The 52,108-nt window shown below is 39.9% G+C and overlaps 2 protein-coding genes across 2 annotated transcripts; both read left to right on the forward strand.

Moving 5' to 3' along the window:
- Nucleotides 1-2,504: 2,504 nt before the first annotated feature.
- Nucleotides 2,505-8,688, forward strand: macc1 (MET transcriptional regulator MACC1). The gene is made up of 5 exons (XM_073485218.1): nucleotides 2,505-2,602; nucleotides 4,060-4,182; nucleotides 4,256-6,306; nucleotides 6,398-6,586; nucleotides 7,245-8,688. Exons 2-5 carry the CDS (start codon nucleotides 4,068-4,070, stop codon nucleotides 7,446-7,448), a joined length of 2,559 nt encoding a protein of 852 aa, XP_073341319.1. The 5' UTR covers nucleotides 2,505-2,602; nucleotides 4,060-4,067; the 3' UTR covers nucleotides 7,449-8,688.
- A 17,645-nt stretch (nucleotides 8,689-26,333) lies between these two features.
- On the forward strand, nucleotides 26,334-27,155 carry twist1b (twist family bHLH transcription factor 1b). The gene is made up of 2 exons (XM_073485842.1): nucleotides 26,334-26,866; nucleotides 27,035-27,155. Exon 1 carries the CDS (start codon nucleotides 26,334-26,336, stop codon nucleotides 26,838-26,840), a length of 507 nt encoding a protein of 168 aa, XP_073341943.1. The 3' UTR covers nucleotides 26,841-26,866; nucleotides 27,035-27,155.
- The last annotated feature ends 24,953 nt before the right edge of the window (nucleotides 27,156-52,108 follow it).

A 52,108-nucleotide genomic window follows, 5' to 3' on the forward strand; every position in this document is an offset into this window, starting at 1 on the left:
CAAATAGATATCACCATGAAACTTCCCCAGTTGATCATCGTGTTAAGATAATTATTGTTTATAAAGTTTTTTAAAATGTTATGTTTGAATATAAAAATGAGGCATTATCTAACGTAGTGTTATCAATCCTGTTCCTGGTGGCCCCCTGCACTGCATGTTTTAGAAGTTTCCCAACACACCTGATTCAAATGAATGGGTTGTTATCAGATCTTGATGACGAGCTGATCATTTGAATCAGGTGTGTTGGAGCAGGGAAACATCTAGAACGTGCAGGGCAGGGGGGCCACCAGGGACATGGCTGAAAAACACTAATGTAACATGCTTTAATTTGCATAAATGTCCAGAACAGAAATCTGAACTAGATTAAACACATAATTGTGCATGTTGGATGTTTTCTTTCCACTAGTCTGGAAGAAGACATGGAAGCAACATATCCCAAAATCTCAAAATTGACCAGTGCATGAAAAATTATGTTTTCATCTGTAGTGTCTCTCTTTAGACTGAAATAAACGATGTCTGTGGTTGTAAAAAGCTTAAAGAATTACAGTTAATCTTAATTTCCAGTATGGGCCTGCCAATGGATCTAACACAAAGAATATGAACATTTACTAGAACATTTTCATTGAATTGTACCTTACAAAACACATCTTACCATGAGTGACAGGCCCTTTTCACAGCAGACATTTTGACCTGTCAGAGTATGAAAAGCACAGGTGTTACTACATTACATTAACGATGGCTTATGACAGTGTGACAGTGAAACTGAAGCAGCTGAATGGAATTTGTCCATCATTACTTTTCTTACTTACACCTGTGCTTTGCTGGCGTGACATGTCAAAATGACTTTAATGAAAAAAGTCTATTTTGTAAAAGGAGTCTGTAATTATTCTAAACTTATAAATGTAAAAAAAAAAAAAAAACAGCACCACAATGTGTCTTTCAACACTCTTTGACTTCTCCAATCTACTTTTAAAACAGGCTCAGTGATTTCCTTAAACAGCTGCCGGCTGTAGTTTTTAGGAAACGCTGTTCAGACAGGAGTAAAGCACAACATATATGTATTTTTTGTTTTTGGAGAACAATGCAACTGTGAGTCGCAGAGAAATAAGCTATACGAGGCTTTGGATACAGAGGCAGTAGATGGTTTTGTCTTTTCATGAGATTTGTTGAAAGTAAAAATACATTAAAAAGAAAAAATCCCATTGATATTCTCAAAACAGCCACAAGAGAGCAGAATTTACTCACCTATGTGTCTTTTGTTTCTTGACACGTAATAATCTGACTCAGTGCTGATAATTTAATTACTGCGACTGTGTGAAACTGTGTGTCTGGTGGAGTGTGGGAGGTATGCAGATTTTGCCTGTTTTGTTTCATATCATGATAAGTAGGTGACGCCACCATTATCATGACATTTAGCTTCAAAACAAAACTGCTCACATTTTCAACAATCAACGGTTGTTATGCAGAATTATAAAACACTTTTACCTTGTGTTGGTGGAGGTTAATTAGTCATGCTTCAGTCCAGACCACTGCAGCAGTCACTGACCATATTTGTTACATGAAAATTCATAATCTACTCAAGAGTGCTTAGTTGCATTCCTGGAGAACGTGCTGCCTTTGGATGCCAGGGCCTTTACCCAAAGATCACCAGAGGTCTGATCGAGCATTTCAACTTTAACATAGATGTTCGTCAGCTGCAGAACAAACAGTTCACTTCTCAAACAAGCTGAGGTCATAACTTTTCTTTTATAGACCTCAACATGCAAATATTAAACATAATAGTCTCTCTGTATATTACTTATATAAAGATTAAATGAGAAGGAAGTCTCAGTTTATGATCTATTCAGGCTTTCATCACCGTGGATGTGTGCTACCTGTTCAGTGAGATAACATGATGAGATTAACCTCTAAACTCATTTTGGGATTACAGTCACTCAACAACAACAGTGACAATGACAGTTAAATCAATAAAAACCTGTTAAGCTACTGAAAGGAGGAGGGGAAGAAGAAGAAGAAGAAGAAGAAGAAGAAGAAGAAGAAGACGACGACGAAGAAGAAGAGTTGTTATTTCTGGCTTATTAATATACAATAAAACTTTTAATAGCACCTGCTTTTGTTCCCAGCCCTCCCACTGCTGTTTGGACTGTATAAGCTTTATCAATGTAAATAGTTGTATCTTAATTTCAAGCTAAATGCTAACTGAGGGGCTTCTTGTATGTTTCCTCGTCGAATAACTAACCTTCAGCCTGAGCGCTAGCATGTTTTTGCAGCCCTTTTCTTATCTCTAACCTCACACTCCTGTCGAAACCGCAGGTATCGCTCAGTTTCAGGTGTTACAAGTCGCGTGCGTAAACACACAGGTGCACGCTGGGTATTGTAGTGGCCAACCCCACGAGAGGCCACTCCTCCTCCGGTGCTCCTGCATTATTTTAAACTCCCAGTCCCAAAATGCTCCGTGGTGCCTGAGAGCAAACAGAGCTGCTGTAACTTGAGGAGGCCGACTTTCACAGATACGCCCTGCAAGAGGAGTGTAAATGATAGTGGACTGGCCTCTTTTTCTGCCAACGCGCTGAAGAAAAACTACAACCATCTCATGACGACGGTGAGATCAAACTTTGCTCTCTTTTTCTCGTGTTTGATGGTTTTTGCTCTTCTCTGATTTTCATAAATAGGAAGTGCTTTATTAATATGTAACTACAGAGTGTACACACCTGTTGAGAGGCTGGTGGCTGTCAGTGTGGCTGTGGTTAGGGAAGCTGGAGCTCTGAATCTGTGCTGCTGGGTGGTTGGATTATTAGTAAATGTTTGAGAATACTTTCAGCTGATTCAATGTGACAAAATGAACCAAACATACACAAGATTGTGATCAGAACAGTTTATAAAGCAAGAAAGGTTGCTCTACAATAGAAATCACAGCACAGTGTGAATGAAATGAGCCTGTCTTGTAGTATTATAGACATGTTTACTGTCAGTAGTACAGTGGTATTGCTCTTTTTCAAGCCCTGAGAGAACCGGCTACTGTGTCATAGGCTTGACAAGACCAACCTGTTTTTGTGCACTGGTGTAAGAAACCACATTATTGATGACTGACTCACTGTGACAAGTCATGAATGGGTAGAGTCCCTTTACACAAACAAGTGACAGACACAAGAGTTCAGTCTTTATTCCCTCTTTTGGAACAGTTTCTGTCAGACACAGGAAGCCCTGCGGAAAGCCCTCAGGCTCACGGTGCTGAGAGAAACATAGTTGAGACACAACAATAACTTCACTCACATGCCTTTTATTGTGGAGGTAGCTGTTGTTGACATGTGTCACAGCATTTCAAAATCTAAGTCTGCTTATTGATAAGTTCTGGGCTGCAACCAGGGCTGGGAAATATGGTCTAAAAATATTATTGCAATATTTTAGACTATAACTCGATACAGGATATATATCTCGCTATTCTGAAAGCTCCTCAAAAGCATAAAATCAAATATCACAATATTTTTGACCAATTACCTTGTTATCGATGATGCAACAATATTGTAGGGATGACAGTTGGTACTTTGACAAAGTGTCAACACAATCAGATTTTTGATAATCGTCATTAATGTGGATATAATAACTAAGTGGGTGAGGGTAAAGTATTCGAACAAGTAGAACAGTCTGGTAAGTTCAGAAAATGACATCACTTTACTAATGCAGCCCTCAAAACAAGGAAATGACAACACTACGACATCCAAAATCAAACACAATATATAGTCTCATATCATGATAATGATATGATATTGATATATTACTGAGCCCATGGAAGTTAAGTATATTATGTAGTCATTCTGTTTTACTTCAGGAGCCATGCATCAATTAAGGAATAATGTAGTGCTGGGCAATATAACAATATATCATGCATCGTGATATAGCCTACACATTTTGCAATATTATTCTAAGGCCATATCGCCCAGCCTGAGAATAATGTTAGGTATGAATAAAGGAATAGAGCTTTTTAGACAAGTAAAAGTTTTCAGGTACAAGGACTATATAGTATAACAATATCAAACTACATTGTTTTTATCTTTACAGATGAGAACATGGCAGCTAGAAGAACAACATCTTTCCGTCGTGTTGGGAGTCTGATGCGGAGTAGATCTGAGGGGACACTGATTGATCTGGATGACAGTGTTTCAGCCAGTGACAACCTCAACGGTAAAATCCTCATTTTGAAGCATAAACTCATACTATTAACAGACGTCCTAACCAAACTTTGATATTTTCACAGGTATATTTGGGACACGGACAACACAGAACCCAGAGGGACTGCTTTTACAGCCAGAAGTCTCACTTTCAGTTCAGTCAAAAAACCCCTTTTGGAACAAACTGTCAGGATCAAATCCTTTCTTAGATGACATTGTACACAGCAGCACAGACAAACACATTTCCGACACAGCAAACTCAAAACAAGACGATAAAAAGCATTTGGACGCAAACAATGATGACGGCAGTAGTTCGTCTTCCGATGAAGGCAATGTGGGGAACTTTTTGGAAAACAAACACAAAGTTAGCAACAGATCAGGGAGATGGAGAAGTGCTTCAGACATTCTGGGCGATCTGGAGAGAAAAGTGCCAAAACGGGAGGACAGCTTCAGGCCACCTGGGCCGGTGCTGAACCCAGATTTTGAGTGGCTAAAGAACGACAGAGAGGCCTATAAGATGGCGTGGCTGAGCCACAGGCAGCTAACCCGCTCATGCCTGGACTTAAATCTGATGAGCCAGAGTCCAGGGTGGGCTCAGACCCAGGCTACAGACTTTCAGGTCATCTCCAGGATCGGCCACGCTGGAGGCTCGGTACAGTTACCAGAATCAGAAATATGCATCCATATCCCAGAGGGCCATGTTCCTCCGGGAGAGGTCCAGGAATTTACACTGAAGGCGATGCTGGACCCTCCTCCTGGACTCAATAACAACTATGTGACAACCATTAGTCCACTTGTGGAGGTGGTCCTCGGCAACATCAGCACAAAGGAGAGTATCTCTCTGGACATTAAGCTGTCTGGAAAGGTGAAGAGCGACCCGTTGAGTCAGGTGATGACTACTGTGGTGGGGCTGGTGTCTAACAAAAGAGGGGGACCTTATGTTAAAGTGAACGACTGTTACATTCACAAGAACATGATGCAGATGAAGCTTCAGGATCTGAAGACACATTTTTATGTGGTTGCAGTCGCGGAGGCGTCTGCAATCCAGCCCCCTGCTACATCAGTATGGGATTACCTTGAACGTCAAATCACAGTGGCAGTTTATGGCCCCAGGTACATCCATCCATCATTCAAGGTTGTAATAGTGGTTTGCTGTCACGAGGATGTTCCACCGAAGCTTCCGTTTTCAGTCATCTGCAGAGGAAACAAAAACCAGCCTCTACTTTTGCTGCAGCTTTGGGGGAAACACAGCTTTAAACCAGAGAAAGTGAACAACTTTAATGTTGCCATTAGCCTCACAGACTCTGTGTTTAAAATCAAACCTGAGGACAAACTGAAAGAAGTGAGACAAAGTCAGCTCAAAATAGGGACAGTTTTGCATCTGCCAGTTGCGTTATCTTGTGCTAGTAATGCGGAAATGACTCCTTTTAAATTAGACCTACAAGTGAACGAATCAAACGCTGCAACTGTTGCACATTTCCACGTGCCTTCCCCTCCCACGGCACCCATCAGATCTGAAAAGCGAGTGTCAAGGCAGGTAGAAAAGCGGATTGAAATGGCAAGAGCCGCACCTATTCCTGAGGAAAGTGTTCCAGATTTCCCCAAATTCACAGACAGACCTGTGAACCTACAGTGGTACGGTGTAGCCCTGAAGTCAGTTCTGCGTCAGCCACGAGTAGACTACCTTCTGGAGTATTTCAAGGGGGACACTGTGGCTCTCCTCTCCAGAGACACTGTGAGGTCAGTGGGTAACTCAAAAGTGAAGGAGTGGTATATTGGATTCCTCCGAGGCAGGACCGGTTTGGTTCACTGCAAAAACATCAAGCTCATAACCAGAGACCAAGTGATTGACTTCACTGGCATTCACATCACCACAGAGGTCCTCCTGGACAACATGACGCTGCCCTTCAAGAAGCTTACTTACATGTACTCCGCCATCCAGACACTGGTCACTGAGCACATAACCAGCTGGAGAGCTTTCGCCGATGCTTTAGAGTACAAGAAGTTGTCGCTGGACACCATCACACGGAGGTACGCCGAAACTGAGGCTGATAAAGTGGCCAGTGTGCTGGAAAAGCTGAAGGAAGACTGCCACGCCGAGAAGACCAGGAAAAAGTTTCTGCATGAGCTCATGGTGGTAAGTACGCAACCCAGTTTCACTGCATGCTTTGATTCCCTGCGTTGTCCATGGTTTTCTGATCTTCCGTGATGTGTATCTCTGTACTTAGGGTCTGTTGAAGATGGACTCTGTGAGTCTTGTGGCGCAGCTGATACAGAACACAGTCATTCTGTCCACTGCTGTCGAGCTGGGAATGCGATGGAGGGAGCTTGCAGAGAAGATGGGAAAACTCTCCAGTGCTCAGATAGCAGGATATGAGGCTCCGCACAGAGGGAAGAGTGGAGAAGTCGGTCCCCAGGTCAGTTTAACACATTACATAGCAAGTAATGGATATAATAATACTAATCAGTGATGAAATCTAACTACTGTAAGTACATTTACTCATGCACTGTACTTCAGTACAATTTTAGGTATTTGTACTTTATTTGAGTATTGTTACTAGTTACTTTGCACATTGCATGCTGATCAGAATCAAAGTAGCACATTTTTTAGATTAATGATTTTATCGGCCATCAGATTAAAAACAAAACAAAGAAAAAGTATAAGTATCAGATTGGATAATTGTTTACTTTTACTCTTTTGGGTATTTTTTTACAACACTGATGATAACAACAACAACAATAATAATAATGATAATAATCATCATCATCATCATCATTATCAGCATCATACTATAAGAGGCTGTGAAGGACTATAAGGGAGCTTTATATAACAAAGAGCTGGTAATGTAGCTATTAAGAACCTTGTAAACAAGTAATAGGACTTTTAAAACAATCCTAAAGGTTGCGAGGAGCCAGGTTAGGTTAGATAAAATAATAAGTATTTTTCTTGTCCTAGCTAAAAGCTTGGCAGCAATGTTCTGAATTAAATGCAGTAGATAATACTGATGTCATGGAGTTTCCAACATCTAGTGAATATGATTTGCATTTTATTCCATATTTCCCGCTCTGTTTCAGTCGATGTGGAAACCTGCCTATGACTTCCTGTACTCCTGGAGTCTGCGTCATGGAGACAGCTACAGGGACATGATCCAGGATCTGCACCTGGTCCTGGACAAAATGAAAAACCCTGCCACCAAGCAGTGGAGACAGCTGACTGGCGCCCTCATCACAGTGAACTGTCTCGATATCTTTCGAGCCTCTGCGTACCCAAACTCCTAAACTTGATGCAAGTGCACTCTAGTGATGATCTCCACGCACTTGAGAAAACCAGAGAGGTTTTGTTACACAAAATATCAAGGTGTTAATGCTGTTTTCAATGTTACTTGGCTCTCTAGAAGCAACTTTATTGGAACTCCATCAGGGTACTTGCACTATATGTTTAGATTTCACTTGATGAGTGTAAAATATATGAAGAAATGTCACTTCAGCTTTCAAACAGAAGAAAATGAAGTATTTTTTGTCACTTTTCTCTTTATGTCTGCAAATGTGATGAAGCCTTAAAGTGAAATTTCATTTTGGTAGATCATTTTCAGTCGAATGTTTGTTAGATTATCAGTTCAGCTGTCCTTGGTGTACTAATTACACTACACTGGGTATCAATAATCTCTAAAGTGGAATCAACATTTGTTTTTGATCTTTTATTCCTTTGCCTTTTTCGTGGCCGATTGATCAGCAACTGAAAAGAGGATCAACAGTGAAAATCTGAAGGGACATCAACCGCCATCAGCAGTGGTGTTGCAATGAGAAGCTGTGGGGGGTGCCAAATCACGCAAAATGCCAATTTCCACATAATGTCGCTTTAATACATTTACTGTTTCTGTAAACCTGCATTACCTAAAGAGCAGGTTTCTGAATTATTATTCATCCTCTAGTTTCTTGTACCACATTACTTTAATCATTGAGTGTAATCAGTTTGTTTTTTATATGGATCCACATCACCTTTATGGATCCTGTAAAGTGGGTTTTTTAGTCTTTAGTTTTAGTTGAATTGACGGGGAGAAAACCGATAAATGTGAACACTGTTACTACCTAACAATACGGACAGTACGTTAATCCGTATTGAAGTTCTTGTGCTGAAAATTGAGAATGTTCTACCAAAGTGAAAGTTTCCTGATGCCAGTAAACAAACCTTAAAGATGCTACTATACAAGTGTCATAAACTATTGTTGTCTTAAATATTAGTGTATGTGCTATTTTTATACCGTAATGTTATGTGTTAGATATGTACAAAGCAGATAATTTCATATAAGGTATGCAATGTAACCGTTACATATTATGTGCGTGTGTTGATGTTTGTATGATTATGTGTTTATTGCCAAATGGAAACCTCATTGTTCAGAGTGGTGCCATGTAAAATACGAAGTGCCTTCAGTCACTGAAATGTTAAGACAATTATTCATATCTTTGGTACAGAAATGGATTGTTGTATGAGATATTAATAAATATAAGCTGCAGGAAACTGTCTGAGATAATAGATGACAAAAAATACTATACCTGTTATTCAAACCACATTTTAATACCTAACAACTGACATTTGTAATTTTCCCAGTTAATCACACCATAGAAAACATGACTTTTCCCCTGAAGTGTTTTCCACTGATTTTCTCTGACTGTTTGCTTTTCCCGTCACTGTTTGTTTAAGCTAGTTTCAGCTGAGAGCATTGTGTGCTGGTTCTCTATCAAACAGAGAGTACGGCTTGTTGAACCGACTTTACTTTGGCTCTTTGAATACACCTCAGGAAAAGTAAATCAAATAATGAAAATGCTATCAGGCAACAGAGTGAAATGATTCAATCCCCAGGCTGAGAGTGATTGTATAAGTTGTACTTAAGAGGTTCTTTATGTAAGAGCTGATGATAAAGATTTAGTGGGAACACCAAGGTCAAAAACAGTTATATGACACTGTGGATTAGATGTTTCATAATAAGCCAAACAAGAAATTATTTGCTCATTGCTCCTGAGATTTTCTCATTAAGATAACAAATTTTGTATAAACATCCATCAGACAGATTAGTCATATCCTGCCTCCTTTATTACCCGTTAATACCTCCTGGTCGGCCAGAACGGTGTCACTTCTCTGGCAGCAAGTAAAGAAAAAACAGGGAATTGTACAGCATGATTGAATGTTAAGCTTAATGCTTGGAAAAAAATAGAAAAAACAGGATTGAGAAGGATAACAGGACATTTTTCCTCAAACATAAAGGAATCATAAAGAAGATGAAGCATGGATCTGCTCTCATGCTGATACAAATCCAAACTTACAAGGTGTAAAGTGTATGCAAACGTTAATTAACTGGTTTTCAAAACAAATGAATATAGCTAAGTTTGAAGTATTTATTAGCAGACTCCCTTTGGCCGTACAGTATCTGCAGCACTGGCCTGTGAGCTGCTCTCACTGCATCCTCTGTTAGGGAGCACAGAGAGGACAAAGGTTCATTGTTTTAGTGAGAGTTGAACATGAATGAGGGTCAGTTCAGAGGAAGGTCTCTCTGTCAGTTTATCTACCTGAAGCTCAAACATATGACTCATCACAGATAAACAGCTTACAATGAGTTATAGAACAAAAAACTCATCAGTGATTAATTCAATCAATGCTGAACATTGTTGCTGTAGCTGTGAACATTAAACATTTATGATTTAGTATAATATGTGTGTGTGTGTGTGTGTGTGTGTGTGTGTGTGTGTGTGTGTGTGTGTGTGTGTGTGTGTGTGAATATGTAGCTTACTGATACTTACTGATACAATACTGATAGTTTTACAGTGAAATGAGGGAAAAAATGAAGAATGTTTGAGGCATCCAATTTAAAAATGGACACTGCCTTTTTAGGTCCCCATTTTTCAGATGCAGTGAGGCATTAAACCCTGTGACTAATGAAATGTGACTGCTTTTGTTTTGGGAGCCTTTTATAGCAGTGGGGTGAGAGGGCAGATAACATGCAGTTAATTATTATGAACTTTGCTGCCTGTCTGAGGCTTTACATTGTTGTAAGATATGAAATATTTCACCTCTTGTTATTTGTTTCACCTGTCGACAAGCAGCCTAGTTGCCAGGATAAAATGTTGACATTTTATGTTCATGCAAACCACACACATTCAAATTTGTATCTTTGATTTGCATAATAAACATTTCTACAATATGGTCACATCATGTTCACATAATATGTATATGAGCTGATGTGGACATTACAGCTGGGCAAGTAGACTGCTTAGCGAGAGACATCTGTTCGGGATGCCTTTTCAACACTAAACCACTGGATATTTTAGACAAGATGTCGGGACATATTCCATCCATGTCAGCGAGGACAGAGCTGAGTAGGCTACAACATAATCTTTCCCTAACCCTGTGTGTTATATGCCTGAACCTGTTATAAGTGTTTTATGCCTGAACCTAACTAGACCATAAGCACTGCATTCACACAACATAAAATTGACAATTGTACATACTGAAATGTAAAGTTGCGTTTTTTATGGTGATGGGTTAGGACACAACGTCACTACCAAACAGCAGAGGATGTTTTTTACTTAATCACAAAAAAGCTTGAAATAGAAACTGAAAATAATGTTGCATAGCTACAAACTATAGGATCCCTTAAGGCCTCTTCTGAAAACCAAGCCTCCCTCAAGCCTTATTTAAAGGTCCAGTGTGTAGGATTTAGTGCCAGTGTGGTGAGGTTGCAGATTGCAACCAACTGAACACCTCTCGCCTCACCCCCTCATACACTTATAATGTGGAATAAGGCCCCTCTAGAGTCAGTTTCTTTTGTCCATTCTGCACTACTGTTGAAAAATTGCAGCAACATGAAGCACCCTTGTAAAGGACTCATTCTGAGGCAACAAAAAAACAGTTATTTATTTATAAATAAATAACTGTTTTTTGTATATATTTTATTAAATGGGTAAAAATCATCACCCTCACTACTTTGAGGATGTAATTCAGATATTTCTCAAGACATTTCTGTCCAGTAGCCTGCAGCTTGAGTGGAGCAATTTTCTGAATCTGAAATTCTCTCACTCTGTCCAATGTTAATGTTTAATGAATTTCATTAAATGAACAATATAGGTAATATTCTGAGCATAGAGAAGCATGTTCTGGGTATAAGTTTTGCAGAAATGGTAGGAACGTATAAACAAACTCTCAGAGCTCTTTGTATCTGGATAATCTTGCAGTGTTGAGTACAGATTTTATATTGTCTGTTTTGACAGATGAACCTCTGCATGTTAAAGTAATTATGCCGCCCTATACTGTTTGAGTGCAACATCCAAATTGAGTGGATATGTTTGCAAATGTTTTATTACAAAACAGCTATCGTCATCTGTTTACAACAATAAAGTGTTCACTCTTCAGTTGTTTTCTTTAACCGTTAAGTGAGCCTTTGTCCACTATAATTATCAGTGTTGTTATTCTGAATGACTCAGTCCCCATTAGGTGACAACTATTTTTTCTTGCTCTGAGTTTTCTGGCATTTACGGGCCAGGAAATACACCAGGAAAATGAACACACCACATTAGAGCCACCACAACACTGGCTTGTTATGACATACCACATTTACTCATCCTCTTTTCGAGAGTAGGCTGAAGTTTGACTCATCTCTTGTTTTTGTCCATTTCTCTGTAGACCGCTGTCTGTCCTATTCTTACCTCTTTGCACACAAAGGAGCATTTTTAGTTGTATGAAGGGCTGACTCTGAACTCTGGACTGACTGTTCTCAGTCCAAATATATGATCACAAAACATCTTATATATATCTCAGTCGTGTTTTTCCATCAACAGCTTCTCCAGACTGCTGATGTGTTTCACAGAGTCACTGCTGTTCCTCTTAACACATCAACAAATTAACACTTTAAGTAGTCCTTGTCACTGACACTCCCGCCTTTCAGTGTGGGACTATTTAACAGTATCAAGGACAACACATGCTGAAGCGTCTCCTCTCTCCTGTGAATTCTTTGCAGAACAAAATGTGACACTGAAAACATTCTCACCCTTATGTGCATCCATTGACTGCACCATTTAATTCCAGTAATATAGGCACACATCCAAGATTCTGAGGTTTGTTCAGCATACTTCATGTGTATTTTCTGGTTTCGTGGCTTCACAGATTGCATTTCAAGAAGTGTCCCAGATGATTCTTCATCAGGACAATGGACAGGGTGAGACCTCACAAACAAAGCCTATCTCAGCTGCTCGATCTGCTCTGCTGATCCAGGTGGGATTAAGGAGAGGTTGGCAGGATTTTATTTTCTTTAAGAGGAGAAAGAAATGCTGTTTCCTCTGGCTCTGATCCTAGGTAACTGCCAAGAAAAACTTAGTCCACTGATGCATCATTCTTCATAGGAATTTGGATGATACACAAACTGAGAAGACATTGACCATCCGTCATATTATGAAGATACATTTAATGCTTCCTGTACTCCTCGCGTGGTTTAGTGCTAACAGACAAGAGCAGGAGTGATTTTGGCCTGTTGCTATAAACAGCAATGGATTGTAACTCATTACATTTACTCTAGGACTGTGCTTAATCATAGTTTTGAGGTACTTGTACTTAACTTGGGTTAAGTTTTCTGTGAATTTTTACTCCCACTCTACAACATTTTGGAAGCAAATATTGTACTTTTAACTCCACTACATTTATTTGATAACTTTAGTTACTACATATATTGCCAGTCGCAGGCTTCATCAGAGCTGCAGTGCAAATTGTTTTACAATAATTCTCATTTGGCCTTTTCATGGCTTTTATTAGACAGGAAAGCTTAGCAAGATGAAGGACACAGCCTCATGGGGCACATGCTCTACCAACTGAGCTAAGGGGGTGCCCCAAGTTAGCGTATTTTTAAATCAATTCGAAAAATGGATCTGATTGAAAAGACTAAAAAATCCCTGATTCCAATAATCATAAAAATGCTGAATATCCGATAATCATCCAGGCAGATAATCATTTGACTCATAGTATAGTATAGTATATGTTGTACATATATGTAAATATACTGTATGTATAATTCACTTTTACTTGTACTTTTGATACTTTTAATATCAGATACTTTTAGACTTTAATTCAAATACCACTTGAATGGGTGACTTTCCATTTTACTAAAGTAATATTTTAACGCCATATCTTTACTTTTACTCAAACTTGACTTTTGGATCCTTTTTACACCACTGGATGTAAACAGCTGCCCGAGAAAACTCTCAACTTTTCTTAACATTAAATTTCTCATTTTGGCTGTTTTCACAGTTGACCTTTAATTCACTGTTCTTGGGCTGATAAAGTGAAAACAATCATTATTAGCTACAGTTCACTGTGTTTTCATGGTAGACACAAATTTAAACGTCACAGAGCATGATGGTGTCAGTCCAGTGGGTGGCGCCATTGTATTGGTCTTAAGTGAGTTTCAGTTCTTGTCCACAGTTCTTCATTTGTGCTGTCTTTCATGTGTTATTGCTCATGAAGACATACATGAAAACATAATAATGGTATCATCATGTCTTTTACCAGATAAGTAAATAATTACTGGATCACAAACAATGAACTTTCAGCATGGCATGTCATGAATGATAACACAATAAAGTACTGAGACACATTATTATACTGTTTTAGAATTTAATTGTTAGAACAAATGCAAGTATCGCAGTTGTACAGAAAATGTAGTGGTATATAAAATTAAGTATATTTGAAGAATAAAAAGGGCAAATAAAAATAGACATTGTTGGATGTTAGAATACTTTTTCCTAATTAACTCGTTTCCACATGCTGATATACATCTGATTTACCTAACCATGCTGCTATAAGTAAGCACGCTCGTAGTCCAAACAGTTTGACTCTGCTTTCTGAAGCCAGCAGCCAGGGGAGCCATCCACAAATCACTGTTATGAACAGAAGCATTCCTCTGTCCTCTAGGGTATATAAGGCTTCATTTGGTTTGCCTCCATGATATATGTAGAGGGCAAGAAGTCATTTAGCTTTCAATTTATTAGCCTGGTGATTTATGCACGCTGCAAAGGTGCCGGTGGTGTCTCTAAGACCACCACCCTTCCCTCCACCCTCCTTCCCCCATTTCTTGTTGAGCCCTAATAATTTGGTAATAGATGATGTGAAAGCAGAGAAAGTCCAGCAATTAGAAAAGTCAGGAAAAAAAGGACAAGGGCTTTCAGTTTCTATGGCTGCACTTCATTTATCACTGGTGTTTTAGTCACTGAGTGAATGATTAAATGCTGAGACCACAGCAACCTGCACTATAGTTGGAGTCCATATACATCAAGTACAGGAAACCCCAGCAGAAGGGAACAAGTACAGCAAATCTCTGGTAGAAAATCTGAAATTTAGTGGCTCCAACTGAAACAGCATTTTAAGATTGGAAATATAAATAGCATTTATCGCACACACTAATGTGAATGTCATAGAATGGGGATGCAAGTTGTTCATATCAGAAAAAATATAGACACTGTTGTAGCACTGTAAAACTGTAATGGTTTGTATGTTTCCAGTTTTAGCTGAAGATGTTTGTGGTGTGTGTTACAAGGTGTTGATTGTTACCCAGAGTTCAATGCCTTTCTGCTGACTAACAGCCTGCTTGGAGCCTCTTCCCATGACCACCGCTGGGAAGGAGGAAGCTCTGTTACCAAATGACTCACAGGGAAGAAAAAACAACCTGGAGTGTTTGGCAGCGTTCGGAGCAGCTTTGTGAGTAATCACCGTCCACATCATTGGACACCTCACTTTGCTCTCCGACTCTCACTTTTTCCATCAAACAACCTCACAGAGTTTCGTCATGGCAGAACACTGTGATAAAGATTAAGGGAAATGAGAAGACACAAATACTCTTGATAAACATCTGAGAAAGCATCTGCGCCTCAGACCACAACAAAGTGCCTGATTTGGTGAGATTACTTTGCTGTCAGTGGAATGATGGCAAAGTCTTTCTCCAGTTTCCCCTGTTGGGTTTATTTTTGTTGATGTGATCACATCCTATCTGGCAGTAAGAAGTTTTGTCAGGTGTGCCATGATGGTGCGGGGGAGGTGCAAAGAGCGTGTCTGCTGACAGGTCTGATGTACCAACCGTGACACTCCCAGTTCGTCAATAATGTAAAAACCAGATGGAGGTGGGCTGGGAATGAGACGGGGGAATGTTAAGGGTTGCAGCACAGCATTTTTAATAATGAGCACTTCACTACTTCGCCTGTATTTAATGGTTTCTTCTTAAAAAGTGCACCAACCTCACAACACAAGCTCTATCAACAGACTGCAATCCCATCCCAAAATAAAAGTACTCATTCAGCAGGAAAAATGGCTCCTCTGAATGATGTATTATCACATATTTACAAAATTATATTGTAAATGCTGATGCATCCATGTGCAAGCAGCATTTTATGGTTGTACCTGTTGGAGGTGGAGCTAGTTTTAACTACTTTATTCACAGTTTAGTCCAGTGGTGCCTAAACTACAGGTTGTGCCCCAGCAAAGGGTCACAAGGTATATCTCAAGGGTCGTGGGATGATTCTTTGGGTGGGAAAGAAGAAAAAACAAAGTTATGCTACCCAAATCTATAGTCATATTTATGAACTTTTCTCTATCTTTTCCTTTTTTGTAAGATATTAGATAATTTTACCTCTTTCGGCCTTGAACAGTTATTTTAATCTATTTGGAAGAAAGAAAATCGCCAGTATTTGACAACCTGGTAATAAGACTCAAGGATTTGTTGTTAATGTCAGTCTAAAAACCAACTACCAATTTTACACCAACACAAAGCGTCTGTGTTTGACAGCCTGGGATCAAGACTCAACAATCAACTATCTTTTTTTTTAATCACTTACTGCGCCTTTAAATGAAACCACTGGACGTTTTAAGAGGGGGCCTCATGTTTGGCGGAACTGCTAACAACTCATTAATCAATCAATCAAACTTTATTAGGATATTGCGAGGCAAAGTACTTTACAGGTGACTGAGGTGAAGTTAATAATTCTATCAGAAAAGGAAAAGACATCTTGAAAATGACAACGGTCCCCAACTAGACACCGCTTTTCTTTGATAGGTGAAAACGTCTTGGATAAGATAAATCTTTACAGTGAAAACTATTTTGTAACATACATTTTAACATGTCAGATCTTACTCTGAGAGGTTGCTTGTGAGTCTTGAAACTTAAGCCACCAAATAAATATAGTAGAGTAAAGAATAAAATATGTCACCCTGAAATGCAGTGGAGTAGTATAATTCAGCATAAAATGGAAACACTCATGTAAAGTACAAGTACCTCAAAATTGCAAGTGACAGACCCTAACCACTGCTGCTTATTTTTGTATTAGAGAAACATTCCTGTTACCTGCTTCCCTTACTTAAAGAATGTCCTGCAGCAGATGGTGAGAACAGACATAAGCTGCAGGTGTCTACACTTCCAAACAGCGAGTAATGTCTTTAACAGGTTTGAGAGCTCAGTATGTGAAGAAGTCCACCTTCACTCTGTCATGACAGCTCTGCACCTCATCCTGATAGGGAAGTTATCTAATGCTGGTTATAATGGTGAGGAAATCACTCAGTTAACTGTAAGTAATCGTGTTCCTTTTTAATGTCCTGTAGCACTTTACATTACGGCTCCAATTACATTACGATATTACTTCATTATCATGTAATGTTTCATCTGCTGTATTAGGTTATTAAACCTTAAGCCTTAAAGGGTAACTTCACCAATTTATAAATTAAAAAAGTAAGAAAAGTATAGAAAAGAGGGGGGAAAAGTCATAGAAAAAAGTATAAAGCCTTTAGTGGCTTCAGAGGAAGCTGCATATAATATAATAAAGTACCTCCAGTGATGTCACTCAGTGTCTTAGTTGCATTGTGGGAAATGTAAGCACCAGGTTTTGAAAAGGAAGAAGAATGTGTGGAATAGAGAAGGTGATGTCTCTCGTTCTGTTGTATCAATGTTGATCATTTGTTTTAAAATTTACCATAATGAGTCCAACAGTGTTTTGGGAGTGATAAAAGTGCTTTTCAAAGCCTGGCGCCTACACTACCCACAATGCAACTTTGTCACTGAGTGACATCACTGGAGGCAAGTTATCAGATTACATGCAGCTTCCTCTGGAGCCACAAAAGACTTTATACTACTTTTTTCACATATGTGGTCGTATTTAATTCAAGACCTGCAAACACACTTTAATGAGGTAAATTTGCAGTTACCCTTTAAAGTCATCATGTTACCATTTTTAATCCGTATATTGCACTGATATAACCATTTCATTTTAAGCAGTTTTGGTACCAAAATATCAGCATTACTAAATAGTTTCCCTTGTTGTTCTATTTGTTTTTGGCCCATTTTTGCCTCGTTACATAAATTCCAGTGTTAACGCGGTCTACCTCCTAGATATCCACTGAAACAATTATATAGTATTACTTAACTATTACCCCATTATTACCGTGTTATTACTGAGCTGTATTGTAAAGTGCTGTCATACTCTTCCAATTGGAAGTATTGAAGGTGATAGTAAAGCTGAATGACTTCACATCTTGAAGAGATACCCAGCTGGGTGGCCACGATCACACAACTTCCACATTGATGAGTAAAAGCAAACAAACACCCTGAGAGAGGGAAAAAAAAAAATCTACTGTCAGTCGAGAGCGGGGAGATACTGTAAATCCCTCAAAGAAGAGTGTCTTTTTGGCTAATTTCTGTCAACCAAGAGGGGGAACAAGCAGGGCTGAAAGGGTTCCCATTCCAAAAACAACATAGCTGGAGAGGTAGCCTATTGTGTCCTGACAGATTGGTCTGACTGAAGGAGGAGGAGGAGGAGGTCGCCTCTAACTGACACACAGGGAGGAGCAGAGGTGAGCAGAAATCTGGGGGAGATGGGAACACACAGCTGCAGTTCAGACGAGAGTTAGTGTCGTTACTACCTCACATAATTTAGAATTGACTGCCTGCAAAGGTTGTCTTTGAATTTATTATGATGTGTGCTTGTAGGGCTTAAAGAAACATGAATAGTGTCTAAAAGAAGGGGTGTGTGGAATCTATCTATCTATCTATCTATCTATCTATCTATCTATCTATCTATCTATCTATCTATCTATCTATCTATCTATCTATCTATCTATCTATCTACTTTCTATCTGATAAGCAGCCGGCGTGATCCTCCACACTCCTCCTCTGTTGTTTTTGGCGAAGGATGGGAGACCCTCCTCTGTCCTGATCACTCCCCAGGTCCCGCCCCCACACCTCTGCCCATCATCCGCCTGTGCGCTATTCATCCTCGCGTGCAGCTGGAGCACTCTGTTTGACCTCCCCTCTCCTCACACAGCCCTTATTAACAGGGACTGTGGTAGGAATCCTCGCAGCACCTGTGGTTGGAGTGAAGAACCACACTGGACTACTGGACTACTATTATGCTCATCACTTAGATAAGTCTGTGTGACATGGCATGTTTTCTGCCAGGGTTATTTCACTGGGCTTTGAGCCAGAGGTAGAGATATCATTCCCAACTGTTAGTTTTACTTTTATTATTTCATTGGAGACGCATGAGTGATGAAATTTCCAAGTCATCCTGTCAGTTATGCTCAGTATGTGAAAGAATAAAATAAGAACTAGCATGTGGGATAATGACAGCAAGAATAATCTATTTTTCCTGAGTTGCTGTGACTGTTTCCCAGCATGCACCTGCAGAGCAACCTTGAATATGGGTGTTCACTTACAAAAAAGACCATTCCACAGACGCTTTCATTCATTTATCAAAAGAGTTTTGTAACTTTTTGCCTATTCTGCTGTATTTTGTGTGAAGTGTTTCATTTCATTGTATATTTGGAAGTATGAATTTAGTAAGATTGTAGAAACCAGCAAAAGCAAGCTAAAATATGAAAGTATCCAACAGCCAGACTACAACGACTGCCCCATGATGCTCACCGGCCAGCTGGGAGATGTGTTAGCAGCAAGTTTTCTACGTTCAGCAAGGTCTTTTAGCTTTTTCTTTTTCTTTTAAAAAGGCTTGAAGTCTAATAAATACATCAATAAACAAATCTGTTAAAGGCCACAAACACAAGTAAAATATCCAACATGAACATACCTCAGTCCGGAAAGACTACCCGCCGCGGCAGTTGCTGCTCACTGCAGTGGGTGTGTGCTTTGTGCTAACTGGGTTAGCCTCTTACCGTGTCCAACTATCTCATGTCTCACTCAAGAAAACACCAAACATTTTCGGAATGAATGTAAACAATGAACATGGCTATTATTAGTACTCACCACTGTCAAGCTAGCATGTTAGTGGGAAATTTAACTGCACTTGGTCTACCATTCTAGTGCGACTAGCTCCCTTAGCTTTAGCATTATCAACTTCTCGCCTTGTGGAAGATTCCGGTCATCTCAACACATCCTCATACCAAAACAACTGAAGAGCTCGATTGTCAGAAACTCCCAAAATTGCATACATCACCAATCCCAAAACAACATGACCGTTGTAGTGTAGCCTACCAGCCGCAGGTGTACCGGACCTTCATCATTTGCTAACAGTTTGCTTAGGTTTAGGCAAGACGGCTACTTGGTTAGGTTTAGGAAAACGTGACGTAACACACCACTTCCTGTCTTTCACACAAACAACACTGAACCAGCGAATCAGGAACCAGCAGGACCCGGACCAAGGTAAGAAAACCAGAGAGGCAGATTCAAATGTAACTGCATGTAAATATGCAAATAATAATTGTGTAAACATAAATCTACAAATAGCCAGCTGTGTACACATTGTAAATATATATATTTTGATATTAACCTATGAATTAACTTAACTTTTGAAATAAATGAATTAGCTTTACAGTACTTCTGAACCACACAGTAGGTTAAAAGAGCTTACTGTTGACCTCTGGTTCTAGAGATCGCCGCCTAACAAGAAACGTTGTCATGGGTTGTAATAAGCTGCTTTCATGTTTGACCTATATGGTTGCTTTTTCCTGATGAGGGAAATGGTAAGTAGGTAAACAAGCAGGTAGGCTTGTTGGAGGGATGCAAAAGCCACAGGCACCAGAATTCTTTATTTTATTTTATTTTTCTCAGCTCATTTGATTCATGAATTGCTGTCAGGATGTTAAGAAATTTTCTACAAATATAACAAAAATGGTTTTAAATATCTTACCAATGACTTTAATGCTACTATCATTAACACATTCTATTTAAGGGTAAGTTTATCTTTGTGTGAAATGTAGTCCTAAAGCGTCACACAAAGTGACATAGTGCTGTCTTTCTTCTGAAAATGAAATGCAATAACTATGTGGTTGAACTGCTGACAGTCAGCTGTGATTTGCATTTACTTCCAAATCAGATGAACAGTGTCGGATCTGTAACCTGTTTCATATTTCTATGTGCTTTTCATTGGGACTTTTTCATCTGCAGAAAATAATTCCAATAAAAACTGTTGACAGCGAGGTCTGTGGATCATCAAGAGTAACTGGGGCATTGTTCCTGGAAAAGACGTGCCGCTGTCAAGTTTCATGAATGTTGTTTTTCAATATTATGAGCGCCACAAACAAAATTCCATTGTACGAGTGGCGTCAGAAATCACAAAAACAGATTCCTCAAACTACAGCACGTATAACCAAAACTATCTGCATAGACACCACTAGCACTGAATGGGAGGGGTTGATTTTGGTGTCATGACCTTTGAACACTTTTCGCTGTCAGTACAATATGTACTCATACGCAGGAATGACTACCACGGTTTACTGTGATTTCCGATCTAACATGCTTTTAGTGTATGTAGACATATTTATAGCCCAAATACATCTGTGCTGTATGCTGCATTTGGTATTTAACTGTGTGTTGTAACTGTTTAACACTAGAACCTTGATTGGTCCACCCTCACTGGCATGAATAGACTGCACAAAAAAATAGAAACACACAACTCAGTATAATGCAATACAATTCGAAAGAAAAATAAAGAAAAATACAAGAAAAACTGTGTAAGTTGCAAAGTGAGCCGTTAATGATGCAAAAATCTATCTTAAGCAGCTTTAAATAAGAATCGTAGATTGAGCAAAAGCTGCAGATTCATGAAAATTGTTGGCCTATTTTTCCTCAAATTTAATGCTTTCCTCTATTAAGATGCCAAAAGACCAATTAAAAAGAAACAACCACATTTCCTTAACGGTCAGAATATCTCTTACTTATAGTTAACACCTGTCAAGCTCCTATACAGTGGCCAAAAACATGGTTAAGCTATTGTAACTCTGTGAACAGATATTTCCATTGCACGGGTCAGTGCACTGGTCCCTGTGTTGCAGCAGCCTGGGTGTGTGTGTGTGGTCTGCTGGGTGGCAGCGAGCTTTATAGGCAGCAGGCTCAGAGGCCTTGAGATTTAGCAGTGGCAAGGGCACAAAATATATGAGCTGCTGGTCATCTTACAGTCCTCACTGACAGGAAGTGAGGTTATGTTGGTTGCATGCAGACTTCTGTGATTGGCCGAGCTTTTGTTTAGTGATGTGCTGTTGTTTTGTGAGTAAAGTGAGACCAGTGAAACGCTTTCTCTCAAACCCTTGGAGGAAGGCCTCTGTTTGTTTTGTGTGTGTGAGTGTGTGTGTGTGATTATACTGCTGGGATGCCAGTTCTTCCTCAGACCCCACATCACCCGGAGCTTCCAAGCTGTGAAAACATACTGGAGGTTTGTTGGTTCTTAGTGGCTAATAAGGTGTCATTGTGCAGTAGAGCTGTCTGATATCCCACAGGGTCATTAGGACGACTCGAATAGTTTTAACAGAACATCTTTTACACTCACGCTCATGCACATGCGCCCCTTTTTACGCAGGAAAAACAATACTTTCTATGAGATAAGATTGCAGGACTGGGCAGGATTTGCTCGGTTTTCTTTGACAAAGTTGAATTGTGCTCTGCCACAGGAATACCACGATTAGAACCTGCAACATCAAAGCGGTCTGCTTTCAAAGGCTTTCTTTTACAGCTAACTTCAGGAGTCTTGGCCCCTATGTGTCCAGACAGCTTATAAAAGGCTGTTTTCATCCTCACCTCCCAGTTCAACACCGCAGATCCTCTCTCAGCACCACTGGACCACTGTTATCAGAAATCCCCTGATATGATGTCTGGATTTCTCTACACCGAATGGGACATTTTGAGACTATAGCTGAGGAAAAATGCTGTCATCCATCTCTGCTGTTTGACCTCGTTAGTCCTGAGGGTTGATTAGAGGCTATCTGCTCTTTGAAGAACGCACCCCTGTCTTTTCTCATCCCCGTGCAGTTGATCCATCTTGGCGGGCTGGCACTGCACTCATTGCGGTTGAACTTTAATGGAGTGAACATGAATATCACTGTCAATTGTGGGAGCCTCGTATGTGGAGGACTGTGGTTTGTTATTTCAATAGATATGAGTAGGCTGATAGAGAAACACTGCCTTCCAGGGCTGGAGCAGAGAAAATAGACAGGTCTCTGTGGATCTGGCTCTGGCTCAGGACTTAGTGAGTGAGAGCCTGAGTTGTGTCTGCCTTGATGTGACCTCGGGGAGGGCTGGTTAATGACGCTCTGGGGTCACTCATGACTGGTGTGTCAAGTTGCATGAGTCAGTAATATACACTTGACTTTATCATAACACCCACTCACTGCTCATTGATAAGGACAAAGGCGTTCTTCATCTGTCATTAGCCATCGGCCGCTCCAGGCCACAGTAATGTCCGGTAAATCACACCGAAAAACAACCGGTGCTGTTTATCTCCTTTTTGTGTTCCTGTAATTGTCAGGCCCTGACAGTCTGTAACTGACTGATGAAGGTTTTGTCTTTATTAAAGATCAACACTGGAGTTGTCCCATGATGACATCATATTCCCGAGAAGCAGCTGTGTTTTCTCAGAGTCACTTCAGCAGCAAAGAGCTGAACTCTGCAGAGCAATCTGCCAAGAAATGTACATGTAGCGTGGGTGTTAATACTAGTTTTTTCTTTATTATTTTTGTTCTTAAATAGGGGATGAAGGTGCATTCTTATGGACTTGGAGTCTTTGATGCTGACCAGACAATCACAACATGCCAAGTTCAAATATGGCTGGAATCTGGTTTTATTGTTTTTATTTGCTCAAGTGAGGAAAAATGCTGCATGGAGTATTTTGCAAAATGACTTGAAATTCAAAGAATGTATGAAAATCAAAGAAATAGAAGCAGATTCCTCAGGATGTCAATGTTTTGATTTATCTGATTAGGGCAACTGACTCCTAGAAATGTCTCCCTATGCATGTTTACTGTATTTTGTTTCCTTTTGCTCTTTCTCTTGGTGACTATGTGTTTAATTGATGCTGCTGACTGTCTTGTCAGGTCCCCTTGAAAATCTCAATGGGACTCTCCTGGAAAAATAAAATGAAAAATGTAAACGTCATGTTAAAAAAACATACTGTACAATCATAAAGTTTAGCTGATATGTGCAGAGAAGGAAGGAAGCCAACAGTCCCCTCCTGTGAAAATATCAGAAATTCAATGAAGTGTAATCATACTGTACACATCAGTCAAGAAGGGAAAACAAAACAAACAAAAATGACAAGGAGTAGATAAAAGAAAAAAAGAAAAAAGAGAAACAACCGGTCAGCTGCCCTTGTTTCCTCTCACCTCTTTAATGTGTGCTACCTGGTAAAGGCACAGTATACACAAGTATTCAGATCAATTTACTAAAAGAAAGGTAGAGACAAACATGTAAGTAGTTCTTTAATGTTGCAGTTCCTCTGGGTGGAGCTAATTTGAACCACTTCACTGTTGGGTATTTTGACAATGCATCATAATTGATAAACAGGTCATAAATGTTGCATTAAGAATCTTAATCTGAGAAGTAATTACAGTTAATATTAGTGTAGTGGAGTAAAAAGTAGATATTTCCCTTTGAAATATAGTGTTATCATGAAGCATTAAATTAAAATACACAATTAAAGCACAAGTACATCAAATGTGTACTTAATCATAGTACTTGAGTAAATGTACGTAGTTACTTTTCACCACTTTAAAGAAGCTGCTCTGTAGTCTGATGGTATGACAGCGGATACTTCTGTATCTTTTGCCAGATGGCAGCAGGGTGAACAGACTGTGGCTGGGTGGGTGTTGTCTTTTAGTTACTTTGGGCTCAGTGCAGACATCTCACTTCTCCAATATCACTGATGCTCTATAGATGTGTACCAACGATGTTCTGGGCGGTTTTAATCACCCGTTGCAGTGCGTTCCTGTCCTGGGCCATGCACAGGCCATACCAATTTGTGATGTTTTTGGCTCTGGAATGTAGCCTTCCTAAGTTTCCTTAGGAAGTTGAGCCTTTTCTGTTCTTTTGGGTTCTTTTTTTTTTTTTTTTTACCAGGGTGGTGATGTGCGATGCTCTCTGTGATATTGATTTCCCAGAATCTAAAACTGTGATCCTTGTGTGATTTCAGATTTTTCTATTTTGCAGAAACAGCAGATTGAATATAAGAGTAAAATCTACTTACTGCTACTTTAGTTAGGAGATACAGCAGAAGAAATGAAGGCAGTAAGATGCAGCCATAGTGGTTGGAGGTCTGCCTACTTACCTGTGAGGTACAGCAGGTAGAGAGTGGTGCGTGCTGAGATCAGCACCATGGACAGGGCCAGCAGACAGGTACACTCACCTCCAAGAGGCTTGAGCTGCTCATTCTCTTGTTTTCTTCACTCAGCATCATCATCTCCATGTACAGATACAAGTTCCAAACTTAAAGCTGTGATATTTTACATTTACTTTGCAGCAGAGTGATTTAAATGAGTCTAATAAAAGTGGATCTCTTTAGTTAAATGTAAAATGTCTGATTCAAAGAGAGACACTTAAACAAGCCTGTGTTTCCCCATGGAACAGTGCTTCACTCTCAGGCCTCCTCAACGATGTAAATGGATGTTCGCTGGTGTTATGACCTCTGACCCTGACTGCCCCCCTGTTTCCTGAACCAGATGCTGCTCCTGTGGACCACGGCCTTCTCAACCTAAACAAAGTAATCCTCCACTAAACAAGATGGATATTGTATCACCAGCGTAGTAAATACCAGAGGGTCTTAAAACAGAGTTGCCCCCTCCTCATCTCTGACTTTAGAAGCAACAAGGAATGATAACTTCTTGTGTTGTTTCCTGGATGAACAAGGAAATATAAACTTTATGTAATTTTTTTTTTTTCTTTTTACAGTTTTACATATATATTGTGGTTTATTGCACAATACCAAACACATGCCCTCTTGTGGGAGATATAATTAGAGCATGCAGCAGTCCTCTCAAGCAAAAGTTTGAAACTCTGCAGTACTGGCTGCATGTCAAAAATGTAAGATTGGGATCATATGTTGCCTATATGAACGTCCTTTGATCTCACTTGATTTAAGTAGGACTAGATGGAAACATAAATCCAGAATCCACGTGGGTTAGGCCTGCGGAGAGTGCCAAGGTTGCATAACAGCTGATTTTCAAAAAGAAGTGTCAGCTCGTGCAATTACTGGAGATTATAGCAAACATATAAGAGGAGTGATTTGAAATCACGCGAAAATAGGCGTTTTATTCTGATGCCGATGGACGCAGGAAAGAATAAAAATGCGCACTGTTTGCGCTCAGACGTGCAGGAAAAGAAAGGCAGTTAAAAAACGTACATTTAAATTATAATTGCATGTTTTTTAAACGCGATTTCGTCTGGAGCTTTTATGCGTAATGAGGCAATTTACCATTCGATTTCCCCAAGCTTGTATGAGCCTATTAAAATAAAATGAAAAGACTTTTCGTGCAGTGAAAATCATATTATAGTCATGATGATTAAAAGCATATCTATATTTTGGTTGGTTTTGTAATAATAGTGCAATGATGTGAAACTGCAGTGATCTCTTCCAGCTCTGACTTTGTATCAGGAGCCTTTCTGATAGTTCCTCGTGCTCCCGCCCCTTCACTCACGTAATTCATCTTCTTGACCAATCCTGTCCCTCCCCAAAAAGTTTACGCCATGCAGCCTATAAGAACTGCCTAAGTTTCTCAAGTATCGGAAAAGGCTTGTCCTCCCAGGAACTCATCTATGGATACTTTGGTGTCTCCAAAGCCACACAGACCTACAGGTGGACTAACTCCGTGACTTCATGAGAGGGAAATAACTTGTCGGACACTTTCTGGGCCGCCATCTACCCGCAGTGGAGATGTCTGAGGAAAATTTGGGGGAAGAGTCGGGAAGCGCGCCTGTCTCTCCTGTGGACAGCCTGAGCAACAGCGAGGGGGAGCTGGACAGACAGCCGAAGAGATGTGGGAGGAAGAGGAGACCGAGTAGGAAAAACGGGGAGGACTCAGATAGCCCGACCCCTGGGAAAAGAGGGAAGAAGTCCAGCAGCAGCAGCCCCCAGTCTTTCGAGGAGCTCCAGTCGCAGCGGGTCATGGCCAACGTCCGAGAGCGCCAGAGGACGCAGTCTCTGAACGAGGCGTTCGCGGCTCTGCGGAAAATTATCCCCACTTTGCCCTCGGACAAACTGAGCAAAATACAGACCCTAAAACTCGCAGCCAGATACATCGACTTCCTCTACCAGGTGCTGCAGAGCGACGAGCTGGACTCCAAAATGGCAAGTTGTAGTTATGTGGCTCATGAGAGGCTGAGCTACGCCTTCTCTGTATGGAGGATGGAGGGCGCTTGGTCCATGTCAACATCTCACTAGCATCTGGAGAAATTATGCCCTAAATGGTACGCTTGGTTTTCAGCTAGAAATAATAAAAAAAATTTAAAAAATTGCATGATCCAGACATGAGAGCGATCGGAAAACCCCCACTAGAAATGTTTTTAATGACTGTACTGTGGTCTCCCTGAAGCAGCTTTATTATTTTTTTAATGAATGCTTGTCTGACCTTCCAGGTGACTGCTGATTCTACTTATCACATTCTGACGGGACAAATCTGGAGTCCAATGCTGGATACATGGGATCAATCTATTTAAACCAAAGAAGCTCTGGGGGATCTTTTTTTTAAATTTTTTTTTCTTTGCAGAGGCCCGACTGGGACTTGCAGCCGTGTGTGTGTGTGTGTTAGCTCCAAAAAAAACCCCAAAAAACTTCTGGTGTGTTTTCATGTTGTTGACGACGAATGTTGAAAATATCTTCAGTCCTTTTTTTTTTTTTTTGTTAAAGAAATTAAATGTTTAATGCACGCCTTTGGACTTGTGTCTGTGGAGGTCAAAGTGCATTATTGAAGCAGTTGTCTCAGTGTTTGGTGTGAGACTGTCAACTGGTGGTGTAGCTCACATTGCAAGGCTGACTGTGTGGATCTAACCTGTGCTTTAAAAACAAATATTTTCAGAAAACATTTATTTATTTATTGGTGAAATGGAGGGGATAGATCCTGTGTTTGAGATACGAATACATTCCTATTTTTTATTATCTTTTTTGTAAATGTTTGTACATTTTTTTTGCATTAAAGAAAATGACGATGAAAAGTGTTTTATTTTTATTGTTTTTGTTTTTTTCTCTTTTGTGTTAATCCAGTAACATGAAATGAAAACTAAATCCACTGGAATTTTGCGAGACAATCACCACATGAAATGAAATAGCTTCCATGCCTGCATCACGTGGACCGATTCGTATCAGATTTAATGACAAAAGCTTCCAGTCACTTGGGAAAACAGATGGAGTTATTATTGGCTCGAGCAAAAGCGTTGGAGAAACATGCAGCTATATTTTTTTTTTGTCTAAAATATTGCTACACATCCAAAAACAATTCATGGCTTATAAATTCTTCACGTCATTTAAAAGTATTTTAGGGAAAAATGCCAGTGTTGACACATAATTTAAACGTGAGAAGAAGAAAAAAAAGGTTTATTGAAGAAAAAAATCTGGTGTAGCAAAAAAAAACAAAGTCAGTCTGTATGAACTGAGTTAAAATTCCGTTTTAATTAAAATGATAAAAAGCAGTCTCCAGTTTCTCCCTCACTCTCTCTTTTTCCTGGAGTTGTTTACAGTTGGATTAAGGGCTGGATCTGAGACTCACCATTATAAGTAAATAAGTTAAACTGGGGTCGTGTCAACCTGCTGCTGGGCCCATGACACAGTGTCTCCTCTGACAGAAGCTGAACATGAACAACAATGAGTTTTAAGCGTTTTTTTAAAGACATTTTTCCCAAAGCAGAAATCAAACTAACACGACTTTCTTATACTGTTTTAATTGCAACATAACACTGCCTGTTCATGATGACAAAATCCAAAAATAAATGGCATTATTTTACCTTTTGTTATTTTTCCCCCCCCTTTTGCACATCTGCAGCGCAACACAATAACCAACAGATAAGGCCTCTGTGCGTCTTTACGCACGAAAAGTAATCCCGATTATTGTCACCAAATAAATCTCTCCCACTGTGATTGATCTCACTGATCTGGGAAAGTGTTTCTCACTGTCCAAATCAAAGTGTGTGCCCGTTTGAAGGTGTGTAATTGGCTTGCGAGGCATGTATGGAATTCCCAGATGTCTATGAAATTTAAGGAGGCCGTGAAGGTATACGCAGTGGGTCTGCACATAGAGGCTATTCTCGCTGAAAGTGTAGACACGCTCAGTCTAAATCAATAAACAGCTTCTCTTGAAACTTTTACAGTTGAGGCTATTCACTTAATACCAGATAAATAAACAGGGCCTGCGATAAACACGAGCTGTAGCCTGACATGCATCACCCCAAAAAACTTTTCTTTTTTAAAACGAATTCTAACTCCTTACGCAATGAATTCTGAAATAAGTTCCCTCTCTCCCTTCTTTCAGGAGAGAGGAGTTGGCAATTGACACGATGCAGAGGCACAGAATGAAACCTATTTAGAACAGATGTTAGTATTTTTAAAAAAAGTCACGTGAAATGAGCAGATGTTCAGACTGTGTGCACAGGCTGGCCGTGCAGTGCAGAGCAGAGCAGACAGAGAGAGCTCGGAGGAGCTTTACCTCCACGCAGACACGAGCTGTGAGGCTGTAGTTGTGCATGCAGATCATCCAGGAGGTTTGATTAAAGTGGATTTTATAACAGTGGACACCTGCAGGGATTTATGTGGCGCAGACTGACCGCGCGGAGACAAAGGTAGGCTGAGAGATGACATGTGGCAAGGGCTGAAACACTTGTGATTGTGTAAGATGTTGTTGACTCGGTGGTTATTTGGCTGAAAGGTGAGATGTGAAAGTCAGGATGTTTTTCTAAAGCTTCCGACAGTAACGGGCCTGCTGCCGTCGACGTTTCAGACTGCTTTGAAGCGAAGTGTGTGTGTGTGTGTGTGTGTGTGTGTGTGTGTGTGTGTGTGTGTGTGTGTGTGTGTGTGTGTTTGGGGGAGGGAGGAGGTTTAAAGGAGGGGAGTTACTCAGAAATGGACGACAATTTATCATCCAGCTATTGGGAGGAGGGGGGGAGAAATGGATGACACACATCAAACTCTGACTAAGCCCCATATACCAGAACTGTTGTGTCACACATGGACGATAAGTTACATCTAAAAATGGACTAAAATAACTGCAATATCAAATGACATTTAACTTCGTTTTTTCTCTGTTTCTGATTCTGATTATCTTTATTATCTGAGTAACAAGTTTCCAAATGATTCATTTGTTCTGATATTTGTTTGTGCAGCTTATTGTAAAAAACCCATACAACTTCTTTAACGTTCAAAAACTTTTATTGCTAAAAGTTATAAAACTATCCCTATTATTATTATTATTATTATTATTACCATTATTATGATTATGATTATTATTATTATTACCATCATTATTATAGTGGGAGTAGTTGTAGTTGTTTTTAATATTATTATTTTATTAGTATTATTATTATTGTTATTATAGTATTACAGTTTAATAGATGAATGTGTTTGATTTGGCACACAAATCACAACAATTGCCTTTAAAAAAAATTCAAAATAAAATTTTTCGTTTTCGTAACAAAATATCGCTGTTCGTTTAACGTGCAACTGCTGCTGACAGGTGACCATCACGCTAAACATCTTATCCAATTTATGTGGATATTAAGCTACAATAACATATTTTTTAGTTTTAGTTTTACCTCCAAATTCTGCCTCTTTAAAAGATATTTCCACTTTTTAAAAAATAATTCTGGTTGTTTTTATTTCCTTGCATGCATAAATCGTTATTTGATTGGTCGAGTTCGTAATTAAGAGAGAAAAAATATGGTGTGACTTATAATTTATGACAGAACCCCTTATAATTATTCTTAACAATATATGTACACGAGACATTTTAAGGTTTTTCAAATTAAAAGTTTATTTCTGAGCTCAACAGGAAGGAGCAGGTGCAGACTTTACTGCCAGATCCACAATTTTAAGTGAAATTCCAGATTTTTCCATTTTGAGTCTGAGTGAGAAATGAAAAGTCCCTCTAGTTGGTAATCAAACTTTTTCAGACACACACACACACTTTCATCCACACCTTTAACAATGCCTCAGAAAGTGAATATTAAAGCCAGGAGCAGTTGAGCTGCATGGAGATAAGATCAGAGTCCGGGACTGCACTTGAGGCAAGGAAACAGAGGAGAGGCTAAACAGAAACAGACAGCTTACAGTGCATTCCTCCTGCATCTGCTGATTATTGAATACATTAACATCTATAATGCAGCTCTGTGTTGAGAGGGCATTTTATTTGATGCACATGTGAAGAGTCAGATCAGTTGTTGTCCACAAAATGGACTTGAAAGTTGAAAGCAGCCATGCTGGAAACCGTCGACATCGAGTCGACGCACATCTGTGCGAGATCTTTAGTTTTATGTGTGAATGATAGAAAGAGTCAGAAAGATGGAAAATCTGAATCTTTTTCTTGGTATGTATGTTTGCTTTCATTAGCCTATACCCACATCTCACTGCCTGTAATGTATTTTCAGAAAACACATCAAAGAAAATGTCAGAGAAAATGATTTTGAGGAAATATTTGATTGGAAATATGCTCTTAATATTAAAAAAAAAAAGATTGTTACCCATAATCTATGTTTATCTCAGAGCAGATGGCAACTACAGGTATCTGTTGGGTCCACTGACCTTTGAAAATGAGCTGCTACCTGCAGCTGTGAGCACTTTTTCACATGACAGTCCCATGACATCAGGCACCAAATTATGAGGAACTATGTGTCATAGAATAAAGGTTGGAATTTCATATTTCCGCCTTCTTCTCCTCTGTTCACTGCAGGAGGAAGATGATAATGATGATAGCTTACACGACCAGAAAAACAGCCACTTTAAGATGATCTTGGGACAGATTATTTGAGTTTCTTTGTCTCCAGATGTGCAGCGTTGGAGCTGTAAGTGCTTTGCTCGCACCAAGATGAATCCGTTTTACTGTGAATGAAAGTTATGATTTAGCTGTAGATGTATCAGTGTGCGTCAGGATTAAGACGAGAGTGCTCTCTTAAATCTAAACATGTAACCACTTTTCTTTCTTTTTAAGCGCAGGTGTGTTTTCAGTGCCAAATGTGCTAAATTCCCTGCACCAGAACTGTTGTTTCTGCAATGCAATGAGCCTCATTTAGTTAAAAAAGTCTGAACAAAAGAACTGAAACATTTTTCATGATCAGTCAAGGAAATCCAAAACTTACTGTATGTCTTGAAAACATCACAGTTCACACTCTTGACAATCAACCGTTCTCAAAGGTTGTCAGCTGATAACAAAGTGGTCAAAATCACAGTGGAACTGCAGCTCGCTTTCAAGAGTACTTTCCCCTGAATATAAAACACTCTCTTTATATAAATCAGTTTGATCCAAGACAGGCCCGAATACTCTCTAACCTGGCGTAGCGAAGAGAGGATACTTCATGCCAAAGAACATTTCTGTGCAGGTCCAGGAGCATTTGATGCGGTGCACGTACATGATTAATGTCAACATATGAGAACAAAACGGTGAGAGGGATGATTGTGTGTTTGATTTGGCATAATTATTGATTGAAATGTCTTTTTCTGTTGATTTACTTATCAAGCACACAGAAACTGCATTATTTATCCCTTATCCTCCAAAAATCAATACACACATTTCAATCCTTTATTTGTGCATTTAAGAATGAAGAATGTAGAATGTTGGCAGAGAGAAGACCAAAAACTTTAGTATTAAATGAATCGTCTCCTCTCATTTGCAATAATTAAAGATTTTCATCCTGAGATCATACGACAACACAAAGCTTTTTTCTGAAAAGTGGTATGATCCTCGAGGAAAATTATCTACGTCAACAATTACAATGTTGACACATTATTTCTCGAGATATTTGGATAAAAGCAAACACAACTGACGGACTCGTACACCTCTGGCTGTTTGAGAAAATGTTAAATGTATGCTTGTTTAAATCTGGTTGAAGGCTTGTGGACACCCTCTGTGTTTAAGTTGGCAAATTACAGATTTCAACCGAAAATGCGAAGCCATTACAGGTCAGCGTTTCATCACACTGGTCATGAGGAATGACGCCATGATTCAGGCAGGCGATGTGACTCTATCCACAACCAGAGACGTCCTTTGATACACGTCCAAAAGGTCACAGTCGAAACGTGTGCACCTTGTGTTTAACCCTCGTTGCGTGTGATGTGTGCCACCCAGGTTGCAGACAAGACACGGATCAGTGTGTTTTAGGGGAATACACAATGATGTCACAGACAGGAAAAGGGCTGGGAAAGGCTTGGCACCTTTCTGGAATTGGCCGGATCCCCATTGGCTCAGCAGAAACGCTGTAATAATAAACAGGCAATCAGAAGGCGGCGTGAGCGTACACAAAGACATTGCAAAACTTTGCAGATAATAAAAGCAGATTTTTCACTGGAGGGGGATGATTATTTGTGTTCTTCAGTTGTCCATAAATAGAGGGCCTCTCGCAGGAAGTATAAACATACAGATGAAGTGGAGGGCAGCCGTGGTCCAACGCAGTGATTTCAAACATTCCTGTTTATGTTCAATCAAGATGGGGTATATGTATAACTGTAGCCCCAGTTTGAGCATGAAATACGAAGGATTATTTTCTGAGGGAAGAGGGAAAAAGAATAGCTCACTTTAAAATGTAAACTGTTTGATGAGGGTTTCACTCCTTCTGGAAAGTCAGCCACACATCTAGAAAAGCTCATGACGGACGCACATGAGTGAAAAGTTCAATCTTTTCAAATTCAATACCATTCTCTTATAATAAACTATGTGTGCTGTGAAGGATGTCACCTTAGTTTCAAAGGAACCTCCTCCTGGATGTGACTAAAGATGGAGCACAATTTGTCCCTTATTGAGGCTCTGAGTGAGACATGCTGTCCTTGTGTATCGCCCGGGGGGTAACTGGGCTCTAATGACGCAGCATCCCTGCATCTGTCCCTGAGGGCGCTCCTCACACCGGGTAGTAATCCCATTGCCTTCATTAACCTGCTGGCCCACCAGTCCCACCAACGCTGAATACCGGGACTCTAATGTCACGCTGATAATTGATGTGTTGGTACCTTGAGTTACAATGATCTCCTTATTCCTTCCAAATCACCTTAAATACTTTATTCTTATCCAATTTAGTGAATTCTCAGCAGGAAGCAGCATTATGTGGGTGCAGGGAAAATCTAATTGACCATCACTGCGAAAACCTGTTCTAATACAGACCGAAGTGGTTAGTCACACACAGCAATAAAAAAAGTTAGTTTATAATTTGTAATTTTATGATGCATAGAAATTAGAAAATGCACAGAAATGTAGCAGTAAACAGCAAAATGAAAACTGGCTGTTGAAGGTCATGTTGCTCATCAAGATAACATGATGCTAAGCCAAAACTGAACATAATCACTTTTGCTGTGTGAATCCACCCAAATGCCCTTCTGCTGCCGTAACTGAAATTAAAGATGCACTTTTTTATATAAAGAAACTATGTAGTTGAACTGATTCTGGAGAAAAACAAATAAGGGGATTATATTTGCATTTTGGACAGCTTTAATCATCACTTGACTGTTGCCATAGCGTAAGTCACTGAGCTGTAAACAGGATCATTTCTGATCATGCGTTGCTTCAGGCTGGCTCTCACCTGGCTTTAATGTTCTCTATAAGTTATGACTCATCGTGTGTTTCCTCGCATCCCAGCAGGAGTGTCGGTGCAGGACGCTGACTCTTCGCACGTGGCGTCAGGATCCTTCAGTCCACAGACCGACGAGCCACCTGGTCGAATGACGAAGACAATGACATCAAGAACAACAGTAACAATATGAAGTTTTTTTTCATTTCTTTTTTTCCTTTTTCTTTTGTTGTTGTTGTAGCATCTATGATTAGTTTTATGGTTGTGTAGTTATCAAAAACAGTTTTGTGCAAATAATTAAAAATATTTTGTGTTTCTCTGATAAGCTGTACTGTAATTCTCATGCATTAATATACTGCCCAACACCAGCCATAAAAACAAGCAAGCAATGAACTTAAGAGTTTCTGAAAAACAACTGGTTGTAAAAAAAAAGTATTATATAGTATTATGCCTGAAATGATCGTAAATATGTACATCTGAAAACTACACACATTTAAGAAGTTGACTAGTTATTAGAAATATACTATTATAACAGTGAAGTCTCTCTGAGAGCCCATTAAGAAGCCACTGATAATCTCAGTGTAAGACAACAGAGACCTCATCTTATCCCCATGTCATCAGGGTGCTGGCTTCGTCCTCCACAACAGAGGACCGGCTGTTTGTGACCTTAGTGCTAAATCAAGTTCAAAGAGGACCACTGGTGTTTGGCAGATAGTTTTACATGAGGGCAGTGGGAGAACAGCGTGTTTGGTCAACCTCTGGCTCCCCCTTTGATTCGCAGCTCTCTGTGACCTCTGGCAGAGCAACACTTCACTCAGGCACACTGGTCAGTCTGATAAGATCTGAATGATAACTGACTTGACTTTCCATCTCTGTTCATTTATTTTTATAACCTAACATTTTTACATAAAGGCTCGATCTTTTGCGGATTAAGAAATGTATTTGGCAACTTCACCCGAGCAAAAATACGGAAATCAGATTTGAGAAATACTTTCTTACAAAGAAACTGTGGTTGGTTAGATTCCTGAGGAATGAGTCCACATTACGATCACTGACATTAAGGAAGTAATTACTTCCCATTGTGTCATCAGGCTGTATGAATGCATATTAGTTTAAGTGATCGTAGACAGATGGACTGAATAGGTTCATTTGTTTGTTTAAAAGTTTCCTTTTGTACTTGTAACATCACCCCTGCACGATTGTTTACAACTCTTTTGGAAATGGATTCTGTGCATTGTTGGCATATTTGTCTTTTGTTTTTCATCCAAGGGATATAAAAGAGGAAATAAAACTTAAACCGCTGACGCAATGAATCAAATCCTTGTTTATCATTTGAACGACCTACTTTGGTGCAGCTGATTGGCAGTGATTCACTTTTCCCTTTTTAAAATATATGAACAAGATGTCGGAACCGCAGCATCCAACATGTGAAAGCTGCAGTTTTTTCTGGGCCGTGTTCTGCTGTTTTTGAACCAAACAGTCTGGTACCAGCGTACATTATCCAAGAGCGAAGGAATACATGTGGCACATTAACTTTCCACGGACGACGTCTGAACACAACTGGAAACCCATCAGGAAAAACAGCACCGTGCTTATTCTGTATTACAAGTGTATTATCGCATTATAAGACTGAATAATCTATTGTGTTTAGACTGCTGTTTTTATAGGACAAAACTCAAAGTATCACTGAAATAATTCTCTGAGGCGGGAGAACAGCTGAATATTTCACAATGCATGAACGTTCCTGTGCTTTTTATGTAGAGTTTTATTGTTTGAAAGCAAAATTTACATCAACAGAGAAAAGTTTCCACAGGGACTAAGAACTTGTGGAGGAACTGTGTTCCCACCAAGACCAGGGTCTAAATTAAATTTTGGCGATATATTTTACCTCCCAAAAAGTCCTTGATTGGAGGTAACACAGTAGACTGTATAAAACACGGACATAGCCTCTGTAATGTCACTCGTCAGCTTCTGAAGAGCCGTATGTGAAGCTCAAAACTTTAAAGTGTGGTGTCTCTGCTTGTGATGCTTTACTTCGCTTAACTTCCCGCTAAAACAAAAATGGGCAAACAGGTGGAGCGTGGTGGAGAGAGGCAGGCCGAATGAAGCCTGGTAGCTGACAGCCAGCTAGGCAGCTAACAGCTAGCTGTCACTCAAATCACAGAACTTTAGGCCTTTATGTCTATAAAAAGTCACCCTATAACGTCGTCATGAACTACGGAAGCCCTAAAGGGCCATGCATTCATACATTTTATTTCCTCCGTTTTCCCGTGATAACGAGTTAATTTCATTTGTTTTCTCGAGATCTCGAGTTATTATCTCGAAATAACAACTGCCGTTTTCCCGAAATAACGGGATAATTTTCTCGAGATCTCGAGATAACGAAACTTTGTTTTCCTGAGATAACGGGATAATTTTCTCGAGATCTTGAGATAACGAAACAATAGTGTAGTATATTAAATCATTGCAGGAAACATCATTCAGTGTAGCAATGTCAGAGGAGCAGGAGCATATCGATCACCGCATCACATATGTTTTAAATCAAGGCCTGACACAGGCTGAAATAGCATTATGCCTTGCTATTACAGATAATAGACACATTAGTGTGCATTGTCTAAAAAGACAGTTAGCAAGGCTTCAGCTATATCGGCTGCACAATCTAAGTGAGCCTGATGTCGTGAGGAGATCTCGAATTAATTATATCGTCATCTCGGGAAAACAAAGTTTCGTTATCTCGAGATCTCGAGAAAATTATCTCGTTATCTCGGGAAAACGGCAGTTGTTATTTCGAGATAATAACTCGAGATCTTGAGAAAACAAATGAAATTATCTCGTTATCTCGGGAAAACAGCAGTTGTTATTTCGAGATAATAACTCGAGATCTCGAGAAAACAAATGAAATTAAATGTATGAATGCATGGCCCTTTAGGGCTTCCATAATGAACGGCAGGAGGGATGATGCATTTTTGTAGGCTAACCTGGATGTTAGCATCAACCTGGTTCCCTCGACAAAAAGCCTACAGGATTTTTTTAAATTGGATTTTGGATTATTGTTGATGTTTTTAAAGTTTACACATTTTGTTTCAGCAAGATAATCTTCACAGATGAAGACCACTTCTATGATTTTTTTTTTGAGCGTAAACAAAATCGCCAGAAGTAGGTAAAAAGCTAATGTTAGGCTATAAACAAACTACACTGCGGTCGCATGACTTAAACGTCACCACCCAACCTTCCTACTACACTACGCTACACACACTTTACTATAGATTGATCGATCTGCAAGTTGTACAGTTAGTGTTAGAATAGTTTGCAACTAAACTCCGACTGTAAAGATGGACGAGTGAGTAGATGAGTCTTTGTGTTCTGTGTGATGACGTTTGATCAGTTTGTCTTTTGTTAATGTGCTTCGGCACATGACCGATGAACCTTTAAAAAGTCACGTTAAAAAACGACATTTAAAAACAGCCATTGGTTTTTCAGCCGACTAATTTGCCTAATCTCTGCAGGTCTTCAGACCATGGGCTGAAGGTTCCTTTCAGTTTCTGGAAAAGTAGTTCCTGGCACTAAATGTTCCTGGTACTTTGGATGGAAATGAGGCTTTTCAAAAAGTTAGTGACGAACGAATAAAACAACATCCAATAGTACAAAGAGGTGCTTTACTGTAACCTTGACAAACGTCTGCAGAAAGCTGGAGTTTCAACTGTCCTTGAGAACATGTGTTAAAGTGAGTAATTCAAGAAATGTTTCACAATAGAAAATGCCTGTCAAAGTATCACATGTGAGTCACCTTCTCTCACACACGCATACGTTTGCTCGGCTGCATTCATATTATGTGTTATTTTGGTTCATTCCCTGACCTTTAACACTTGCCCCTGAGAGATGCAAATGCCCAAAGAACATAATGGCTCCTTTCCTGTGTAAAAACTAGGCCGTAAAGGAAGATAATTAGGGTTGTCATGACAACGGGGTCCAGCAGGCTGCCGGTGCCGTGTTCGCTTGCAGTACTTCAAACGGTATCAAAGCTCCACCGGGGCTGGTACATGAGCTCTGGTTTGAATTAGGGAGCGACTTCCACAGTCTCTCTTCAAATTCATGATCAATATGGAACACCCCCTTCAAAAAAAGGAGAAAAGGGAGAAAAGGGCCCAGCTAGTCCTCGTCCAGACAGAACTAGAGATCTGGATTTCATTAGAGACAATTATCTTATCTGTTTCATCTCAACGCTGCCCCAAGGGTTGGCAGGCAGACCAGTGGGCTCTTTGCAGTTTGAGAAAGCCCGCAGCCAGCCAGAGGCCTGTGGATCAGGTCATTAAAACACTCCTGCCCCTGCTGCTAGTGATAAAATATTTTCATGCGTTTGTAAATAGAATTTCTTCTTTCAACCCCACAGGACACAAAAAACACAACCTTTCTTCTCAGGATACCCCAGCATAAGGATGTCCTAAATTTTGAGAGAAGTCAGCCAAAGCATTGTTGGTTTTTGCTCTCAGGTGAAGCTGCATGAGCGTGTCTGTGCTCTTGTTGATTTTCTCTCTCCAACCTGTGGCTGCGCTTAATCATCGACGTGGAGCCTGGGTGCTCCAGCTTGTTAAGGCCAGTGTCATGGCATATGGCAAGGACACCTGCCAAAGCAGTGTGTTCAGTATGGTCTTCTTAACAGCACTCTTTTTCATTAAACAATGGGAAAACTCCACAAACAAGATCAGCTTGTCATGCTTTTGAGAAGGCACTGTTAAAGGAACAGTTCAACATTTTGGGAAATACTCACCATGTAGCTAGAGCCAGGAGACAATCAGCTTAGTTTAGCATAAAGACCAAAAATCCACCTGCCATTCCCTCTAAAGCCAACCCTGTCTCAGAAGAAAAACATTTATATCCAACTAACTTTTGTATTTATTCAAAGGAATATTACGCTAAACAATTATTTTGCAGATTCTTTCATCATCATGATTACGAAACATTGTTGATTAACATATGTAACAAATCCCAAATTTTAGTTACCAAATGTGTATTCTAATCCTCCATAGGCAATTAATGCTATGTTTATGCGCTCGCAGCACTTTGTTAAGGGCAGGAAAAGAGGGGGTTTGATATCACAATATTTCTGAGGACAGAAAAAAAATGCAGTGGTTTAGCAGAGTTTCCACTCGTTTATTTTACTGCGCCCAGCATAAAACATGTTTTTACCTGTGTTTTGCACAGATTAAATAAAAGAGGTATAACATACTGTGTTTTTGAGGTGCTTGCAAGAAGTTGTTGTGATGCTAGGACAGAGATAGCCTAGTTGTTTCCCCCCTGTTTCCAGTCTTTGTGCTAAGCTAAGCTTAGCTAACTGGCAGGCTGGAGTGTCATATTTACCAAAAAGAATAGTCAAAATTCTCAGTAAGACACAATCACCTAGAAAGTAGCATTTAGCTGAGATAAGGGGACTTTCCACTTCCACTGTCAGATTTTTTTTTACTTATTATAAGCAAAAAACACCTTGAATTAAAAGTTTGTTTGAAAAGGATTTATTGAGTGGTATCAATTTGTCCCTTACTCGGGCTTGAAAATATGTATTAAGTAATAAGTGTATTTCAAATATCAAATCGTCAAACTAGTTCTTCAAATAAAATGTCAAGCATGCTCGGGCTCTGACGACCAGGGCAGAGGGCAGGAGGGACAGTTTAGGTAATCTTGTATAGTTTGGCTCAGAAAAAAAGCTGCTTATTCAAGGAAGGGATGCCCTTTGTGGTTGAATTGGGGGGGTGGCAAAGGAGCAAAGAGGGAAGTGAGGCCCACGCAGGACCTGGAGCTGAAATTGAGAACCCTCCTCATCAGGGGTTAGGGATCATGGGCAGAGACTTCCCTTCATCACAGCCAAGCTGGGAAATGCAGAGGACAGCATGGGTCAGCCCCGACAGCCCGCTGTGCGCTGTTACCATGGCAAACATCCCAAGGGCCAAAGAAAATAGATGACAAGTACAATAATACGAGGTGTAATCACGCAGGTCAGTTGCCTGCAATGTGCTGCCTTCCACTCTCAAGGCCCCATATTCTTCAAAAGTGAAAAAAACAAAGTCAGTGTACTTTGAGGGAAAATTACTCAGTAATGTGGTCATTTTTTCTCCATGCCTCTAGAAATCAGGAAACCTTGAGGGACATGCTCTAGAGACTCTCCATGAGCCGCCATTGAGAGATTCCAGTCCACTTCCATCGCAAGATATTTACTTTCCGGTTCTTTGTACTGGGTGCCCTGCAGATGGAATCTAGCATCCTCTTTAAGGGGAAATTTTATGACTTATTAACTGTCAACAGTTCATAACCTCCAAGGAGCTATTAAACGTTCGCCTGTGGTCACAGCAGAAATGCCAGTGTTTGATTTGGACGGGAAAGATATTTGAATGTTTTTGCTCTTCTCCACCCCGTGTGCAAGTGCAACAAAATACTCGAATCAGCTTAAACATCAGATCATTGTGTCAAGATAAGGATAATAGTGTGTTTGCTTTGTTTTGGAGATTACAGAAGGCACAGTGTGGATTTATTGTATAAGAGCACAGTTAATCACAACAGAGAAAACACAGCGAGGAGAAAAATGAAGCAACGAAGAACGCTTAGCAATGATACAACCCTGCAAATATTTAATAAGCAACAACCAGCCACACAGCCCTTGAAAATAATAAGAATTCTTGCTATAATTTAATAGTTCTGCAGGTGAATAACTGCAGCCTCCTCCTCGTCCTCTCCTCTGTGCTTCTTTTTTTACATTGAGCTATATCATACATATATTTATACTTGAGAAATGGTGTCAGCGGTGTGACTAAATCATTTATCACCAGCCAAAAGCAACCAAGATGAATAATTGAGTCCAGATGTAGCTGATTCAAGCTTGATACCAGGGTTCATTTCCTGTCTGTGCTCTGTAAGACAACCTATTACACCTCCCAGGCAGCTGCCGGGTATACTGGCCCAGCCTGAATATCAACACTCCTCAGGTGTCAGTGTAACAATCACACAACACACACGAATGCTAGACTACTTTTTTTAAAGTAATACGCTCCAACGCTGACGAATACGGAGGGATTATGCTGCATTTTGTATCGTCTTTTGTTCATTTTTAATTACAAATTAACCCTGGTTAACCAGTTTTCATGTACTCAAGTAGTGTAGTTTTTTTTGAGATGCTTGTATTTAACTTGAGTATTTCCTTTTTGTGCTATTAGATACTTCTACTTCACACAATTGCATGGTTAATATTGTTATTTTTACTTCATTACAATGTATTGATTTGACAGATACAGTTACCTGAAGATTTTACACACGAAACATATGATCAGTTGATAAGATATGAAGAATTCATACAAATCAAACCATCCAATAGTGTGTAAGCAGTTAAAATTAGCTTCCTCCTAGCGAGCTTAAACATTAAATGCAGAGTACTAATATAGAGGGACGCCTGATGAGTAATTCTACTTTTAAAATGCAGGACTTTTACTCATGATGTAGTATTTCTACTTTTACTAAAGCAAAGGTGTTGGTGGAATGTAACTAACAACATTTACTCAAGTACTGTACTTATGTACAAATGTGACTTGCTTGTACTTTGCCTGAGTCTTTTCTTTTCATGCCAGTTTACTTTACTTCTACTTCACCACATCTCAGATGGGAATATTGTATTTTTTACTCCACTTCAATTATTTGAAAGCTTTAGTTACTAGTTACTTTGCAGATTAAGATTTTTGCACACAAACGCACAAAGAGCTTACAAGATATGATGTTTTACTATAAATGAAGCTGTCCAACAGGTCAGTCAAATATTCAATTGACGATTGTTTCAGTCAAATGTGAAAAAACATTTCTTGGCAACATCTCTCTCAATTTTCATATTTCTTTACAATTACATTACATTATCAGTAATTATAATTTAATGATATAAATACACTATAATACAATATGTTACATTTTCTCTGCATTGAGTATTTTTACTTTTAAGACTTTAAGTACATTTTCCTTATTATGCTTACAAACCAAAAACAAAAGTGGCAACAGACAACTTCTCCCCCTAGTGTTTACAAGTGGTATTATTGTTGGCGCCGCTGATGCAAAGACAACTGTTTTCCTCACACACAGGACAAAATGTGAGTTTACTCTGAAATAGAAATGGATAATAGCCAGTTAACACAGTGGCAGACAAAACTGTATGGTGATAGCGAGGTTTATAGGGAACCAATGCAGACGCCGTCATTATTCTATATCCATTAAATTGTTGCATTTTTGCAGTCTGGTTTGAGTAATTTTACTTAAGCGAATGACCTGAATACTTCCTCCACCACTGATCAAAAGATTTCAATACTTCTTCTTCCACCACTGTTGTAACTATGTTGTTGTAATTTGTTTTCTAGGCAAGCTGCTAGGCAAGGTATTCTCCACTGGTCATAAAATGAAAAATAAAACACAAAGGATACTAACAGAGACACACACACGCACACTCACTTGCACGCAGTAGCAGTTCCCTTGTTTATTTTATACGCTAAAAGATCTGGGAGGCCATAACTCTCTGGCAGCCTTAAAAGCATTCTCTTCCGGCCCCTTTGGCTCCATGTGGTAGCAATTAGGTCCTCCGGCTCGGCCACGCAGGTGACTGACACTGAGTGACCACTCCTCAGCACCCATGCATGTGCTAATGAAGCCAAGTTTCCTGGTTGTCTTTTTTTTTATATAAGAAGTGAGATAATCGGTTTTGTGTTAAGTGTTGGGCCACTTTGACAGTCGCCAGTTATTTAATGTACTCTATCTGTTGAATGTTTGGGCAACTTCAACGTTTCTTCTCCTTTTCTTTGCTAGAAAGCCTGGTTTTGCTCAGATGTGAAGGGAAATGTTGCTGCATTTTGCAGGTGGGACCAACTCTGCTGTCCTTCATAACACTGAGCCATGTTATTCATGTCCTCACTGAAATCTGTATCCATCCATTTCAGCATGAATTGCATGCAAGTCTCAAAACAAATAAACACCAGCCGAGGAGGTTTTCTGTGGAGAAAATCAATCTGCGGAGGGATGTCAGGATTGTTAGGACAAAAAGGTAAATAGTGAAGTGGAGTGGGCTACAGGCTTTAATGTAGTGTTTACACTGTAATTAGTCTTTGCAGAATGAGATTCCTGACAGAGGCTCTGAGACGGCGTGGCATGATAAAATAAACTCTAAACAGCACTGTTTCAAGACATCCTCCGTGGACCATAAACCAAGTCGGCCTCCGCAGACTACAACAACCCCCTCTCTAATTTTCAAAATGGGTGGTCGGATTTTTTTCTCCATCTCGCTCTTGCTTATTCTTTGTCCTTCTTTTACTCCGAATTCGCCCCTACTCCTTCTCCTCCTTTGTTTGTTCTCCCTCTGTTTATGCCACTCACTCTCCTCACTCCTTTGCATTTTCTCTCCATTTTTTGTTTTGTTCCTCCCAGTGTTTGTCCCTCGACTTCCTGCACCCCTCCTCCCCAGCCAGAGTGAACCCGGGTTGGGGCTTCACCTTCCAGCTCTCTGCAGGCCCCTCCGGACTCTGAGCCGATGACACAGTCTACAGCCATGCGTGCAGATGGGGGGACGACTGGGGCTCATTCAGAACTGTGTCACTGTCCACCTGAGCAAACAGAGTCTCAGGGAAGCAGGGAGAGAGAGTGAGAGAGGCGGGGGAGAGATTGGTAGGGAGACCGACAACCAATTGGTGAGGGAGGGCTGGCAGAGTGACAGCCAATGTACAATAACATTAGTCTTCCGCTTTGGCCCAAGTGAGCGCTCCTCCTGGACACATCTCTGCCTCAACGTTTCTTCTTATTCTCTCTTTTCTTTTTTTTTTCTCCTCTCTTTTTCTTGCGTGGAGCTCCCTCCAATGGAAACACATTCCTGTCATGCCTCACTGCTGTTCCCTGTTTAGATTTCTCATTACAAACAGCATTACACGCATGGGCTGGAGCTGGCCGGAGCACAAGCCAGGCAGAGGCCGGGGACCTCAGTCCTCCACGGCCTCCAGATGAAGGAGCCGGGTCTCTCACATGGGGACACAAAACCAAGAATCACAGATATTAACTTTTTACACGCATTAGTTCTGGGGATAAGAGAAATGAGCTGTAATATACGTCCATCAAAAGAGGAAAATGTTTTTTTGCAAACTGAACTTGCATTGAACTCCAGCGTTCTGTTGCTGCTTCAAATAAAACCGAACAGAAACCTTGGGAAATATCAAAACTTTTCCTTTGATATTAAACTGTCATGAGAACCCGCCAGTCCATCTTTTGATTTCGAAACTTCCCCGTTATGTTGGGATATGACGAACCCCCAATTTCCATCCAGACGATTTATGATTATGAAGTGGAGCTGCCTCACAGGATACCAGAACTTTATGGAAAGCAGGCCTCCTTCGTTCTCCCTGCGTCCTCTCATCTCTGTCCAAGTGCAGCACCAGAGGACTGGAGCTGCCATGGCTCCCCAGGCTGTCTGGGTATTGTTGACTGACACCTGACTTTGTCTATTAGCGTGAAAAACTGCAGTTACAACATACTACCTGCGCGAAAATGATGCAGAAGGGGAAGAGTTTTTGGCAGTAAATCGCTCAAGAGCTGGATGTTTAGGATCAAATATTAGTTTTTGTATTTCTGAGGGATAAAAGTGACTTTCCGCATATAGCAGCCAATCAAATAAGGCGTAACTTAAACCTGTGGGTTCCACACAATATAGAACCAACAATCCTGCTTCCTGTTTTCATCAAACTCTTCCAAGACTCCACACATCGAAGACAATCCTTCATCTTCATCTCGTCACAAAGCAAATGAGCTTTCTATTTTTTTCACCACTTCGTAGAGAAAACAGACAGCAGTGATGCGTTACTACCCATTCTCTCGTGCCAGAAGGAGTCTCGCAGACAATCTGCTATCAATTTCTTCAAATCCAAGGAATCACACTCTGTGCCACAGCCAAGATATAAGTGATAACAGTGGACAAAGTCTTTTGAAGACATGACGTGGAGATTCCTCTCTGGGGAGACAGCCTGTTGTCTTTCATGTATAGATGGAGTAATTTAAAAACAGTAATATCTATGTTCTCCTTTTCTCTCAGGTATATAACAATACATGTTTTATTTACGGAGCTGTCAGAGATGTGTTCAGATGACGAAGAGCTGCACAATCAAACGTCTTAAACTGTCACGAAGAGTTATATGTGCGTATAAACAGACAGCACATTCTGACTTCTTCATATGTGGTTATCTTTGCTTCAGAACATAAATCCACATGAGAACTCTCATGAGGGTGTTGTGTTTTTATTTATACAGCACTGTATGTCTTTATGGACGCTATAGAAGAAGTGACTGAAACATAGATGTAAAATGTAAGAGATGACTATTGGAAATCTGGAAACAAAGAGAAACAGCCAGCCTGAATCCGCCTACAGTACCAGCACCTCTAAATAGATTAAACAAATGAGCTGTGATGTATTAATTAGTCAGCTTTAGAGGTGCTGGTAGGCGGATTTTGTTATCTTTGGACAAAGCCGAGCGAGCCGTTTCCCCCTGTTTCCAGTCATTGTGCTAAGCTAAGCTAAGCTAAGCTAACTGGCTGTTGGCAGTAGCTTCATATTTACATTACAAACATGAGAGTTGTGTTCTCATCTAACTCTCAGCAAGAAGACAGATACAATCGGTGTTGGAAAGTACATTTGCTCGCAATTTTGAGGTACTTTTGCTTTAGTATTTCCATTTTCTACTACTTTAATATTTCACTCCGCTACAGTTCAGAGGCAGATATTGTATCTTTAACTCTACTACATTTATTTGACAACTTTAGTTACAAGATTTTAAAGTAATGGCACATCACATACTACAGATAAGTTATTGCACCAGAGGGAGCGATGCATCCCCTCATGTGATCCCTCTCACATGATCTCATGGGGAAGAAGACGTAAAAAAATAAATTGGAGATTTCCATGGTACGTGGATAAGTGAGAAGATGTGGTCAATGCGGGTTTTCTATTCTCCACCGATGCCCCTCTCATTGGTTGTTGTGGTCTGATTGTAATCATCCAGATTTTAGATCGTAAATATCAAACATGTTTTATATTCTCGTCTGTGGGCAGTTCAGGAGGCTTAAGACCGGACCTGGAAACCCCACACATTACCAGATAATCTGTGCCGAACAGCATGTTTTGAACAAGCACTGCTCCAGTTTACCAAAATGACGAACATGTCCCTTAAGCCCAGTCACTGAAATTGAAAATCTATTGCATTATACCAATCCACACATGTAAACACTTGAGTAATATTTGAGGTTTATTTTCACTCACTAATAAAGTGGCTTGGGAGGAAATTCCCTCTAAAGAATGCAGGCTGTCCAACTTTGTGTCCAGAAGCCAGCACTCAGACCAGGAATGAGAGAAAGTGGAGGCCACCTGTTTCCCACTCACTTCTGCTACACTCTTGGCATAATGCAGGCTTGTTCATGGCAGATTAACACCAGGCCATATGAGGTGGCAATGCCAGCTGAACTTCAAAACACGAGGGGAAGTGCCATTAACTGCCAGCACACCACAATTTGCGGCATCCTATGCATTTAAATCACATGATCCCCTCGTATAGATGGTGATTTCCCACTTTGTCAAAAGAAATGCTCTGTCACGACTCTTAGCGCCAGCGTGGGCACACATTCCCGTCTGGTCCGGTAACACATTCTTACATTACATTAGTAGTGCGTTATGTTCAGTCAACAACATCCCTCTTCTGTGCTGTTCTGTTCACACTGAGATGTAGCACAGTGGGTCTGTCACAGTCTGGCCTCCACCCAAACCAGTCACACAACATGAAATTGTGTAGTTCATTCCTCATTATGAATTATGTGAATCATACAGTGACTCTCCAGGGCACATCAATACCCTACAGACTACTAAAAACTTGTCAGAGCTCATATATGGTGCAGAAACGTTAACTTCAATCTCTCCGTGCTCCCTCAGGATTCTACAGTGGTTTCACTCAGTGAAGATAAACAACTTTTGCCAAACTGAAGTATAATTTAAATACATGTCTGCCTTAATTTGATTTGTCTCCTGGAAGAGCAGATCCATAATTAATTCCACACACGCTCACATTTATAGACTTTAAGTGTTAAATTAGGTTATTTACTATAAAGACTGAACAAATTGTTCAATTTGACGATCTTAACACATGGTCCAACTTACTTGTTGTCTCCTGAGCTTTGAACCCCATCTCGTGGCCCTCTGGGTTTAGCTGCTATCAGTGAAGAAGGTCATGAAATGTGGTTGAAATCTGAAGAAAGTATAAGTACGTTGGATCTTGTGTTGAGGATCGTTTAAGCCAACCTGCAATTTTCAAGGTCAGGAATGAACCTTCATGCTCCATTGTTTAATTCCCTGAATATTAAAGGGATAGTTAAGATTTTATGAAGTGGAGTTGTATGAGGTACTTATCCATAGTTGGTGTACAATGGATGGCGGTTCCCCAGTTTGGCATAAGTTACAGTGTAACAAGCTCAGCAATGTACTCTTTTTTTTAGCCACCTAAACAAAGGCCCAGCTAAAAATCTAACTAATAATATCAGTGCTTTACCTTGTTGTCAGACAGCCCTTTCCAACAGGAAACTGAAGCCGTTATATCCACCGATGCTCTCTTCAAAGCCACCAGACTCCTGATCAGTAATTTTACCTTGGTGAATCAAAACTAACTCTTTGAATCACCAATGTCCCACAATACTCCAAAGGAAGTAGCCAATGGATGTAGCGGAACAAAAGTAAAATCACTGTTTTTGTCAAAGGAGTCTAGTGCTTAGCTGTTAAATCTGCTTCAATTTGACCCTTTATGTTAGTGTGCTGTCAAGCTTTTAATATTTAAAAGTGCACTATGTAGTTTGGGGGAATACATTTTAATCAGAAGAGAAAGATCTCATTACATTGATTTTTTATGCCTTAACAGACTAAATAAACAACCTCTTTGTTTTCGTGACTGAATAAACTGAATCAACAAACCGACTTTAAAGGACAACACAATTTCATACTGTTTTACTTTGTTTGAAAACCTATCTACAGAATCTCAGGCAGAAATGTTCACAGATAAGGTAAAGTTTTAAAGTTTTACTCACGCTATGCTTTGTCACGTTCGTCTGTTTCCCTCCTCACTCTATGACTCTCTCCTGGAAGTTATAGCGACAGGCGATCAAATGAAACTCATTGTTACCTTGAATAAAATTACAGATTCCTCTGGATTTGACCACTGTTGGAAAAGATAATGTAATAGCACAATTCAACAAAATATATAACAGAGGTCTAGTCATTTTTAATGCGGAAATGTCGCATATTATATCTTTAAATACCACTCAATTTGTGAGCCATAAACCTACGCTGTAGTCGTACATGATCGTGATTTTTAATAACATTGTTTTTCGAAGAGATATAAAATAAACTAGCTTCAACAAACTGTTCAGATAAAGTGTCTGTGGATACTTCAGACTATGACATCTTACATATGGCAGTAAATTTATATGAGACAGTCCACAGGCATAACCTCTGCAGTGTATCTGACTGATGACGTTATTTGGAAATTGCACAGATGAGCAAACATGGCGGCAGCGACATTAATGGAGCTTGGAGCGCTGCTTTTCCCACTGTCTCCAACCTGCAGCTCTGTTGCACCAACACGTGCCTCATGTATCCACACACAGATGATTCCCTCAGAGATTAGCCGGTGATATAGTGTGTAGCGTGAACTCCCTTGCACGCAGATGCCTCGGGGACCTCTTCAGGGGCCCTCAATTTATTCTCTCAATATATAGTGATAATGAGAGAGCCCTTAAACCCTCCTTGAAAAGTATATTCCCCTGGAGCGATGCTCCCCCCGGCTGCATTCCTCATACCTCACTATCTTGTGTTTTAGATCTCCTGGAATATCGTACAATATCGAAATGAACCACAGTATAAGAGTTTTGTCACGCCTTTCATAACTTTGGCAAAGTGTTGAATGTATATATGTTGAATTATGATTTATTTGAGTGGTTATGTAGAGGTTAGACTTTGATGTAGATCTGCATATTTTTGCAAGAACAATTTTTCTTTGAAGAGTGAGGTTATTATGTGGTGGTTCGCTCAGGCTCAGGCATGATCAAGTCCCTAGTTAATACATAGCATTTTTCCATGCCATATAGATCATGAGACAAACCCCAGTGGTACACGGTCACAAGCCACAAATGGCAAAATTTTAGAAGAACTGAGCTGGAACTCAAAATGGTCTCTTGGCATGGGCTCGGAGAAGAAATCACAAGTCTTACGAGCCCTCGGGGTGTCATTTCGCCTGGCAGTGCATTCAGGCAACACTTACAAACACGTCCTGTCCAACTAGCTGGAGAGCAGCAGACCTGCTTTATGGGCTCTGGACTGGACGGTGTGAGGGAGGTAGGCACGTAAAAGTGCCCGGTCACAGGAATCAAAGGGAGGAGACGGCATCCCAAGGACGCCAGAGCCCCACTGATGGGATTCTCACAGACATGAGAGGCCAAGTTTGCCAGTCTCCATCTCCTCTGTGGAGAGGCCACTTCCCTGGGCCACTGTGGTTCCTCAGTATCACCTATCAGCCAGGTCAATCAGTGGCTGAGATAAAGCAGTTCCTCAGGCCGGATGGTCTTTGATCACAACAGGGGGAGAGCTCCCCCTGGTCTCTTATCTCATTAAACTTGAAAAGGTATATTAATCCTTGAAAGGCTAAGATAACAGTATGGATGACACCAGTCAGGGAGACTGACAGCAATATAAACGCTATCTTTGTTAAGTCATCAATGTTTCATCTCAGGAGACGTGGAACTCATCATTTTTCTTTTTTAAATGTTGTTTCCTGTGGATCAGGTTGTTTCAAGCAAAGAAATGTGTTATTAGACAAAACAACACTTATTCTATTTATTGATACACTGTTAACAAACACCAGGTTTTCACATTAAATTCTCAGAATAAGCTGATGTAATTATGCTTTTACAATACTTTTGCAATGCATGATGGGTAATTATTTGGGATATTACAGTACGCTGCTGTGAATTTGAACTTAAGTGGTATTCTGAGGCTACCATCAAAAAAGTAAAAATGGTACATGGCAAGGAAATATTGTAATTAAAGAACAGCACCATACAGTAATATAGCAATAAAATAGTGTAGTTTTACAGCATGGTATATATGTTAACATGTTAAAAAAGCTAACTACAGGCTAACATGCCAACAGGTTAACAACAGGCCTACAAGTCATATAGGCACACATGCTAATAACAGGCTAACTGGCCTACACGTGGTTCAACAAGGTACACAGGCTAACAACAATTTAAGTATACTGCTGTGAATCTACTGCAATCAATAGCCAGTAAAATTACAGTAATAATTTTTACAATGTATTACATTTTTTAAAATGATTACTGAACAAAGTTTTGTTTTGAAATACAGTTTTACATGTATTCATCTCATAAAGTATATGATTTAATGTCAAACGACAGGCGCACAGGCCATCAAAGAGTGAAATCTTGGCCTCACATACATGACGAGCCGCAAAGAATCCAACAGAAACGAGATGACTGCACACACGTCTGACATCAGTCCTTTTTTTCCCCTCCTTTCGTTTATTGAGGTGAACTTTTTCACACCAGCACACAAAACGGTCTCCTCCGTTTGCTGCCAGCACTGCACTGTCCTACACCTCGAGCATGGTTTAGAGCACATGGAAAGAAAAACACCACGTTGTTCCATCAGATGCCAGATTCATACAAATCTTGACATGCACACAAGAAAGCTGGAAAATGTCCTTTATGCGCTTTTTTTTTTTAACCAGTCTGTCATCTTCAACTTTGGTGGGCAGAGTTTGAAAAATAGTAGTAGGAACAAATTAGTTCCTCATTTTTCTTATTAGGCAAATGTATTTGTGTGCATTATGTCGAATTCTAACGTAAGGAAAATTTTTACCAGCAAAAGTCACACACATTCTTCACAGTAACTTTATGGCATTTAGCTCCCTCAACATCAGCACACATGCTGATTGAGATGATTAAGGCCAAGTATAAGGTGTGTACGCTGTCTGACTCATCTATTACTATGCATTTCAAATATTCCCATAATGCATTCCGTGAACTTCTGCACATTCTCTGGTGCATTCCCTGCACACAGCTGTACAGCTGTTTCATTTAAATAACATAGTGTACATATTTTTTATAATATTTGTTCTTATTGTCAATGATCTATTTTCTTTTTCTGCTTCTAGAATAGCAGTGTCTGCTTTTTGTCTTTTGTTCTATTTTTCTGCTTAGTATGTTTATTGTTATGCACCACAGCACCAAGGCAAATTCCTCATATGTGGAAACATGTTCGGCAATAAACCTGATTCTGATTCTGAGAAAGGCCTATTTCTTAGATCATACTGATCATCACACAAAGCTGTGATTGGTATTTTATTAGTTGGACTAATATGAAGAAGAAGAAGAAGAAGAAGAAGAAGAAGAAGAAGAAGAAGAAGAAGAAGAAGAAGAAGAAGAAGGGAGGAGAGTCTGCATTTTGACCCCTTGGATCCCTTTAAAGTGCACAAACTCCTGCATTAACAAAGAAACTTAATATTCTACAGTACTTTACTGTACTGTCCATACACCCCTCCTCTGTGCCTGCTTATTTCTACTCAGGGTCCACTTTTATGAATGGAAATAATGTTGCAAAAAATGTCCTGTTGCAGTTGAAGTTGTTTCTATGACAAAACAGTATTTCTGTTTGTCTACTGCTAATAATTCTCAGAGATCAAAGGAGAGGGCATGTTAAATAATATAGCCATTGTGATTTGATACCTGTTTTACACGCCATTCTGTGGAACTGCTGGTCTTTGCAGGACTCGCTTTCAAGATCATGATCTGTGAGTTGAGTCCAGAACAATGAGCTGAAGAAAACGCAGGTGCAGGTCGTCCAGCAGTACTCCAGTT

Source organism: Pagrus major, chromosome 17 (assembly GCF_040436345.1).
Source record: "Pagrus major chromosome 17, Pma_NU_1.0".
Lineage (NCBI taxonomy): Eukaryota > Metazoa > Chordata > Actinopteri > Spariformes > Sparidae > Pagrus > Pagrus major.

What these genes read in the sequence shown, in the direction of transcription:
- macc1 (XM_073485218.1), top strand. Translation starts at nt 4,068, where the DNA reads ATGGCAGCTAGAAGAACAACATCTTTCCGTCGTGTTGGGAGTCTGATG. An exon ending in TTCTGCATGAGCTCATGGTG is followed by an intron (nt 6,307 to 6,397) that starts GTAAGTACGCAA and finishes CTCTGTACTTAG; the next exon opens with GGTCTGTTGAAGATGGACTC. An exon ending in GTGGAGAAGTCGGTCCCCAG is followed by an intron (nt 6,587 to 7,244) that starts GTCAGTTTAACA and finishes GCTCTGTTTCAG; the next exon opens with TCGATGTGGAAACCTGCCTA.
- twist1b (XM_073485842.1), top strand. Translation starts at nt 26,334, where the DNA reads ATGTCTGAGGAAAATTTGGGGGAAGAGTCGGGAAGCGCGCCTGTCTCT.